Source organism: Lactuca sativa, chromosome 3 (assembly GCF_002870075.4).
Source record: "Lactuca sativa cultivar Salinas chromosome 3, Lsat_Salinas_v11, whole genome shotgun sequence".
Classification (NCBI taxonomy): Eukaryota; Viridiplantae; Streptophyta; class Magnoliopsida; order Asterales; family Asteraceae; genus Lactuca; species Lactuca sativa.
Window position 1 is genome coordinate 316,669,194 of NC_056625.2, and position 72,089 is coordinate 316,741,282.

Below are 72,089 nucleotides of genomic sequence, written 5' to 3' on the forward strand. Positions count from 1 at the left end.
TTGGTGAATTTTTACTTGATTTTAGTTGATTAGTTAATTGTGTGTTAGTTAGTGTGTCCAAGTTTCTAGTCTTGTAAAACTAGAGAAAACCCTTTTACTTTTATTACTTGTTGGTTAACATTAGTTATTAGGTTAATTTTCGTTCCTCGAGTTTGACACCCTACTTATTCAACTATACCACTAAAAGACAAGTTTACTGCCTTTGTGTATTTAAATTATATTTTTAGAGTAGGAATAAAACGAGTTGGTTTTACAGACATCATTAACATTAAAAAATAGTTGGGCTAACTTGCACTACAAATCAATCAAAGAGCACGAGGTGACCTTCCAAGCATTACCGAGAAAAATCCGAGAGGTGCTGACATTAACATTGTGATGACTAGTAGTGGGAAGATAATTACTCCTCTGGACCCTATCCAGAAAGAAGATCCTAAATTGGTGCAAGAGGAAGAGGCAAAAAACCATAAATCGCAAGAATCTGATGCGTCTCGCCGAGTCGCAGACATGGACTCGGCGATTCCCTCACCTGAACTGAAAAATAATCCTCTTAAATATCAACCTCCATTTCTGTTTCCAGGTCGAGCCAGACAAGATAAGCACAATATTGATTATCAAAAGTCCTGGAACACATAAAAGCCCTTCAAATTAATCTGCCTTTCATCGAGGCGGTTGCACAAATGCCTAAGTATGCCAAATTCTTAAAGGAGCTTCTTACAAATAGAAAGAAGATGGAAGAGGTGAAGAAGGCGGTTCTCAATTAAAGTTGTTCAGCAACCATGTTGAACAAATTACCTAAAAAGATGGGTGACCCGAGTAGTTTGACCTTGCCTTGCCAATTCAAAAATATCAACTATCCATGCATTGGCTGATTCGGGGGCAAGTGTTAACCTTATGCATATTTGTTCTTTAAGAAATTGGACCTTTCGGAGGCCAAGGTCAATTCGAATGGAAATTCACTTAGCAAATAAAACAATGACATTTCCAAGAGGGATATGCAAGGACCTATTGGTGAAAGTTGATAAGTTTGTGCTCCCGCGGACTTCATAGTACTACACATAGAAGCAGATCCTCAAGTCCTGATCATTCTTGGAAGACTTTTCCTTACTACCGTAAGTGCTATAGTAGACATGCGGGATTCTAAACTTTCCCTTCAGGTGGGAGACGAATCAGTTACATTTGGAGTTGATCAAGCCATGAAGCATGCAAGATATAGCGATGACACGACATTTTTGGTTCATATGTTGGAAGAATTAATGGAGGAATGGGAAGAAGACAAGCCAAGAAATTATACCAATTCCTTTGACGATGATTTTGATGCTGAAAGAGAGTTGATGGAGAGAGAGAGAGACTGCCAGAAGAAGTTGAATATAATGATTTAATCAGAAGTGCTGAAAGCCCGACTCGCCGAATCGCAGTCACTGACTCGACGAGTCGATGTGAGAAATCGTGATCACACGGGACTTTTGGCCTGGACATGACGAGTCCTCTCCATGGACTCGATGTGTTTAGTGTACAAAAAACGAAATCAAAGATGAAAACTCTACCTGATCATTTGGAGTATGCATTTCTTGAAGAAGGTGAACACAAACCTGTAATTATAGCTTGTGACCTCACCAAATCTGAAAAAGAAGAGTTAGCCTGAGTTTTAAAGAAAACAAAGAATGTCATTGCATGAAAAATCACCGATATTAAAGGTATAATTCCTTCCTATTGCTCTCATAAGATCAACCTGGAAGAAGGAGGAATGCCGGTAGTGCAACATCAAAGGCAGTTAAACCCGAACATGCAAGAAGTGGTCAAGAAGGAGGTGGTCAAGCTTTTAGATGCGGGGATCATATATTCCATTTCCGATAGTCCATGGGTTAGTATCGTTCAAGTGGTGCCTAAGAAAGGAGGGATGACAGTAGTGACAAACGAGAAGAACGAGCTGATACCAACTCGAACGGTAACCAGTTGGCGAGTGTGCATCGATTACCGAAAGCTAAACAATGCTACTCGGAAAGACCACTTTCCTCTTCCTTTTATTGATCAAATGCTTGAACGATTATCTGGTCATAGCTATTACTATTTCTTAGATGAATTTTCAGGTTACTTCCAAATACCCATTGACCCAATTGACCTAGAAAAGACAACTTTCACTTGCCCAAGTGGGACTTTTGCCTATCGACGCATGCCTTTTGGGTTATGCAATGCACCCGCGACTTTTCAAAGATGCATGACGGCGATATTCCACGACATGGTGGAAAAGTTTATGTAAGTATTTATGGATGATTTTCACTTTGTGGCTCTTCTTTTCATGATTGTCTTACTAACCTTGACTTGATGCTTGCTAGGTGTGAAAAGACCGATTTAGTTCTAAATTGGGAAAATGCCATTTTATGGTGAAAGAGGGCATAGTCTTAGGTCATAAAGTATCCAAGGCGGGGATTGAGGTGGATCGGGCAAAAATTGAAACTATTGCTAAGTTACCCCCACCGACTAATGTGAAGGGTGTTAGGAGTATTTTAGGGCATGTTGGCTTTTTACTGCCGTTTTATAAAATATTATTCTAAAATAACTAGACCTCTAACTCAATTACTTTTAAAGGATGCACCTTTAATTTTTCTAAAGAGTGTATGTGTCACACCCCCAAACCTGAACGGCAGAAACGTTCGGGGCGGAGGACGTCATGTCAAGTATTATAACAAATGAATAGTAAAGAAAATACACACCACCATAATATAAATATATTTGAAAAGTTTACATGATTGTATGTGTTACATGTTTGCAAAAGAAATCAAATACAATATGGTGATCCAAAATATATTACTAACGCCAGCGCGTTAGTCTTCAAAAGTAGTTGCTACCTGGTTTAGCGGTTTCCTGAGAATACAAGTTATTTCAAAGAAAAAGTGTCAACAATAAAGTTGGTGAGTTCATAAGTAGTGTTTTGAGAAATGAATGTCATTTGAAAGTTCGTGTATGTTTTCCAGAAAATCCCTTATTTTCTATTAAATGTATGAAATGAGTATGAAAGATCGTTGTATAAACTATATGTATTCGAAACAGGAAAATCCCTTATTTTCCTAAAAGTGAAATGTAGTCTCAAATGACCAAGACCGTAAGTTGTAAGCAACTATGACATGCTTAAAAGAATGATGTATAGTATTATTATAAAACAAAACTATAAGAAGATCGTATTTGTAAATGAAAAGTGACTGTAATAGTCACTTTCCAAGTGAAAACATAATACCATAATAATTGTCTATCTAGTGAGTCTTTATAACCGTACTATCATAATTTGCCTATAGCGACGTTCTTCAGGTGTCAAAATGAGATGACACTTGTCACCCCCGGGACTGTAGCTAGCAGTCAGGGCGCGAGATCATTAGTCCCGTATAGATCTATACACACTTGTCACGTTCTTCGGACGGGAGATTCTGGTTATAAACAGGACTTCAAGCAATACCTTAATAGGTATAATGAATATGAATGTCTCACTGATTCTCAATTAAGTCCCGTATTAAAATGAATAATGTTGTGTCTGAAATTATTATCCTTTTTCACAATGTTAACAAAGGCATAATAAAAGGTAGATGTTCTTGTATGTATAAAATGGTATACTGAAAAATAGTTACCCTTAATATGATGTAAACGTATAAATAAGCTTATAGTATTTATAATCATGTTTTATTCTGAGAGGGTAAGGTAAGGTAAGATGTTTTGCATGTTAACAAATCCAGATGATAGTTATTAAAAACAATCTGAAATGTATAACGAAAGATAGATGTTTTCACACAAGATTAACCGTGTGTTTACTTGTATTCTCCCCCGTAATATGTTAAAAGCATTTAAAAAGTATTTAAAAGCATAGAAATGGGGGTATGAACTCACTTGGTTGAAGAGGCGGGTTGAAGAAGATAAGGCAATAATCGAGCAGAACTTCGACAGGAGAAAGCAGATTTCTTAGGATTCTCGGGAATCTCAAGAGCGTAAAACTTCCTTCGGGGTTTGGATATGAAAACCGGGACTTCGGGATATTACTTGCACGCAAAACGAGGTAAAAACACGAGATAAGCAGAGAAAATGAGCAAAGGAACCCGAAACTCTCGCATCCCTTTTATAGGGGCTGGAACCCTCGCGTACACGGGGCTTACCTCAGGGGTTACATGGCGCGTACCGGACGTCATGCGTGACCGCATCCTTTGTCGTCGTTCTTCAGATTGGAAAGGGGCATAGAGGCATAGGGGCGACATGGAGGATACGAAGCCTAGCACCCGAGTACATTAGGCGTACGAGGGTACGTTGGGCGTAAATCGTCTTGGTTTGTGTACCTCGAACTTGTAAAATCCGTAACTTTTGAATACGAGCTCTGTTTTTTACATTCTTTATATCCACGTGTAGGTGAGACTTTACTCTACAACTTTCATTTAGACTCCATCAGCTAGTTTTGAATTTATTTTTAATAATATATTTTTAACAGACCGGGACTGGAAAAGTCCGTTAAAAATCCATAACTTCTTCATCCGACGTCCGTTTTCATCTGTCTTTTTACCGTTGTATTGCTATTATCGAGACCTTCAACTTTCATTTAGGTTGCTTTGGCTAAAAATCACTCGATCTCTGTTTCGAGTTTTTAGTTGTCTACCGCTATCCCGAAACTTCGAAAAATCATAACTTCCTCATACAAAGTCAGATTTGGGCGTTCTTTTTATGTATATTCAGGGTTTAATGATATCTACGCCTTTTATTTAGATACCTAAGGCTAATAAGTATTTTATTGAAATTTCTCGTTTTATTGGCTTAACAGTTTTTTACTGGTATTGTTACGGATCTTCAAATGGTCACAACTTCTTCGTTATAACTCGGATTTTTGTGTTCTTTAAATTTTTGGAAACCTTGTTACGATATCTACCACATAGTATACTCAAACTGAGCTTTTTGAACATTTCATTTTTTTGATGCTATTTTATTATTTCACAAAGAGATTACCAAAACTTGACTTTTAGTCATTACAATGATATGAAATAACAGGTTGTTACAGTCTAGCCGCATTTGAGGTTTTGAAAGAAAATTTAACTAATGCCCCAATCATTATCGCCCCGAATTGGAACCTGCCCTTTAAAATAATGTGCGACGCAAACGATTTTGCCTTAGGAGTCATGCTTGGCCAAAGTGTTGACAAGCACTTTCAACCCATTTATTATGCAAGCAAGACTTTAAATCCGGCCTAAGAAAACTGCACCACAACCGAAAAATAATTATTAGTTGTGGTGTATGCCTTTGACAAATTCCGCCCCTATCTTATTTTATATAAAACCACTATTTTCACTGACCACTCTGCTATTAAGTATTTGTTTGCCAAGCAGGATGCGATGCCAAGATTGATCAGATGGGTGCTTTGACCACAAGAATTTGACATCGAGATCAAGGATAAGAAAGGGATGAAGAATGTAGCTGCTAACCATCTTTCTAGACTAGAAAATCAAGAAAGGGAAGAGATAGACAACATGGGTATTGAAAATAGCTTCCAAGAAGAGTATTTGATGGTGATCATGGGGGAAGAACCCTGGTATGTGAATATTGCAAATTACTTGGCTGGTGACTACCTTCTAAAAGGCCTCACTCATCAACAAGAAAAAGCTCTTCTTAGAAATTAAATATTATTTCTGGGATGAGCATATCTTTTTAGGAGCTGTGCGGATGGAATCATAAGAAGATGTGTTTTTGGCAAGGAAATTCGAGACATATTATATCATTGCCACAATGGACCGGCAGGAGGACATCATGGGGTACAATACACTGCTAAAAAAGTGTGTGATGCGGGTTTCTATTGGCCTACTATCTTCAAGGATGCTGCTACTCACGTAATTGGAATGTGATGCTTGCCAAAGAACGGGCAATATATCGGCAAGGAATGAAATGCCCCAAAGGAATATTCAAGTTCGTGAAATCTTTGATGTATGGGGTGTGGATTTCATGGGACCATTTCCTTCATCCAAAGACAATAAATACATACTCGTAGCGGTAGATTATGCGTCAAAATGGGTAGAAGCGCAAGCATTACCAACCAATGATACAAGGGTTGTGGTAAAATTCTTAAAGAAATTATTTTCTAGATTTGGAGTGCCTAAGGCGTTAATTAGTGATAGGGGTACCCACTTTGCTAATGATCAACTAGAAAAAGTGTTGCAAAAATATGAGGTACGCCATAGATTTTCAACACTTTACCATCCACAAACAAATGGGCAAACTGAAATTACAAATAGGGCACTAAAAAGAATATCGGAGAAATCGGTGGGGAATAATAGAAAAGATTGGACGAACAAATTAGATGATGCACTTTGGGCATTTAGGACCGCATTCAAGACACCAATTGGAACCACACCCTATAGGCTAGTGTATGATAAAAATTGTCATTTACCTGTGGATATTGAACACAAAGCCTATTGGGCTTTAAAAGTATGCAATTTTGAGCCGAATGAGTTGCGTGCAAATCGACTTTTGCTAATGAATGCTTTGGAAGAATTAAGGAATGAGTCTTACACTAACTCATTGATTTATAAAGATAAGATCAAAAGATGGCATGATGGAAGGTTAAAGGGTAATAAAGAGTTTGAGGAAGGACAAAAAGTTCTCTTGTACAATTCAAGGCTAAAGCTCTTTCTGGGAAAATTACGCACTTGTTGGACCGGACTTTCTACAATAAAGCATGTATTTCCATATGGGGTGATTGAGCTATGGAGTAAACATAGGTCAAGCTTCAAAGTCAATGGGCATCAGGTTAAGAGATATGAAGAAGGAATGTCAGAGGACAAAGGACTTGAAGAAGGGTTAGACTTGGAGGAAGCCGCTGAAACGTAGAGCGGGTAGGAGTCCAACTAAAAACTCCTAAAAAAGAAGTGCTTACGGGAGGCAACCCGATACTAGATTTTGCTTTCTTTTTACCTTTCTTTTTCGTTTTATTGTTCGTCTTTTATTGGTTTTCTTAGGATTTGTCTATCTAAATCTTCTTATTTGTCTAAAATGATTACTTGAGGACAAGCAAGGTCTGAGTGTGGGGTGTGGTGGTTTTATTTTAAACAGAGTAAAATTTTTGAAAATTTTTTCAAACAGCTCAAATGAATCGCCGATTCCGGTTACGATGAGTCCGTGTGAAAACTCTGAAAATTTTGAAGAATCACGACTCTACTCGATGAGTCGGGGAACCTACTCGATGAGTAGGTCTCGAAAAATAATAATAATAATTTTTACTATTCTGTAAAATTAGGGTTTTTACCCTAATTGGTAAACATTTGCCTCATTCATTCCAGCCGACACAACCTACTACCACTCAACGTGCCAAGGTCTTCTCAAGCAACCAACAAGGTAACATTTTTATGTCTTATTTCTGATAAAGGTTCGATCTTTAGTGTTTTGATGGCCTTAATTTGTTAATTTGTGAAAAAATCCGATTTTTGAAATTTACTTGAACACGAGGGTTTCGATTTTGGCAAAATTAGAGTGTTATAGTTAAACTTCTTTTGTGAATTAACACTTGATATACAACCCTAGACAAACCCCTAAAACAAATTTTGAGTTCTCACGGTTGATTTGGTCCGAATCAGGAAGGCGACTCGAACAGTTCTTCCGACTCGCCGAGTCAGTCATGGACTCGATGAGTCCATGTGCATATTGTGATGATTCTGTGGTTTTTGTGTGTTTTTCCTTGTATTATTCTGCAGAAAATGTCAAGCAGGAGGGGTCAAAGTTCAAGGGGCAACCAAGGGGATTTCTCTTGGTTGAGTTTCCCCTAAATTGAGTCCAAGTCAACAATGGTCCGTTGGAGAAAGAAGCTGGATGTGGTAAAGAAGAAGGAGATTTATGTACCAAATGAAATAAATTGGGAATGTTTAGGGCAGGTTGGATTGGAAGAAGAATTAACCCCATATTTTGTCAAAACTTTTATGCACAACGGGGTGACCATTACATGTGATGGGTGGAATAGATTGTTTAGGATTTAGGAATTGGTGTACTAGGAATTATGTTGGGAGTTTTTCTCAACTATTACCTTCCGAGGGGGTAGCAGTTATTTTAATCTGGGTATCCTTACATTTTTTCTTGACGGGGAGTATCGCTAATGTAGTATGGCGGAGCTTGGATGGAGGATGAATATTTATGACCAATCTATGCTCATGTCTGGGGCTTTTGGTGCTTTTCTAGACAACTGCCATAAGAATTTACCGGAAGGTACAGTTGGTTCATGGTGGAACACAATAGCGAATAGGGTTTACATTCCCTCGGCGACTCAAGAAGGAAACTTTCGTTGGCCTATTCATCGGTTGATTCATCGTTTGATCGTTAGCACCATAAATATGCGAAAAGACGATGATACAGTCCTGACCCTTGAAATATTCTATTTATGGTGCATCATTATGCCAAACACATTTTACAACATTCCTTATTGTTTGGCAAAATATTTGGGCGAGGGAGCGGTGAAGAATCAGACTACTTCAAAGATAAATGGTGGGTTGTTTGTGACCCGTTTAGCAAGGTCAATGGTGTGTTGGAAAGAGGAGCCGGGAATATGCTTACTATGGTGCCTACACCTCTATTTAGTATTATGCTTTACCGGAGGGCAAGAATAATTGAAGATTATGGTGGTGGTCACTTTACAATCCCAAGTGATGATGCGGTTGTGACACCTGAGGAGCCGGGTCGATGCGTTAGGCCAAGACAGGAGAACGTACATGAAGACCCACCGGTAATTTTGGTGGATGATGAGGTGCCGATGGGTTTGTACAACATGGAAGTAAGGCGGTACCAAGATGATTTGGGTTATAGTTTGAACTATAGCCACATGACTCTTGCTCATATGATGAGCCATTTGCAAATACCGCCAATGGATGGACCCGGGTATCCTTGTGTTAGGAATTGGGATGAGAGGATAAGCTAAAGACAAAGTGGAGTCAGGGGAAGTGGAATGGGAGATGAAGATTAGATATCTTTTATTTTTATTTGTGTGGTTTAGTTTGAGACAATTTTCATTTGTTTGCTTTTGGTTGATGTTTGAGCTTATAGTAATCAGGACTATGTAGGATGTTTTATTTGTTTTCCTTTCCTATCACTTGTGTTTGTTTTGATCTTTTCAGTTTGAGGGTGAGGAATGTATGCGAGAGTATAGAGTCAATACTAACCAAGAAAAATCGAGTCTAGGCAAAAAGAGAAAAAAACAGAGAAGAAGTTTTAAGTCTAATTACGAGTCCGATAATGAAAGGGGTTATTGAGAGCTTATTTACTGAAGGAAAATGAGGGAAAGTATTAATTTGATATTAATCAGGGAAGTGTTGTAAGTTTGCGATGTAGTTGTAGCATTCACCTGAATGAGGTAGACCATTGTAAGAGTGTTCATCGGGCTGAAGTAGGATTAACAGATGCCTGAGTCGAGACAGGTAGTATTGATGAAGGACTACTCCTTTATTAGTAAGATCTGTTGGGTTTTATGTACTTTAACAATCCTATGGTGCACCTACAACCCTAATGCTTTGGATCTAAGTTTTCTCTAGTTATACATGCAATAATATTATCCAAAGCATAAAGCCTACAACTAGCATACAATTTGATATTTGAATCATAAAATAGATTAGATGATTACCACTTTGTTGTAGCGTGATGTATTTGACCTTTAAGAACTTAGCACCTCAAATTTGATGCCTCTAATAAGTCACAAACACCACCAACAATTGGCTGACTTTAGAGAGAGGCTCCAATGCACTAAAATCGGCTATAGTATCTCTAAGACAAGTAGTCACAAATTTTAGGCTAAGGGGTGTCATATATATATATATATATATATATATATATATATATATATATATATATATATATATATATATATAGTGTAAGAATCCAAGAGTCATGGGTAAACCCTCATCCAAAAACTTGGGTTATGATCCATATCTCATGTGGGCTAACTCTTCATGGAAACTTACATAAACTAAGCCTATCATGGATCAATAGCCCAAACTATATACATATATATATATATATATATATATATATATATATATATATATATATATATATATATATATATCATTGATTTACATAATCAGTCCTCGTTAATTTAATTAGTCTCTTTTGATCACCAAATTAATTCCAAATTAATTCTTGATCAATACTAATTAAATGACATGATTTCATGTTAATATATTATACTGGTAATATATTAATAAATCATAAATAACCTCTTTCTCAAATGTCCATCCTATCAGATTGTTTGGGTGAAGCCAACCCAAAAAGGACCATGCTACTCTCGGGTCAAGTACATATCAATTATAGTTATCGGCTTAGACACCTAATTCAACAGTCTCCTATTTGGATATGTCTAATAACTATAACTTCAAGTACGAATTAAAAACCGACTAGCAATTGTAGTTCTTAAAAGTTGTTGTCGAACTCTGACCTGGTCAATGACGTGTCTTTTAGATAAGATATCATATATTCCTCTATTCTAGATATCAACGCCTATGTTTCTAGAACAGACATTAATGTTGATGTAACAGTCTAGGTTAACCTTTCTAAACCATTTTGAAATAATAAAAATGTATTATTTAAGTATTATGTGTTTCATGCTTAATTGTTATGATTAAAATGAATCAAAGAATAAATATGAGTGTTAAAATAAAAAATTGGATAAGCCCAATATCTATACTCAAAGAGGTAGTGGCCGTGACAAGGATTTCAGATATATAAAGAATGCCGAAATCCGAGTTATAACAAAGAAGTTATGACCTGTCGAAGTTTCGCGACAGAATCGGTACGACACTGCATGATGTAAATAGTGAATTTACGATAGAGTGATATTTAGCCTTAGTGATCTAAACGAAAGTCATAGAATACGTTAAATCGAGAGCGTGCATAAAAAGAATGTCTAAATCTGACTTCGTATGAGGAAGCTATGATTTTTATAAGTTTCAACTTAGTGGTATGCAACCCAAAGTTCGAATATGAGATCGAGTGATTTCTAGGTGAAACAATCTAAATGAGAATCGAAGATCTTGTCGATAGTAGGGCAACGGTAGAAAGACAGACGAAAATGGACGTCAGATGAAGGAGTTATGATTTTTTAATGGAGTTTTCCTGTCCCGGCCTACTAAAATTAATATAATAAAAATAAAGTCAAAATTAGCCGACGGATTCTAAATGAAAGTTGTAGAGAACAACCTCACCTACGCGTGGATATTAAGAACGTCGAAAACGGAGCTCGTATGCGAAAGAAATGAATTTATGAAGTTCGGGGCACAAAATTCAACACCTATCAGTACTCACATCATGAGTAAGGTGTTCACGATGTGAACAGGCTGATTGACACCTTCCAGAGCAAGTGGACAGATGACGAACGCCATGAGCGGAGCATGACCAAACTCATGACGTGAACTAGTGGTTCACGACGTGAATATATTATTTCCAACCTATAAATAAAAACCGAAGGGCAGCCGAGTTTGGTTGCTAATTCTCTCATTCTCTCACTCTTTATACCCTCCCTAGCCATCTTTTAACCCCCCCCCCCCCCCCCCCCCCCGCGAAGTCCCGGTATCATCCTGAAACCCGAAGCGAGTCCCGAAGCTCTGAAGATCCCGAGAAAAAGAGTTTTCAAGCCGAATCTCTTCCCGCGAGAAGCCCAGTTTTTAGAGAAAACATCCCGGTTTCATTGAAGAATATTACTTTAAGAGCCATAGTGCTATCCGAGCATCGTCTTATCAAGTGAGTGAATAGTCCTTTTCATAAACACAATTTTAATACAAGTATTGTTTGAATGTATTAAATGTATGTTTTGTGTGAGTGTATATTCATTTTCTTCTAACACATAGTACGAAGTATTCTCTATAAAATACGTACTATGTGTTTAGATATTATTTGTTTATTTGAGATAAGTGGTGAATGAATGTTTTATATAGGTTTTAAGTTGTATATGTATTTTTATCTACAATTATGTTGGGTGAAACATGGGTAGATAATGGATGTGCGATCAAATAAAATGATGAGAGACCTCGATGTTGTTGCTGATTTAGTCATTTAGCGGAGTTTAGATTGCGACCACAGACTCTTCTAAACAGTCCAGTGGAACGCTGGCAGGCTCGCCACCTGTAGGTGTTATTGAATTTGGGTGTTCAATTGTTGTACTCCATCCTCCACATGGTTGCCTTGGTTGACATATATTTCTGAGGAACCCCCGAAGCATGTGTTATCGCGCCGATGAAAAATCCTTAGACTAGGTCCCTTGTGATAGTTGTTTTAGGGACGTAAAGTGAGGATAACGGGAATGGGTAATCGGGTTATTATTGATTGATGAAATTAATATAATTATTTATTGTGGGTTGAAATCCCTATATGCTCACTAGGCACCCAAGCCTGACCTACTCAAATTTTCATTGTATTACATGTAGTTGCACCAGAGCGTAAGTTGGATGACTTATCAAGATATTTTGGATTATAGGCCAATAGCTGTAAATAATTGTTGTATGGCTTATAATGTGCCGTTTATGCTTTTAGTCTGTATCGGAACATGACATCCTGAGATATTGTTATATAATGACAATACATTTCTTTAAAGAAATGCTTTGATAAATTTTTATCATATTTTGTTTTGGGAACAAATTCCGCAACTTTTTTAATCAAAGGATTACTCTGATTTTATTTTAAAAGCATAAATTAAATCGGTCTTTTATGGCCGTGAAATTGGGGATGTCACAGTTGGTATCAAAGAATCAGTTTAAGCGAACTAGGAATTTGAAGGATTTCTAGACTTAAACTTAGGATGCTAAGTAAAGATTGTGAAATGAGTGTCTATTATATTTTAGACACGAGCACTAGTATATTTTAGGAAAGACGCCTAAAATGCTTTTATGTGCAAATGTTATATGTTTGCCATATATGATGTTATTTGTTCGGATCTATGGTTTGTTGCCAACCGGATCTGGAAACCTTATGTGTTTAGGATTCTAAGCATAGGCTTATGGTATTAGAACTAGCCTGTAAACGTTTCGGAGTGATTTGGATAATTTAAATATCTATCATGAATGAGGATCTAAATTCACCTTATTCGGTGTATAGATCAAGAATGGCAAGAACTAGAAGTGGAGTTGGAAATGCGAACGAAAACAGGAATCAACCACCTGTAATTGAGCAAGCACCTGTAGTAGCAACAGCACCTGAGCCAATGACAATGGCTGGTGTACAAGCGATGATTGAAACAATGTTGGATCATCAAATGGAAGAAACTAGACGTCTAGTTCAGCAAAATGGTGAAAAACTTTCAATGCCGATTGAACAACTTGAGTTGAATGAAGGGCAGTCAGAAGGAGGTAACTTCAGTCGGATTTTTGGTCAAGCCAACCCACCGATAGTTAGACAAAATAACCAAGATGGAGGAAATTATGGACTTGGATGCAAGTACAAAGATTTTCTGACCTGCAAACCATCGACCTTCACTGGAAAGGAAGATCCGATCGGAGTCATGGATTGGATGTCGGAGATGGAGCTAGCCTTCATGACGTATGGTTGCAGAGGCAAGTTGCAGACCACGTTCGCAGTACGTCAATTTAGAGGTGGTGCTGTTCATTGGTGGAACACTCTGGGGAAGACCCTTAGCCCTAATGAGCCACTGCAACTGACTTGGGAAGAGTTATTGGTGCAATTCAAGTGCAAGTTCTGCTCGGCCCAAAATCTGCTAGAGTTGGAGAACAAATTTCTGACATTGAAGAAAGACAACATGTCATTTGATGAATACACCAATGCCTTTACAGACAAAATGGAGTTTGCTTTGCGCATCGTCCCAGGCGAGCTGACAAAAGTTGACCGCTATGCAAAAGGACTTCCATGGGAGTACGTTGTGCCAGTATGACAGACACCTACTCTGGAGACAACTATTTGGGCTGTCAAGTCTGTTAAGGAGATGATCAAGGGGAGGACCACCACCAAGGTTGAAGTTGGCGAAAAGATAAAGTTTGAAGGAACTTCAGGTTCCAACAAGAAAAGTAAAATTTTGAAGTCTAATTCGAAGAAGTTTGGAGGAGGAGGAGGAAGAGGCGAAGCGAAATGGTGTGAAAAGTGCAAGAAAAAGCACTATGGGAAGTGTAGTGAGGAGGTGACCTGCTACAAATGTGGAAAAACTAGGCATTATTCCAACGAGTCCGTCCAACAAGAGGGTGTGCTTTGGATGTAACGAGGAAGGGCACATTTTGAAAGACTGTCCGAAAAAGAAGGAGTCAGCAAAAACCCAACATTCCACCAAAACCGAAGGCGAGATACTTTCATATGACACTTAAAGCCGCGAAAGATGAAGCTGATGTTGCTTCAGGTACCTTTCTCGTAAAAAAATTGTCAACCCAAATTTTATTTGATTCTGGAGCCAACTACTCCTTTATTTTGCATGAATTTGGTAGAAAACTAGCTTTGCCTGTCGATAAACTAGATAATGCTTTATTAGTCAAAGTTGCTAGTGGCAAGTTTGTACTTGTTAGCCATCTTATGAAAAACATCTTCATTTACTTGAATGGGAATAAGTTCCACGAGGAATTATTTCCTATCGAACTAAACGGTTTCAACATCGTGCTGGGAATGGATTGACTTAGCACCAATGATGTTGAAATATTGTGTAGGAAGAAGATAGTAAAAGTAAACCCGCCGGGGAAAGAGTCATTTATAGTGTATGGGGACAAACGCAGAGTAAATTATGGGATTATTTCTCTAATGAAAACCATAAAATGTTTGGCCAAAGGATGTACATCATATTTGACATTCGTGATTGATGCAAAGAAGGAGAAAAAGGAGATGTAGAGCATTCCTATGGTATGTGATTATCCGGAAGTATTTCCCAAAGATCTTCCTAGATTATCGCCTGATAGACAGGTGGATTTCAGAATAGACTTGTTACAAGGAACCAGACCAATAGCAAAAGCATTGTATCGATTAGCACCAACGGAGATGAAGGAGCTGATGATGCACCTTCAGTAGTTATTGGAAAAAGGTTTCATTAGACCTAGTTCATCATCCTAGCGAGCTTCGGTGTTATTCGTAAAGAAAAAGGACGGGAGTATGAGGATGTGCATTGATTACAGAGAGCTGAATAAGGCTACAATAAAGAATAGATATCCATTACCAATGATTGATGACCTGTTCGATCAACTACAAGGTTCAAGCTATTTTTCCAAGATCGAACTAAGGTCAAGATATCATCAGTTGAAGATGAAAGAGCAGGATATCGAGAAGACTGCATTCAGAACATGATATGGACACTACAAGTTTTTGTTATGTCGTTCGGACTAACCAATGCTCCAACAACATTCATGAATTTAATGAACAGGGTTTGTAAATCGTTCCTTGATAAATTTGTGATAGTGTTCATAGATGACATTATGATTTACTCAAAAATCCATGAGGAGCATGGCATACATTTGCGAGAAGTGTTGGAAATCTTGAAGAAGGAGAAGTTGTATGCCAAGTTCTCCAAATGTGATTTTTGGATTCGAGAAGTCCAATTCTTGGGTCACGTGGTCAACCAAGAAGGAATAATGGTTGATCCAGCGAAGATTGAAGTTGTGATGAAGTGGGAACAACCGAAAAGTCCCACGGAGATCCGAAGCTTTCTGGGATTAGCCGGATATTAGCGAAGGTTTATCCAAGGCTTTTCTTCGATCGCTACTCCATTGATAGCTTTGAACCACAAAGTAACTACTTATACTTGGAGTGATAAGCACAAAGAAGCATTCGAGTTGCTAAAGAAGAAGCTATGTGAAACACCGATTCTTTCTCTACCTGATGGAGTTGAGGACTTCGCTATCTATAGCGATGCCTTTGGGGTTGGGTGGGTTGGGTTGTGTTTTGACCCAAAGAGAAAAGGTGATAGCATATGCATCTCGATAGCTGAAAGAGCATGAAAAGAACTACCCCACTCATGATCTGGAGTTGGCAGCGGTAGTGTTTGCTCTAAAGATATGGAGGCATTACCTCTATGGCACGAAGTCAAACTTTTCACTGATCATAAGAGTCTCCAATATCTCTTTAATTAGAAAGAATTGAACATGAGGCAAAGATGCTGGCTAGAGTTACTTAAGGACTACGACTGTGAGATACTTTACCACCCCGGTAAAGCCAATGTTGTTGCTGATGCTCTCAGTTGGAAAGTCAATATTGAAAGAAAAAGGCCAAGAGCGTTGAGAATAGAAGTTGCCTCGACAATTGTGTAGAGTATAAAGAAAGCTAAAGAAGAAGCTTCTGAGAAGAATGACCGAAAGGAAGAACGTTTGGGCAAAACGTTAGTGTTCGATATAAACACTCACGGACTGAAGGTATTACAAGATCGAATTTGGGTGCCTAAGTTAGGAGGAATAAGAAATATGCTAATGGAATAATCTCACAAAACCATGTACTCGATTCATCCCGATAGCACTAAAATGTATAGGGACCTAAATCCCTACTACTGGTGGCCGACGATAAAGCTTGATATCGCAAAGTATGTGGCCGAGTGTGTGACATGTGCTAGAGTTAAGGCACAACATCAGAAACCATATGGGAGTTTAGAACCTTTACCTGTACCTATGGGTAAGTGGGAAGACATCGCTATCGATTTTGTCAATAAAATGCCCAGAACAAAGAACAGTCACGACATGATTTGGGTGGTCGTGGATCGCTTCACTAAGAGTGCGCACTTCATAGCAGCCAATGAGAAATAGTCTATGAATAAGCTTGTGAATTCTTACGTGAAGGAAATTATGAGGGTTCATGGTGTTCCCTTAACGATTGTATTGGATCGTGATAGCCATTTCACCTCAAGGTTTTGGAAAAGTGTACAAGAGGGATTGGGTACGAAGTTATGTGTGAGTACAGCTTACCATCCACAGAGTGATGGTCAGAGCGAACGGGCGATACAAACACTTGAAGATATGCTGAGAGCATGTACCTTAGAATTCCAAGGCAACTGGGATGAACATTTTCCTTTGGTAGAATTTTCCTACATAAATAGTTTCCACTCGAGCATTAAGATGGCACCTTATCAAGCTTTGTACAGACAGAAGTGTCGTACACCGTCTTGTTGGCTTGAGGCTGGGGAAAAGCAGTTTATGGGACCTGACATAGTCCATCAGACTACTGAAAAGCTAAAAATAATTAGGGAGGGAATGTTAGCGGCTTAGGATCGCCAAAATAATTATGTTGTCAAAAAGCAAAGACCAATGACATTTGAAGTTGGGGATTCGGTTTTGCTTAAAGTCTCACCGTGGAAGGGACTTATAAGATTTGGAAAAAGGGGAAAGTTATGTTCAAGATTTATTGGACCGTTTAAAGTTCTTCAAAGGATTAGGAACCAAGCTTACAAGCTAGAACTACCAGAAGAACTGAATGGTATTCATAACACTTTCCATGTGTGTTATCTAAGGAAGTTCACAGGAGAAGTTCTCGACGTAATTCCAATTTCTGAGTTAAGGATGGATGAAAACAAGAGGTTAATTGAAGAACCAGAGACAATCGTTGACCGTACGACTAAGAAGTTGCGATGCAAGATGGTCAAATTAGTGCTTGTCCGTTGGAAACATCCGAATGGGCCAAATCTCACCTGGGAAACAGAGAGTGACATGATGAGTCGCTATCCGCATTTGTTTTTTGATGTGTGATTCCGGGGACGGAATCATCCTAAGGGGAAGAGAATTGTAATGCCCGTGTTTCTAGGCTAACCATTAATGTTGATGTAATAGTTTAGGTTAACCTTTGTAAACCGTTTTGAAATAATAAAATGTATTATTTAAGTATTATGTGTTTCATGCTTAATTGTTATGATTAAAATGAATCAAAGAATAAATATGAGTGTTAAAATAAAAAATTGGATAAGCCCAATATCTATACTCAAAGAGGTAGTGGTCGTGACAAGGATTTCAGATATATAAAGAATGCCGAAATCCGAGTTATAACAAAGAAGTTATGACCTGTCGAAGTTTTGTGACAGAATCAGTACGACACTGCGTGAGGTAAATAGTGAATTTACGATAGAGTGATATTTAGCCTTAGTGATGTAAACAAAAGTCATAGAATACATTAAACCGAGAGCGTGCATAAAAAGAACGTCTAAATCTGACTTCGTATGAGAAAGTTATGATTTTTATAAGTTTCAACTTAGCGGTATCCAACCCAAAGTTCGAATGTGAAATCGAGTGATTTCTAGGTGAAACAATCTAAACGAGAATCGAAGATCTCGTTGATAGTAGGGCAACGGTAGAAAGACAGACAAAAATGGACGTCAGATGAAAGAGTTATGATTTTTTAACGGAGTTTTCCTGTCTCGACCTACTAAAAATAATATAATAAAAATAAAGTCAAAATTAGCCGACGGAGTCTAAATGAAAGTTGCAGACCACAATCTCACCTACGCGTGGATATAAAGAATGTCGGAAACAGAGCTCGTATGCGAAAGATATGAATTTATGAAGTTCGAGGCACAAAATTCAACACCTATCAGTACTCACGTCATGAGTAAGGTGTTCAAGACGTGAACAGGCTGATTGACACCTTCTAGAGCAAGTGGACAGATGACGAACGCCATGAGCGAAGCATGACCTAACTCACGACGTGAACTAGTGGTTCATGACGTGAATATAGGATTTCCAACCTATAAATAAAAACCGAAGGGCAGCCGAATTAGGTTGCTAATTCTCTCATTCTCTCATTCTTTATCCCATCTCTAGCCATCTTTTAACCCCCCCCCCCCCCCCCCCCGAAGTCCCGGTATCATACCGAAACCCGAAGCGAGTCCCGAAGCTCTGAAGATCCCGAGAAAAAGAGTTTTCAAGCCGAATCTCTTCTCGCGAGAAGCCCAATTTTTGGAGAAAACATCCCGGCTTCATCGAAGAATATTACTTTAAGAGCCATAGTGTTGTCCGAGCATCGTCTTATCAAGTGAGTGCATAGTCCCTTTCATAAACACAATTTTAATACACGTATTGTTTGAATGTATTAAATATATGTTTTGTGTGAGTGTATATTCATTTTCTTCTAACACATAGATACGAAGTATTCTCTATAAAATATGTGCTATGTGTTTATATATTATTTTTTTATGTGAGATAAGTGTTGAATGAATGTTTTATACAGGTTTTAAGCTGTATATGTATTTTTATCTATAATTATGTTGGGTGAAACATGGGTAGATAGTGGATGTGTGATTAAATAAAATGATGAGAGGCCTCGATGTTGTTGCTGATTCAGTCATCCAGCGGAGTTTAGATGACGACCATAGACTCTTCTAGACAGTCCACTGGAACGCTGACAGGCTCGCCACCTATAGGTGTTATTGAACTTGGGTGTTCAATTGTTGTACTCCATCCTCCACATGGTTGCCTTGTTTGACATATATTTCTAAGGAACCTCCGAAGCATGTGTTGTCACCCCGATGAAAAATCCTTAGACTAGGTCTCTTATGATGGTTGTTTTAGGGACGTAAAGTGAGGATAACGGGAATGGGTAATCGGGTTATTGTTGATTGATGAAATTAATATAATTATTTATTGTGGATTGAAATCCCTATATGCTCACCAGGCTCCCAAACCTAACTCACTCAGTTTTTCTTCGTATTACAGGTAGTAGCACCAGAGCGTAAGTTGGATGACTTATCAAGATATTTTGAATTATATGCCAGTAGTTGTAAATAATTGTTGTAAGGCTTATAATGTGCCGTTTATGCTTTTGGTCTGTATCGGAACATGACATCCCGAGATTTTGTTATATAATGACAGTACATTTCTTTAAAGAAATGCATGGATAAATTTTGATCATATTTTGTTTTGGAAACAAGTTCCGTAACTCTTTTAATCAAAGGAATACTCTGATTTTATTTTAAAATCGTAAATTAAATCGGTCTTTTCTGGCTGTGAAATTGAGGATGTCACTTGAGATATGGATTATGATCATTCTATCTATCGACAATGATCATTCTATCTATCGACATGTTGTTTCCCAATTTCCTATTTATGATGACTGACTAATTGAACAAATCAAATCAGTCCACGCTTGGCCAAGCGCTTACGATTGTCATCACTAAATCATCGAGGGGGGCGACAGATATCGCTTTTATCCCTTTAAGGGTAAAAGGAATGGATAAACTTTGACTCATATGCTTGCTATATTTAATTTTCAAATCACACACAACAATGTGTTTTATAACACCTAGTTAATTGTGCGTTTACGCATCATCAATGTGCAACCGATTTGTAAGCTACAACTCACATGTCTCTGTTTTAAGAATATAATATATTATATTATCACAATCACTCGTGATAAAATCCATGAAGTGATTCAGATGTGCATGGGTTTAATCCAATACTCGAATCTTATTCCAGGAGTACTCATGAACACTGCAGTAAACTTGTGCTATGTCTAAAACACCTAGACAATCTACAGTCAGATTCATCACAGTCTTGCCTCAATACCTACTTCCAAAGTATGATTCACTGTGGATAGTTTGAATAATCTTATTATTCTGGAAGTCAAAACATGCAAAGTGAAACACAAGAATAATCGAATCCAATCTGGTCTCAGAACTTATGAATATAAATAAAACACCTTTTATTTAATCCATATTGATTACACATTATGCATTGTATAATGTTTCGATTAATCAACTTAATACTTGAATTAAAACAATAGTTATGCCATGCTCCAAGCATGCACACTACGTTTGCCTATGGTCCTCTCTTTATGAAATAGATCAATCGACAACATTTCAATGATGCTCATTTCACAATTCCAAATCCTTATCGTAAATGTAAGAATACCAAATTCTTGCCATTTGCTAAAATCAGTTAGATTCTAAACTTATATGCAATGATCCTCTTGTAATGACTATGCACAAAAGTCATAGAGACTTGGCAACAAACATTACAAAGTATTGCAATGGAGAGAAATTCCATGGAAACGAAGTCTCATATTCAAAGTACATTCCTTTGACCATCCTTCTTGCATTAAGTTTTCTAATCTTACATAGATTTTAGTATTAACTTCCACTTATGGTAACATTTTCATATTCTCATTTTGACTTTCACTTCTGAACTAGATTTACCTCTTCTCAGAGTATGTCAATATGGTCCTTCCAAAATTTACACTATACTTCCAACTGTCCATGAGCAGCCAATCTTTGGTAAACCTCAGATTGTCCTCAATAATTGCTTAACCATTTTAGTCCTATCTCGTTGTAGTCCCTTTTCCCACTTAATGCCCTAGGCATTTGGAAAATTAGAATAGATTAATATTATAGCTTATGTAATCGATCCTATATCCGAAGCATATGGAATACGATTCATAATGTCTCACATAAATACATGATACTTTACTAGTCTTTCGCTATAATATTTCCACAAATAGAATTTCCGTATGTTGAATCATTTCAACATAACATTCACATATGTCCATGACTAAATTCGATTAAAATCTCAATCTAATCTTTTAGATTCGAAATGAAGTATGAATTCATCTCCCTTAATTATAGCAAAACACCTTTTCAAACCCTGCAACTTGGTGAATTGAAAATTTTCTTTTCTATAATTAACATTGCCAACTCGCAACACTTACCATGATAATTATGCTCCCACTTGCATGATAATTATTATCTTACTAGCATAACACTTATGCTCCTACTAGCTTTGACATTTACCCAAAAACCAGTTGGACTTCTAGAAATCAATATTTGTTGACTTTCTCACCAAAGTTTAGATTTCTGATACAAGATGCTTCGATAAGACTTTATCTACGCTCCTGAAACTCATACACCTTTCCTTAGATAGCTCACATGTGTGTCTAAATAATTTTAGAACTTATAGTAATAAGTCCTGAATGTTTAGACCTTTTGCCATTTCTCACAATTCGAACTATGAAGAGGGATGCCATAATCATAATCGAATTTGAGAATGCAAATATCACAAATGCTATCTCCTTAAAATCTACTTAGTGAAAGAGTTTCCTCACAATCATTTTCAAGAATTAGAGAGAAACCTTATGATACTTAGATTTTATGGTGTATGTGTTCCTATCCATATAAATCTTTCATTCCCAACCACTATCACAAGAAAAGGTTTATGAGAAATCCAAACTTAGATGGACTGAACTTGTTTAATCTTAATTTCTTGCCATTTGGAATGGTCACAGAAACAAGAATATGTCAACACGATAGGTTACAAACCTCAAGTCGTGTACTAGTGATAAACAATAGGTTCATTCTTGATTAGTTCTTGAAGCTTTTCAAGGTCTTTAAGACTCCCACTGACCTCTTGACATATAAATTATCTTATCCTTGACGAACAAATATTCAAGAGTTAGTGTGGATTCTTATCAAGAATAACACTTCATATAATTGGTCTTAGTTGGTCTTTGTTTTATCCAAAACATCACAACCACCAATTTCAAATGTGCATGAGCAAGAACCATTTCTTACTCCATATTTCATGATGTGTTCTAAACCTATTTAAGATGTGTCACTCAAGTCAAATCTTGGAGAATGACTCTAAGACTCATTTTTGGAACGAAGTAACCATTTCAACAATTCCCGATTCCTCTTCTTAGCCATAAAAGTGCACTTAGAGGATCAATTATGACATGGTTCCATAATCACTAAGATGATCATAAAACACAATACTCAAGTACTCTCCTTTCTTTTCAGATTGGAGAAAGTTTTATCTTTCTGCCTAATTTGATTCTTCTTATTCGTTCTGCTATACATTGAAACTTCTTCAATGATTCATAACTACACTTAATCTTGTAAGTATAACCATATTTACTGATGTGCGTAAACTCAACTAGTTTTAATCCTAATTTTAATTATAAAATTGACACACAAAGGCAGTGGACCTATCAATTGTGGTGTAGCTAAATAAGTAGGGTATCGAACTCAGGGAACGGAAAATTAAAACTAAAAACTAGAATTAACTAAAAACAAGTAACAGAAAATAGGGGTTTCTCTAGTTTTGCAAGACTAGAAACTTAACTAAAACTTAACTACTCAACTAAAAGCTGAAAACACGTAAAGACAAACTAAATTCAATGATCAAAAAGGGTTTCTGTTTAGGTTCAACTCATTTACCGACTCTGGTGATTAGATTCGTGTTCGCTATTACTAATCCTTAGAAAACATACCAATTCAAGCAGTGGCCATTTGATTAAACTAATAGATGTCCTGGGTTAATTATTCGGGTTAAAGAAGACTTGTTTTTAGCTAATTAAAACTGGTGATTCAATTAACCTCTTGTTGATGGTGTATCACACAAGCTCACACATTAATTTACCCATTCTCTAATTAATCCTAGTTTCATGTTCATTATTCCTAGGCATATGGTATTGTGTTCACATAAATTATATGAGATAAGCAATTAAGAGATGTTCATGCAGCTTAATAACTTAGCAATTGACAGAAAATAGTTATGGTTAATGCATAAGGGTCTTTAACAAGCTTAATTTAACAATATCACCAACTAACAATTAATCAAAAGAGTAAATTAAACCATAGGAGCAAAATTGTCTTCCCTAAACAGAAGCTAAAAAAATTAGTTCATAATTTCAGTGTATGAAAGCTTAAAAACGAATTCAAATAAACCTAACATAATTCTATTCAAAGGAAAAGTGGAAAATTAATCCTAAAGTGCCTTAATCTCTTAAGAATGAAGGATTAGGGTTCTTCAACGTTTTTCCAGAGCTCCAAGGGCTTCCTTGATCACCAAGTGTTTCCACCAAAAAATCCAGAGAGTCCTCAATTCGGGTTTTTGAAGTCTATTTATAGTTTTCTCAAAACATGGGCTACTCGTCGAGTCCCCCTTGAGGAATTCGTATACGGCAAGGACTCCACGTGTTTCTTCGCGAACCTTCGTGTCTACTCGTCGAGTAGACGACCCTACTCGCCGAGTAGCTTCAAAATTAAGCCTTTTTTTCTTTGTTTTGTTCCCGAGCTTTCGTTTATATCTCCTGCTTCCTTTTGCTTCTGAGGTTCTTTTTTGGACTGAAAATATAATTCGAACAATATTAAGTATCTTTTGTCCACAATATGCAATTAATTAGCCAATAAATGATGAAAATCAAACATAAAAATATAGCTAAATAAACTTTTAGTAAATCATAACGAATAGTCTTATCGTTTTTTGTGGTGGACCTGACCAATGCACAACCAAGTGTACCTGATCCCCTAGTCCTTCACTTGACTCACATATACATGTGTATAAGGAATTAGTCTTAATTTCCCAAAGATGAAGGTTCTCATTCATCACACAATACAAGTTGCATGCTTCCAAGTTTCTATTCCACTGAAACTTTGGTGATGAGAATCTTTCCTTTTTTGGTAAATCTTAACACTACCACAAATGAAAGAATCAAATCTATTTTCCAATATTGCTATCAATGGAAACACATAAACAACAATTTTCACAAATGTCATTGCAAGGAAACTTAAAATAAGATAAAATCAAAAAAATCTTTTATTTATAAAATTACGGAAAAACTTTTCCTTACAATGCAATTACAAATGAAAACTATGTTGTTATCTATTCCTAAGCAATCTATCATAACTCTTAAGAAGCATCTCAAAATTCTGATCATCAAACCATGCGATCGAAATCCATCTCTTCGCAATCAGAATTAGCTTACTCTTCCTTTAATCTTCCTTTCTTTTCTTCGATCCTACAAAATATCAAAATGTAATTACATTAAATCATATATTAAGAATCTCCAAATAGGAAATTAATCGAGTTAGATTGTGGGCTTACCTGAAGTAGAGTTAAACATTTTGACTTTACCATCCTTGCGATTTTTCAGGTAAATATGGCAACTTTGCAACCAATGCCCCTTATCTTGGTGATAGAAAGAAACAGACTCTTTCGGAATGGCACATGAGACAATCTCAGACTTAGCCCTTCTCTTTACCATTTGGTTAACCGGGTTAACTATGGCTGATCCCTTTCCATTGGGAAGAGAAGGCTTTTATGGACTTCTAATGTTTCCATTGTCAATGTCCATGGAAGTTTGGGAGGTAGATCTTCCAATCAAATTTTCATGACCAGTGCGCCAAATTATTTCTGATTCAGCAGCAATTAGCAAATAGGTAAGATCAATAAGGGTCACATCGCGGTCTGTTATATAGTAGTCTTTAACAAACTGACTATATGACTCGGAAAGTGACTAAAGAACCAAGTCAACAATGACTCCCAACATTCCCAGTCTGTCAATATGTGACTTCATCTCCAAGACATGTGCACACATAGACCTTCCATCTTGGTGTTTGCTAGCCAATAGGGCTTGAGTGACCTTGAACTTTTCAAGTTGACGAAGTTGTGGGTTAGCGAGAATTATTGGAGGAGGTGGAGGAAGTGAAGCATGATTTCCATCTCCACGATCCAATCGTGGGGCATCATCTTCACGAGGAAAATTTTTTCCATAAGATTTAGGAAGACCATAGTTGTCAGAACTAGACATCTACAAGGGAGAAATTCAAGTTAATTTCATTTAAGTCCTTAATAAAACACCCAAATGACATATTAAGGCTAGGACCCAACACAATAATTTACAATTCGGAAGAGGGATGTCGTGATCCAATTGTAAAATATTTGAAGGTAGGTAAATGACGATTTACCAATTTCCACCATGAAAAACGAAATTGAACATTAGGTTTTAAATGAATTGAAATTCCAAGATCTTTTGAGATTCATTGAACTTTTCAATGGCATGTTTAATCTTGATTATGCCCTTCAAGTTTGTGACTGGGATACCGAGGATCACAAACAAGGTGTGAATAACCATGCAAATTAGCTTGGTACTCTCGAAGTCATTTATCACCTAATCAATGTTGTGTTTAACCACACACACTCCATTGATCTATGACAAACATCGAGCTACCCTTTGCCACCCTTACTAGTCCAAGTTAGTGTGTCGGTTAACTACACACGCTCCACTAACGACTTGACAAGGTGCAAAGTACAATTTCATGGGTTAGCATCAAATTCACATTTTCTCTAAAGTAACTAAGATTGAGAATTTATAAAATATTTAGTTACTTTATAATTCATTATACTTTTAATGAGGGTTTACTGTCCTATCCTACCCGTTCGGCTACCGACCCTCCACCAGTCAAGGAAGCAGTGGGTGAGAGTGAACACCCATTAAACCACCATTTTATAGGCAATAACCTTATACCTGCTTATAGACCTGCTTCGTGAATGAGGAGGCCTACTAACGGTAAGACTGACCTTAGTTTTACTTATAAATATATAATATATTAAACTTTTAATTTTATATAGTATAAGGGTGTATTTTAAACTTTTAAAATACTTAGTGGTTTAATTCTATTAATATATTATACTCTTAATCTAATTAAGCTCAAACCATGTTGTTATGGATTTATTAATCTTCTCCTTTAATTAAACACTTTAACTAATTTAATACAATCAATAAGAGGTAACTTGAACTTATTCAAAAGACATTAAGGTTCTAAACATAAAATACAAAATTAAAACTATTTAATTAATTTGAAGTTATGAGCCCAAGAGTTGTACCATTTAATTACAAGAGTTTTAGAAATCAATGTTTCATAATTTGAGACTTTTCAAATACCAAAACTTCAGGGCAGTTTTGTAACTCTTGAAAACCTTTTTGAATTCCAAAGTTGATGACAAGATTTGTAACTCCATAAAAAACTTTTGAGTTTCAAACTTGATGGCAAGTTTTGTAACTCCTAAAAACATTTAGATCAAATTTTAAAACCAATAAAATAATCATAATTTTATCTTTTACAAATTTGACTTAATGCAACTCTTATAGTAAGATAACTTCAAATCAAATTTTACAAACAATTTGCTTATCATATAAACTAGTAAATTTTTTTCAAGATTTGACAATTTATCTTTTAATTTAGATGAGGATAATTATTTTCATAACATAAAAATTGAATTTTGATCAACAAAACAACTTATAGTAATTATCCAAATCCAAATTAAGCCAAGGAATCCGAAAAATCTGCCAGACCCATCACCACCTCATGGTAATTTTGACCACCTCGTGGTGATTAGGCAGAGTAAAAAAAATTGATTTTTTCAACTTTGAACAAACAACAATTGCATCAAGTAACAGAAAACACCCATGGCTCTGATACCACTGTTGGGTTTTATGTACTCTAACAACCCTATGGTGCACATACAACCCTAATGCTTTGGATCTAAGTTTTCTCTAGTTATACATGCAATAATATTATCCAAAGCATAAAGCCTACAACTAGCATACTATTTGATATTTGAATCATAAAATAGATTAGATTATTACCTCTTTTGTAGCTTGATGTATTTGACCTTTAAGAGCTTAGCACCTCAAATGTGATGCCTCTAATAAGTCACAAACACCACCAATAATTGGATGACTTGAGAGAGAGGTTTCGATGCACTAAAATCGGCTATAGTATCTCTAAGATAACTAGTCACGAATCTTAGGCTAAGGGGTGTCTTATATATAGTGTAAGAATCCAAGAGTCATGGGTAAACCCTAATCCATACACTTGGGTTATGATCCATATATCATGTGGGCTAACACTACATCGAAACTTACATAAACTTAGCCCATCATGGATCAATAGCCCAAACCATATATATGTCATTGATTTACATAATCAGTCCCCGTTAATTTAATTAGTCTCTTTTGATCACTGAATTAATTCCAAATTAATTCTTGATCAATACTAATTAAATGACATGATTTCATATTAATATATTATACTTGTAATATATTGATAAGTCATAAATAACCTCTTTCTCAAATGTCCATCCTATCGGATTGTTCTGGTGAAGGCAACCCAAAAGGACCATGCTACTCTCGGGTTAAGTACATACCAATTATAGTTATGGGCTTAGACACCTAATACAACAAGAGGATGGTTGGACTAGAGGCAATGTGGGGCCTATACAAAATCCAATTGGGTGGGACCTGTGGGCAAGGCCTGTTTGGTTATGATAGTGTGAGTGAGACCAAGTCGAAATTGACTCTAGTAAGGTATTGGATCATGTTTAGAGTAGGATGACTCTGTGGTCATCGGTTAGCATCCGTGTGGTGGTTAGGCTAGGGTAGCCCTTATTAGTTAGACTCTTCGTCGGAGCCTTGTAGTGGGACCAGGTGTGAGACTGTCAGTCTCTACGGTGAATTGGGGATTTTATATCTCAATTTAGTGGAAGGTCGTCGTGGAATCGGAATAGAATGCAAGGGTAGATCTTTGGATTTTAGGATGTGAGTTATGTTTCTGGTGGACACAAGGGGTTGAGACTCGCGTTGACAATCGCCTTTGTTTGTATGAAAGATCTTTTCAACAGCAAGGTACGGTTAGGCTTCTGTCAGCCAGAAGTGTCAGCTAGATGATTTAGGACCGAAAGGATTTCTTTCAGTTCGGATTGCAGAGAAAGTTTCTATTGATCGAATTTCAGAAAGGTTTTCATGTCGGGAATTCGGATAAGGTATTGGATTCCTAGATTTGAGTTGGGTAGTGATGGCAGTCATTTATTGGTTAAGGTTAGCGGGAGCAAGGATTCGTTCGTCATCAATATGTAAGTTCTGCTAAGGATGGGTTCGATTATTGGAAGGCCATCATATGTTAGAGTCAATTTTTATTAAGGATCGGGAAGATATAGTCCGATCTTCTGATTGCCTGGAAGTAGTAAGGAGTGATTTTGAGGACGAAATATAATTTAAGCGGGGGAGAGTTATAACACCTGGTTTCGAGTCATTTAATAATTCGAGGCCATAACCTGAAGATTGAGTATCATAAGGCTTCGAGTTTTAGGGAAAGAGTGCTTTAAACCCATTTGGATGTGGGTAAGGTAGATTATGTAATCCAAGAGTTCGGTTTGTGCTTTGGAGTCAAAGGGTATAATGGTAAAAAGGCGATGGTTCATGCCTTTCATGAAGTAAGGATTTTAGTTCGAGATGGTTTTAGTCATAAATAATTAGATAGGGTTGTAGAGCTCACCAGTAACTTTCTGTGGATACAAGGATCGTCAAAATCGGAGTTAGAACGAATAAATTATAGCCTTTGGAAGTTAGGAAGATTATTAGGCTAAGCCGAGTACATGGGGCGTACAGGGCGTACGTCGGGCATACTAGGTTGATATGATCGCGAAACAGCTTTGAGTACGCTAGGCGTACCTGGAGTATGCTGGGTGTACTCCAGTCAGATGCAAACCCTAATTTAGGGTCTTGGACCCTATTTAAAGACCTTAACTCATTGATTTTGGTGGATTTTTGGTGCATTTAGAAGAAGAAGAACACATTTGAATCTTGAGAATGTATTTGATAGATCTAGCTAATCTTGGGTGTTATGAGCTCATAGTCACTTTAGTGCATAAAGTTTAGATATTGAAATTTTGTGACCTTGTTATGGATAAACTTGGAAACTTTATCCATCTAAAAATCATATTGATTCAGATCTAAAGGTTTGAGACTTGGACTTAATGGATTACGTTGAAAAGATGCACTTTTGGTCCCTTTGAGACTTAAAGACTAGATCTTGGTTGTTTGGACCATTCTAATGGATAAAGTTGGAAACTTTATCCATTATGGAGTTATTAGGAACCTTAAAATGTAACCTTGGACCTTAGTTTCCTTCCATGCATGAGCTAGGATGTCTTAAAGAGTTAATAAATGAGGGTTTTGGTATTGAGTACATAATAGCCATGCAAGACCATAAAGTTGGAATCTTTATGGTTAAGGACATCATTTGAAGGCTAGATATGGAATTTGGATGAAAGAGCTTCAGGTATTAAGCTCTTAATAGAAGGAAATGATGGTTGAACGTATGTTGGGCATAAGCTATTGTACGTAGGGCGTATGAGGTCAACACCTTGTTTTTGGTCAAGGCTTGAGTACACTAAGCATACAAACTGAGTATGCTAGGCGTACTTAGCTGAGTTGACTTGGTTGAATTTTTTAGTTTTTGACATTGACATGTTTAACGATCTTTCAGATAGAAAGGTGAGTTCCTTCACTATACTCGCATGTTGAAGGCACCAATGCCAGCCCACTGGATTATGTTTGTAGGATGATAGTTATCTTTGTGACAATTTCTTGTTATGTCTTTATTTGCTTTTTTATTTGACTATTGCTAATATGATTGTATGCTAGTTGTAAGGGTGAAATAGAACCGATACCGGTTGAAAAAGACCGAAGGGGTGAAATATACACAGTACCGGTTAAAAGAGACTGAAGGGGGTGAAATAGACCCAGTAGCGATTAAAAGAGAGGGAGGGGTGTAATATACCCAATATCGGTTGAAAGAGACCGAATGGGGTGAAATAGACCCAATTAAGTTTTGACTGTTATATATGCATGGTATGAGCTATTTTGGGGAACTCGCTGAGCTTTGTGCTTATGGTTTACGTTTATGGCTTCAAGTACTCCTGGTCCGAAAGGAAAGGGCTGACTTGATCGAAGCGCATCCACCCATGTTTTCCGTACTTTATGATTTTGAGATTGTACTTTGATAACAATTTTCAGTATGACATGCTTTTAAATGGTTAATAGGAACAAATGGTGTTTGTATGTTGAATTAATATATATATATATATATATACATATATATATATATATATATATATATATATATATATATATATATATATATTAAAGTGTGCACCCCTTAGGAACAGTAAACTTCCTAAGGGATTAGCAGAAATGGTCCCCTATTTATGGGTATGAGTGCAATTCCAAATTGGTTTTTGTAATGCGTATTTTTTGACGTATTGTATATTCTTTGTCAATACGTGTTAGCAATCTACCACGTCTTTATCTTCCCCCACTGCTTCTCTCATCTAGTATCTTCCACTATCTTCTCGATTTTGTTTGCCTCCTCTCAAACGTTCTCACTCGTCGTCTCCACCGCTTCTCCCTTCTTCTTCACCATTGATCCAGACTGCTTCACTGACCTCTACCATGCTTGAGGTTTCTTCATGTTTGCTCTGTGAATAGGAACAGTACCTGACCATGGTACTTTTCCTCAGCTTACGATAGGGGTTAAGGCTTTTACTTCCCCGATCCATCCACCACTCACTTACTTTACCTCCGCTTCTGGTTACTCTTCTATATCTTTTTTCCTAGATTGTTCCCACCACTATAACTTCTCTACCTCTGATCGGTGGCTTCCAACATCGTCTCGATCTTCATTCTTCTTGATGCCTCCACTGGACCGGAATCAACCATTGGTACACTGTGCGAGTTCAGCAATCGATTTCAACCACAGATAAAGCAGATGCCCACATCACACTTCTATTTGTCTGCCCTCACATGCGTACATCGTTTTTTTCGCTCATCACTATTTGCTTCCACCGTCTCACCAGCTTTTCAGCCAGCATCAACACCGCCGTTGTCAACCAATCAGGCTTTGCCCCTGCTCTCTTTCTCTATATCTTTGTACAGATGATTGATTTCTCCTAATTTTTTTTCATCTGATTTTTTATCTTCTATATTCTCAAGAGGAGAGTCAGGTTTGCTGTATCATGAATCCGACTTCGAAAATTGCAAGTTCATTTTGTTTAATTTTGCTTTAAATCATATGTTAAATGATTTTGTTTTGGTTGTTGATAGAGAACTTGGTTTGTGCTACGGTTGGAATTAGGTGATTAGGGTTGGGTGTGATGTGTACTCGACTGGAGCCATTACTATTATGAAAGGTTATTGTAGACAGAGTTTGAGTTTCCACTGTGGTTTGATTATCGTTTTCACTACTCTGGTAATTTTATGTGGTTTGAATTGAAATTATATCTTTATAGATTATTATAATAATAAAGAAATACTTTTTTTTTAAAAATTAATGATATTATTATTATTATTTTAAATTTTATTTTTAAATATTAGGGTATGGATGGGCAGGAATGTTGATAAGGTATTTGGTTGATCCAGTGGAGATGTGGTGGCCAGCAAACCTAGCTCAGCTTACTCTCTTTAGGTCAGTAACATTTTATTTTATTATTTACAATTAATTAGTTACTATTATATAATAATTAATGATTAATCAATGAATGTATGCATATTCTACTTTATGGTTCAGTGGAAAGTGGAAAAAGTTACAGGCTATATTTGTATGCCAAATATTCATTTTGAGAGCTTGAAAAGTTTATATACATAAACTGAAGATATGTGGACGTCATTTGGAGAATAATAATTAATTACGATAAAGGGGACACATATAAATATGTGTCATTCATTGCACAGTGGTTGCATTATGTATTAATGGATCAATTACAAAATAGTCTATTATTGCATCTTAATTTTATTAAAAAAAATTGATTTTTAGTTTTTATAATATAGGAGCGAAAAGAGTGTTTATCGGTTTTGAATACAAAAATCTTTGTTGAAATGGGTTTTCACTGGTTGTCTCCTATACTTCTGTTTCTTTATGCCTTTTACAGCCTATTAAAAGCCCAACGACACTCTCTTGGGATATTCATGGACAATTTCATGATCTTGCAGAGCTTTTTAGGATTAGTGGAAAGGTGTGTTTTATGTAATGATATGATAAATTGATATGATATAACTTATAAGAGCTAATTATGTTGTTCTTTATATAGTGCCCTGATACAAACTACTTATTCATGGCAGATTATATTGATGGTCGCTATTACTTAGTTGAAACAGTGACTGTAAGTGTTACACCAATACTTTTTTGTAAACTTATGAGGGCATTTTTGTAATTTCATCTATTTTCATACGAGTATTTTGTCCATTCAGCTCTTGCTGACTCTCAAACACCTTTAACAAATCATATCAGATGTTGTTGTGGTTCCGTGGAATTTCCCTTTTGTTGTTCTTCAGGTTAGGAACCCTCTATTTATACTCAAATCAACCGACATGAAGAAGAAAATGACCTAATGGCCCTTGATCCATGGATCAACCTATTTGACCTCCTTCACTTAACTTAACCCATTGATTTGCCCTTTCTTTGCATATTTGATCCTTATATGAAGTACACCATAGTTGTATCATTAATCACCATACATTAAGGGAATAAAGATTGTGGTGATTTACTTATATCACCATTGGAGGCAAAAATGTTTACAATTCCTATTTTTCTATGGAACTAAAACTAGGATGATTAGAACAACAAACTCAGGCATAACTGTATTTTTTTTTTTTTACATTTTGACATGTACAATGATAAGTTGGGCTAAATTACATCAGGTATTTATCTGTAAACAGAAACTTTACTCCACATCCCAATTAAAACAACATATAAACACAGGCGACTCTGAAGTTGATGGAACTGAAAATGAAAGAGGTTGGTTTCAGGGACATCCTTTATCTGAATTTTGCAAGTCACCCATTTTATGGGGACAATGAGCTTTACACACATATGTCTACCGAACATTACACGTGTCATATATGCCAAAGGTAAAAAAATTTAGCCATCCTCTCTGTTGACTCATGCAAGTTATTTAAACCTTTTCTTTTTCTTTTGAATATATGCAGACAAAATCGTGGTCAATATGAATATTACAAGAATTATGATGACTTAGAGGCGAGTCGTTTTCCAGATCATAATGCCTCTATTTTAGAATTGCCAGTGAATTCAATTCGTTGATATATTATTGTTGAGATTGATTTTATAATAATATAAACGAATGAATCATTAGTGTTGTGCTGCTGCATATAATTAATCAAGAGCAATATGTCGTTTTGCATATTCATTTTCGTCAAGAACATCATTTGTGTGAGGATGAGTCTTACCTTTACAAGAAGTTCATTGTTTTTCCATCCGAAGCTGAAATGAAGGTAATTAATTGTCTTATTGAGGCAGATGTTGGTGTATTGAGTATTGACATAGCTAGCCAAAAAAAATACTTCTGTTGGTTCTAAAATGGGGCACAAGACCTTTTGTTGCCCTAATAAAGTTCAAGCCCTCATTTTTCATTGATATTTTATATTATGTTTCCATTTTTGTTGTAAAATGTGTTTGTCATATTGGCTTATGAAATGTAAGCTAAACAAGGTAAAGTGATACAATTTTTTGATTTAACATCACACCTTTTTAGTTTTGAGAACAATGACTTACTGTGATAATAGTCAATTAAATTATATAATTATATGGACTTTAATTCTTATTGGCGTTTAGTTGGAATGATTGAGAGGTAGGTGCGTTAAATTTTTAATATATAAATTCACAAACTTTTTTTTGTTACAAACATAACTAATGGCTATAACAAATAGTAACAACGCATTATAATTACAGATAGTGACACACCAGTCATAGATAGCACATCGGAAAAATTACATCATAACGAAAAGTTTCCAATGCCCAAAAAAATTAAATATAAAGGGGTAGCAGGGGCTACTCAGACCCCCACTAATACTAATGACATCAAATCCAAAATTATAAATATATTGTATAGGTATATAAAAGGAAATTCAACAGCTTACCTCTTGATTGTTGCTTTGAATTTCATCACTGGTTCTGAAGATGGTCTTGTAAGAGAGGTTAAGTACATACAATTTCATCAAAAGTTTGTTATCATTGTGTATTTTTTTAGTAAAGACATTTTTGTCAGGCCTGGAAAATAACATATACACATTTGAAATCCATTTATATTTTTTCTTAAAAATTCCAATGGGTAATTATTTACATGTTTCGTTCTTTTGCAGTAACATATCCAATACAAATTTTGTAAGAGTTCTGTCTGTTAACCTTTTCAACATCCCTGGATTACAAAATGTGTGAGTAATGATTCAGTCCATTTTCGTTTTCTATTATCATGTTTTCACATGTTGAAATCTGATTATTTGCAACTGACATTTTGTCAATGATTTAGGTGGCAACCAACTACATGACACCTTGAATATTTGCTCTACCCATAGCAACCAACTACAATAGGTTGATTTGTGGAATAATGAAATCGGTGACTTCTCTATTTCGGTATTTAAGTATTTCAATCGTTTTTCAGATTGTATGTATGAAATTAAAGTTTTAATTCTGAGTAATTTATAGTTGCTTGAAGATTCGTTAGAACACAGGAAGCTGAAAGGTCACAAAATCCAAGTGACCTTATGGATCATCAGTCCCAACATGAAATTGTTGTTGGATTTAAAATTTAACAAAATTAGTTAATGGAAGTTCAATAACGACCATGAAGGACAGGATATCATTTCACTTCTCAGAGATCTTATTCGAATTAGCAATGTTGAAAATTCCTAATAAGAAATATCAAAGTAGGATGCTATAATGCACAAATAACTAAAAGTATATTGTTATTTCTTGCATTTATCATTATATATTATCAAATTTTGTTATGCAGAGGGTTCACCGACTACAAGGGATAGGGGTTGTGGTGGAAGGGACAGAGGTAGGGGAAGAGATTAAATCATTATGCTTTTTCATATTAAAGTAATATATTTTTTAGTAAAGACATTTTCGTTAGACCGTTTTGTCTGTTTTTAACAAAAGGGTTGATAGCTACGCAGCAGGAGGTTTAGCAAGGAACATTGCAGAATGTTTATCAAAGCTTGGAACAAAGCCTTTCATGATAAGTGCATTAGAATTGGACATTCTAGGTTCAAGTTCAAATTCAGTAGAAGGTTGATTTTTTTTTTTGGAAAGGGAACTTCCCTAACGATGGTTTCCGGGCCAGCTTTCGCGCACCGACTAATCCCCCGCTGCAAACATAAAGCTTTGCCTCATGCCCTGGAGTCACTGCAGGCGAACCTCCATGGCCACAAAGGCTGAGTGGTGCCAGGATTTGAACATGTGTCAATAGGTTATCCACCATATCTTCCACATGCCTTACCAAGTCACCACAACCCAAGTGGTTAGAAGGTTGATTTTTTAGTAATCTTATTAAAGGTATTTGAATGGGTAATGACATAGTGGTTTTTAAAGAAAGTATATGGTTTACATTAGGGCTAAAGTGTTCAATAATTTAAAATTATTTAAGTTTGTCTATCGTATAAACATATATGCGTTCTTTTGGTGTTCCATATATATGTAACCACGGGCCACCATCTCTCTTATGATTTCCTTGATGTACCCACATGTTAATGTATAACTTCTATCTAATAAATGCTTATTTCAATTACACTTTCTTCGTTACTTCATTCAATCAGCTTTCATTACCTTACAATTCTTATTCAAATCAACCATACCGATAAGAAAATATAACACAACACACATAACCCACAACAGACCAAACTGTTATAGCGTACTACAAACGACCAAAACAATGGATCAATAATCTCTTATTTTCTATACCGTTAACAGAGCCATACCCCGCAGAGCAGGGTTTCTCATTTAGTTAAAAAGAAATTTTAGCTTTTGATTTTTGGAGCGTTAAATTACGTGACTTAAAAAAACTAAAAAAATCTTGAGAAATTAAAAATCTTTTATATGGCAGAAAGATATATAGAAATAAAATATATAAAGATATTTAATTTCTCAAAAATCTTTTGTATCAAAATATTAGGAATGCTACCATTCATCCAACCTTATCAAAATATATTATCAAACTATATTAGGGAGGACCATAAACTATCGTAATATTCTTTTGCAATAAATAACTTAAACCCGTAAAAGTTATTTGATTGCTTTTTATCAGACGATGTATTCCCATAATCTTTGTTTAAATATTCGACATATGGTTGTTTTCTTAAACCCAAAATACTAAGGTTCTCAGATGACATAAAATATTTCACTATAGCAAAATTTTATCGAATTAAATTCTAATATAATACAATACAATATATAAAGACAGCACACACCATCAATGGTCAAAATTAAATAAATAGCCGGTTCTAAAAAAATTCTTCCTATTCTAAAAAAAAATGATAATAATAATAATTTTAATCTCCTTTTAACATGTGTCATCCTATTAGGCCTCTTAATTAATATATATTTTATTCTTCTTTTGCTATGTATCATCCTATTAAGCCTCATAATTAATGAATCTCACTTGTTAATCTATTAATTCTCCAATTCAAATTTTAAATTTCTAATTCTAATTATATTAAATTAATAACATTAGAATAAAAGTTAAATAAAATTAATACAAATTATAAGGTGATATAATTTCATGTATTTCTTTAAATTAACGATTATAATTTTATATAACTAAAAAAAAATCTCTTAATTAATAATTTATTTAAAATAATTGATTAATAATTTTGAGTTCTCACTATGAAAGTTTAATTAATTTTGTAACCGTAGTTTCCACGGATTATAAACCAGTAGAAAATAAGTTACTATCTTATTAAATAAAAAAATAGTTTAAAAGAACCTGTATCGTACATATTACCTTCGGAAAATCAGGAAATGTACGTGTCATCCATGAGGTATTAAACAAAAAATGGGGAACTAAAGTGAAAATTTGTGAATAGTTGAAGGAAACATTTTGTAAATTACAGATGATCGTGGATGCGCTTTTCGTTGTCGACCACCTGGGGAAGAGAACACGGTGTCCTACGGTATGGTATTTTGACTTCGAATAAAAACCCACCATTAGCAAACAGAATCCCAGCCGTCCGTCTCTAGATGCCGAATCAGCACGCATTCTGTTTCATTTTCCGCCAGCGAGTTTGACTATAAAAGATAAACTGATAAAGTATATAAGTAATCCAATTATTTAAAAAATTATTCCGATGTTATTTTTGTCACGTCATAACCTTTTAGATTGTTTTTTAGCAAACTAAAAATTTAACTTTTTAAAAACCTATTCAAATTAACGTTTAACGAATTTGTTGAGACTTTTTAAATTCTTTTAATTATATCATTTATCATTTATAAAACTAACTGAAAATTTTCCATGTATTTTTATATCATTTCATATTTTTAAGCTAGTTGTTATATTTAGACTTGTTTATTGGTTGGTAGTTAGATTTTCGGTTAGAAAACATGGTCTACTTGGTAGGTTCGTTGATTTTAAAGTTTTTATGTGAAATATAAACATGATCGCCGGAGTATAATGTTTTTATAGTAAGATTCAACACCTAATAGACATCAGTAATATATTAGCAAGTAAGATTAAAATATAAAAATTGTTTGTTTTCAAATAATCAACAAATGTAATTAACAATGAAATCATGACAAAAGCCAGGAGATTCCAAGGAATTAGCAATAGATCATTGACAAAAATTTTCTAATACATAAAAAAAACCCACCATTTTATGAGATGTGTCATGTGCGGTCGCTCATCCTGTATTGCTCAGGCCGTCCTAGTAGCCTAAATTATATATATATATATATATATATATATATATATATATATATATATATATATATATATATATATATATATATATATAGTTAGGTTCAAATGTTTTCACTATTTATTTTGTGCATGTATGATTGATTCTGTACCAATCATTTTAGTCATTTTAAGAAAGTAATTAATGAATATTAAATGCTGAAGATGTAATTAATATCCATTATATCTTCAACATGTAATATGCATTAATTACTTTATTAAAATAACTAAAATAATTGGTCCAGAATCAATCATATATATATATATATATATATATATATATATATATATATATATATATATATATAATTTTTTAATTTTCCATTAGTTTGTTTGTTCGACAATCTTTATGGTTAAATGTGACTTGCAAAATTTGGAGAAACTTGGAATATTTGGAGTGTAATGGAGCTACATGTTGCGCCATGCATGAAAAAGTTGCGCCACGTAGGATAGAAGCTGCACCACGTAGGATAGATGTTACGCCAAGTGGGAGTTGTCGCACCAAACTGGTAGATGTTGTGCCAACCTGGAAGAAGTTGCGCCACATTGGAAGCATGTTATGCTACTTAGGAGTTACGCCATCCTTGCATGAGATGGACCATCTTGGTGCAAGATACACCATTTTGGTTCCCTGATAATCCATATGTGCTATAGAGTCCTTTATGGTTCTCAAAAGTAGGTGATGTTCAAGGAATACACCATGTTGTGCCACCAGGATGGAGGTTGGGCCACTAGTGTTAATGGTGCGCCATTTGTGCATCATGATGCTCCACTATGGCAAAGGTGCTTCATCATGTGCGTTGATGATACTCTTGTCTTATATGTCATGGATGAAAGTTTTAGAAGCTACTACATGTCAGATTGTGATTGGTTGACACCTTTCATTGGCCTATAGACCAGTGGGCTTGGCATATTAGGGTTTTAGGCCTGATCCCTCAAGTATAAATAGGGGTACATGCTAATTCATTTCATGTGTCTTATATTCTAACGTGATTGGATAATCTCTATGAAATTGTACTTGTAAGCTCTATTTGATAAATCTGAAATAAAGAATACTCCCCTCCTGCTTATGGACATAGGTCACCTTAACCGAACCACATAAATATTATGTCTTGTGTGTTTTGGTTTTTCTAGTTATTCGATTTACTTCCTAAGAAGTGGTATCAGAGTTGTGGTTTGTGTTCCTTTGATTGAAGATGTCTACTCACAAGTTTGATTTGAAAAGTTCAATGATTCAAATGATTTCACTATGTGGAAAGTGAAGATGATGGCTCTTTTGGTTCAACAAGGATATGGAGAGCAATAGGAAAGAGAGTGAAAACGGCCAAAGGACATTGCAAATGATAAGAAGGTGGACATTCTGACAAAGGCACATAGTGCAAGTCTGTTGAGTATGACAGATGAAGTACTGAGGGAGTTTATGGATCAAACTACTACTTCTTGCTCTAGGATGAACTTTGTGACAAGCACCAGAACAACCCTCTAATGAACAAGTTATATCAGAAGGAACATTTGTATACTCTCAGAATGTCTAAAAGAACCCAAGTGATAGATAATATGGATAAGTTCAATTTCATCATCTTAGATCTACAAGGGGTTGATGTGAAGATTGAATATGAAGATCAGGTGCTCATTCTCTTACGTTATCTTCTGAACTCATATGAGAATTTTGTTGATACCATGCTATGGTTGGAAAATGATCACTTTGTTAATTCATTAAATTGATCCTCGACAACTATGAAGATTAATTGGAAATGTAGACTTGTTTTTGGAGTTGCGAAGAGTTCAAAGAGAGAAGTGATAGCGGAGAGTTTCTTATCTAAAGACTTGACTGTAGAACTAGATACCGAAGATAAGGAGATGCAGTGAGTTAAACTCTTATGTCTTCTGTGGATACCGTAGTGTTAGTAAAGTAATGATCACTTTTCTGACGTTGTGTAGTGAGTTAGTGTTGCCAATCCAAGCGTGGGAGCATGTACGTCCTAATCAAGATTACTTTATATTATCTTATTTAGGGACTTGTACTATTACTTCCTATAAATAGACAATCTTGTAAAACTAAGAAAATGTGTCTGATCTTCATATTCCTTGTAATTTGTTCAAGATAAATATATATCTCCTTATCTTTTATATCTTTATGTTCTTCATTGTTCATACTTTGTTGTTCTCCATATAACATGTTGTGATTGAATGCAAACCAAGTTATGATTCAACAAGCACCATTCTTACTTTCTTATATTTAATGATGTATATTGTGACTATGGCTCCTTCTTAATTTCCATTACTTATTATTGTTGAGCTTCACAAGATCCCTGATATTAACTTACATTCTGCACCACAATCTCATTTTCATTTATGTTATTCTCTCAACAATTGGTATCAAAGCCATACTGGTTGCTTTTCAACTTTCTTTAAAAAATTATAATCTTTTCTAAATAAAAACTCTGATTTAAAAGGCCTTCTATACTACTAAGATCATCTATTTCAAAATCAAGGAAAATGGCACAACTTTACTTGTTAAATGTATCAAATAGCGCTGGAGGTTCTAATTGAGCTCTAATACTTGATGCAAATGAGTATCATCATTGGTCACAACATATGGAAAGATATTTACGGAGACTTGTAAAAGAAGTTTGGAGATCTATAGAAAAAGGACCACACGTACCTATCCTTACACCTATTTTCACTGATGAAACTCAAACCAAACTTGGAGGTGGTCAAGCTGCAATAACCAGACCTACCAACTATGACATAAACAAGATAGAGAAAGATGAAATTGCTTTATATGAAATCTCTTGTGGAGTTCCACTTGACTGTTTCGAACTGATTATTAGCTGCAAATCTGCAAAAAGAAATATGGAATGTTCTTAATAATCCTTATGAAGGAACAAACCAAACTCAAGACAAGAAGCTGAATACTGCCTTGAATGATTTCAACATCTTCAAAGCTCTCCCTGGAGAAAGTCTTGACGATTCTTTCAAAAGATTCAACCTCTTTGTCAACAAACTCTGAAATACAGGTATTACTTGAAGTGATTGTGAAGCAAATATGCCATTCCTGAATGGTTTAGGAAAGAAATGGACCATCGAGAAGATGATAGTTCAAGGAGAAAACTAGATAATTATACAAACTCTACGGTGAACTTCAAGCTCAAGAGTCTACGGTGATGAAAGACTACATGGATCTTGGCGGACCACTTTCCTTTGTTGAACAATCACCACAGTCTATCAACATACCTCTTCATTATCCTCATACCAGAGAGTCCTCATACCAAACCATATTTGATGACACAATGCATTCATATGAACCAACGATGCAACCAGATGACGAAGAAGCCTTTCAACATGCTTTAGCTTTGGTCAGTCAACTGTTCAACAAGCTCCCTCCACCAAACTACTATAAAAATCAATAGTTTCACCATACCACCTTTTAACCGAAGCTACAATCCACAAAACAACACTCTTCATCAGTATCCTCAACCATCCAGATACCCTAGAAATTCATCATACCAACCATAACCTTAGAAAACACCCTTGATGATTACCAATTCCACTCAACCACCAATAGAGGACAAACCATCTAACACCGTAGAATATACCAAACAGAAGAAAGAAGAAGTCCTTATATGTCATACATGTCACAAGGAAAATCACTTTGCTAGTGACTATAAGGCTAATCTAGTGAAAGACAAATCATTCTACCTTAGAATGTCTTAGGAGGTTGCTGAAAAGAAAGGGTGACCGAAAAAGCATTTCTAGCACAAGTGAGGAGAGACCATCAACTATGGTCTTTAGGAGATTAAGATGACAAGACAGATAACAAAAGGAAATGAGGCAAGTTGTGTCTTGTTGCAAAGAAAAGCGATGACACTAAAGATTGATCTGCAAGACTAAATAATAACTAATACTTCATGATAAGAGAAGGGAGCATCAACATCATTAAACATGTAAAGTTTATGATTTAGTCAAACAATTATAATATGCATGACTGTGAGTCACTATGTTAGAAATAGACCTCAAACGAGAAAAAGACTTTGTGTTGCTTAATGAAACTCAGTTAGATGTTTCTTTTAATCAACGAGATTTAACCCGAGCTGAAATTGTACGTTTGAATCATATAATAGAAAAGCTCTTTAATGAAAGTGAAGCAATCAAAAATCTTGTCAATAATGGGTCAGTAGTAATACTTATAATTGGGGCTGGTCTAATGGGTACAATACTAGAGAGAAATATCCACCTTGGTTTTATGCCGAATATCCTTATGTCCCACCATACAGGACCTTCCATTTCCTAGTCAATGAAAAGACCTATGATGAAGACATCCAATGGCATTTTGGAAAACTTCGTGTGTTGAGAAGCAATTGTGCCATTGAAGAGTTTCTCCCAGAAACATCAGGACTCTTTGAGGATTGTCATTCCATACCAGTCATTGGAACAATCTATCCTCGATTAGGATCTAAAGTGGACGAAGAGATCAATTGAGAAGGACCACACATGTTGTCACACCCCCGAACCAGACGGCGAAAACGTCCGAGGGCTATTGTGACTCAATTGAATACCATCACAATGAATATACATGAAACATAACATCATACATTACCAAGCATTGAAATATTACAACTGGTAGCGTTTACATTCAGTACATTGATCCATAATATTACATGCCCAAAAGTAAATTGTTCGATACTAATTAAAACAACAAGACGTTACTGAGTACATTTTTCCTTTTCGATTTACCTGTTACCTGAGAATACAAGTATTTTGAAAAACGTCAACATATGAAATGTTGGTGAGTTCATAAGTAATGTTTGAAATATAGTGGTTTGTATTGTTTTGAAAATCACCAGAAAATCCGATATTTTCTGAAAAGAGCATAGTATAAAAAGTGTGAAGATCCGTAAGTATGCTTGTTTGTTTCTATAAATGTAAAAGTACAATTTGTTAAACTCGGTATGCATTTCGTAGGTGTATTAATTGAAAACCCTAGGAAAACCCGATGTTTTCCTAATACTTTGAATCAAGTGTTTTATATTTTGTTATTTCGTTGCGACGTGTGTATTCGTTGAGTCCTGGTGACATTGGATTAATTATGGATTGTGAATTGTTATAAACACACATTAATGAAAATGACTAGTTTACAACTATACAAACGATCCCTTAGGCGTCTTTCGCACTATTCACTTAATCCAATCACCCGGACTTCTCATAGCCCCTCAACCGAGGAGGAAAAGAGGGTGCGAAGCCCCCGGTATTTCCATAAGTCGTTCAAGGCTATCGTGAATGCGAAGGGCCCTTAGCCCGACTCGCATTTGGTGAATTCTCGACTTTACTAGCAGTACCAGAGGACCCTTGGGGCCCAACAGCACAAAGCCTGTGAAAGTCCTTTTACACGGAATTAGATCATATAAGACCCAACTACATGTAAGCGAGTTTCCTTCGGGCCTAAAGATCATGTCATTGGGCTAGCTAGGCCCAACAAGCACGATTTGAAACTTTCGGGCCCAAAGACGGTGTATTGACGTCTGGTGTATTCCCACGTGTGTATTGACTTCCCAAAATTTCTGCGTGTGTATTGAATTCTCGAGATTTTCGCGTGTGTATTGAAGTATCGTCGTGTTATTAATTTCGGATTCGTTATTGATTCGAGACCGAATCAATTCGTTTGATAACGATTTTGGTGTTGAAGGTGTATTATATTTCACCGATAGTCGAGGTACTAGTATTTCATCATGTCGGATTTATTGTTTTAAGACATTAGAATTTTACTTTTTGCAGCCCCTTTTCTTTTGGATAAATTTACACTTTTGACCCTTCGTATAAAAGAATTTCTATTTTAGTCCTTAAACCATTTTTCTTGACACTTTAGTATCAAAACTTGTAGAAAAGGTACTTTCAGCTCAAAGTTATTTGAAAAACAGTTTTAGTCCCTCAAAATGAAATTTTCTCGGCTGAAACCTTTATTTTCGCAATTTTTACACTTTTGGCCCAAAATAGAAATTTTTTGCATCTTTGGTCCCTTTTAAATATGAAAAGCATTTTTAACCCTTGAAATGGACTTGGAGCACTAGTAGTCCCCTGTTTTACAGAAAAATACAGTTTCAGCCCCTCAAATTTGAAAATCTCGCAATTTGGGCTTTATTGGGCCGAAAAGTTCATTTTTGGCCCATTATGCTTAAAATTTCACATTTTAATCCTTCAAAAGAGAATATTTCCAGAAAATACATTGTTGAAACTGTTTTGACTCATTTCATCCATCAGAATTTGTATTTTGTCATTTTGGGCCCTCTAACCTTATATTTTTAACATTTTGAGTCCAAAAATGGAATTTTTAGCCCAAAGAGTTCATATTAACCAACTTGGTTATTTTTCTAGAGTTGATTTGTATGAAATAATATGATTTATACTTATTTCATTCAACATAAGGTAGATCTCGGTTTTGAGTTCTTTTGGACTAGATTCAACACCACAATCACATAAGAACATGTAAATAAACAAAGAAATCATACAAAGCATACATATACTCATAGATCTACACATTTGGTTGTATTCCCCCCCCCCCCACAAAACTTATAAAAACCGAAAAATAGGGGGTATGAAGCTCACCTTGAGTTGTGGTTTCGATTAGAAGAAGAAAAGAGAAGAGTTTGTTGCTATTTCGGCCCTAACAACCTTTTCTTGGAAGATCTCGAATTTAGGGGGGGTTCTAAGATACAAGATCATGATTTCATATGAGTTAAGAAGAGATTTTTGGATAGAAGAAGGAGTCTAAAGTGTGGATCCAAGCATCAACTTACCTAGATGATGATTTTTGTGAAGAATCCTCCTTGCAAGGCCCTTGAATCTCGAAATTTTTGAAAGGAAAGTGAAGGGATTTGTGGTGTGTTCTTGAGAGTGTTTAGGTGAATGATTATGTGTGTGTGTGTGTGTGATACTCTCGGCCGAGAGTAATAGAAGAAGAAGAGAGAGAGAGAGAGGAGTGAGAGGACATGCATGGAAACATGTGAGATAAGCTTGGATATCCCATAGGTATTAAGGAGGTGGCTAATCCTCCTTAATTCTCAATTTCTTCTTTTCTTTCCTTTTTTTTTTACTTGGGCCGAGAGATAGAGGGGAGAGATGGAGACTTGGGCCTTTGGTGCTTAAATCCAAATCATGGGCCCATATTAATTGTTTTTCGGCCCATTGGACTCCTAGGGTGCCTCATGGCCCAATTTGGTTGATTATATTTGTTATGGTCCAATAAGGGTATTTTGTTTAATTCTAGGCCCATTATGGCCCAAAATGTTGAAATAAATGAAAATGGGTCCAATTAGAGCCCATTTAAAGGTTCTAAGCCCATGATAGTCAAATTGGAAGCTTATTGGTCCATTGAGTCCAATAAGGAAGTCCTAGTCCAAAATGGACCTAAACAAGAACTTCTAGGGTTTCCAATTGCTTGTTGACTATTTGTAGTGCTTGTATGGTGTATTAGATTGCAATTTTTGTTATCATAAAGTAAGAATCATACATGCTCTTAAGACTTTTATTCATAATTTTTACTAAATTGTTGTAGTTACAAGGCACAAAATTTCTAGTTGTGACATCATCCCCCCGTTAGAGGGAATTTCGTCCCGAAATTCTGTTTGAAAGCTAGGTTTGAGAATGCTAGAATAGGTGAGGGTACTTTTGCTTCATTTGATCTTCGCGTTCCTATGTGAATTCTGGCCCACGCTTCGCATTCCACCGTACTTTCACGATCGGGATGCGACTTTGCTTAGTACGCTTCACCTCCCTGTCCATGATTTCAACCGGTTCTTCAACGAACAGGAGATTCTCGTTGATTTCGATCTCGTCAAGGGGAATGACGAGTGTTTCATCCGATAGACACTTCTTTAGATTAGAGACATGGAACACGGGGTGTACACTGTTTAGCTCTGCGGGTAGTTACAGTTTATACGCCACTGGACCTATTCGGGCGACGATCTCGAAAGGTCCAATGTATTGTGGGTTTAGTTTTCCCCGTTTTCCGAAACGAATAACTCCTTTCCAGGGTGAGACTTTTAACAGTACTCGATCCCCGACCTAAAATTCTAAGGGCTTTCGCCATTTATCGGCGTAGCTCTTTTGTCGGTCGCGCGATGCTTGTAATCGAGCTCTGATTTGAACGATCTTTTCCGTGGTTTCACGAATGATCTCCGGTTCCGTTAGCGCCTTGTCCGACGTATGTGATTATGCTATTTGGGTATCACCCACCTCAGCCCAACATAATGGTGATCTACACTTACGCCCGTATAGTGCTTCGAAAGGAGCGACCTTGATGCTCGAATGGTAACTGTTGTTATACGAGAACTCGACTAAGGGTAAATGGGTATCCCAAGACTTCCCAAAGTCTATCACACATGCGCGAAGCATGTCTTCGAGCGTTTGAATGTTTCGTTCACTTTGACCATCCGTTTGTGGATGATAAGCGGTGCTCATGTCGAGATGAGTTCCCAGTGCTTTCTGGAGTGATTGCCAAAAATGTGAAGTGAACCTACTATCCCTATCCGAGATAATAGACACTGGTACTCCGTGGAGTCTCACGATTTCTCGAATGTATAATCGTGTCAATCTCTCCATCTTGTAGGATTCTTTTATTGGCAGGAAATGGGCAGATTTCGTCAGTCGGTCGACTATTACCTATATGGTGTCTAGTCCATCCGACGTCTTGGGTAGCTTGGTCACGAAATCCATAGCAATCCCCTCCCATTTCCACTCAGGGATTACCGGTTGCTGTAATAACCCTGAGGGCTTCTGGTACTCCACCTTTACCTTGGCACACGTAAGGCACTTACTAACATAGGTGGCAATTTCCGCCTTCATGTTAGGCCACCAATAGTGTTGTTTAATATCCAAATACATCTTGTCTGAGCCGGGATGAATGGAGTATCGCGTCTTGTGGGCTTCCTTCATAACTACCTCCCTAAATCCTCCGAGTTTAGGGACCCAAATACGGTTCATGAAATAGTATACTCCATTCTCCTTTGCCTCTAGGTTCTTCTCCATTCCGCGCAATGTTTCGCTTGCTCTATTTTCCGTCTTCATGGCCTCTGACTGGGCTACCGCAATTTGAGTGGCTAGGTGAGATTGAATGGTTATTGAGAGAGTTTTCGTACGATGATTAGAGTACTCCTTCCGACTCAATGCGTCAGCTACAACGTTGGCCATGCCTGGCTGGTACTTGATTTCACACTCGTAATCGTTTAATAATTCAACCCATCTTCGTTGTCTCATGTTCAACTCTTTCTGGTTCAAGATGTGCTGGAGACTCTTGTGGTCCGTGAAGATGGTGCACTTCGTACCATAAAGGTAATGCCTCCAAATTTTCAGGGCAAAGACCACGACTCCCAATTCTAGGTCATGGGTCGTATAATTCACTTCGTGTGTCTTTAGTTGGCGGGATGCGTAAGCTATCACCCTTCCACGCTGCATGAGAACGCAACCTAAGCCCTGATTTGATGCGTCACAGTAGACCACGAAATCTCCCGTTCCCTTCGGTAGTGATAGTACCGGGGCACTACAGAGAGCTTGTTTCAGGGTTCGGAATGCGACTTCTTGTTTGTCCGTCCATTTGAATGGTACGCCCTTTTGTGTAAGCGAGGTAAGTGGCTTGGCGATCCTAGAGAAGTTTTGAATGAATCTCCTATAGTAGCCTGCTAGACCCAAGAATTGACGGATTTCCGTGGGTGTTGTCGGGACTGCCCATCCTTCAACAGCCTTGACTTTAGAGGGATCCACATGAATTCCATCTTGGATAACAACATGACCTAGGAAGTTCACACTACGGAGCCAGAATTCACACTTGGAGAGTTTTGCGTATAGCTTTTCCGATCGCAGAGTTTATAGGATTTGTCGGAGATGTTGGCCATGCTCTTCTTCGCTTCGGGAATAGACGAGAATGTCGTCGATGAAGACAATGACAAAGTTGTCGAGGAATGGTCGACAGACCCGGTTCATCAGATCCATAAATGCGGCAGGGGCATTTGTTAGACCGAAGGGCATTACGACAAATTCATAATGTCCGTAACGAGTTCGGAAAGCGGTTTTTGGAATATCCTCTTCCTGGACTTTGAGTTGATGGTATCCGGACCGTAGATCTATCTTAGAAAAATAACTAGCTCCTTGGAGCTGGTCAAATAGATCGTCGATTCGTGGGAGTGGGTAGCGATTTTTAACAGTGAGTTTATTTAACTCTCTGTAATCGATGCACATTCTAAAAGATCCGTCCTTCTTTTTGACAAAGAGGACTGGAGCTCCCCATGGCGAGTAACTAGGTCGGGTGCATCCCTTGTCCAAGAGTTCACTGAGTTGGCTGGACAATTCCTGCATTTCAGCAGGAGCTAGCCGATATGGTGATTTAGCGAGAGGAGTTGCTCCTGGAACGAGGTCAATTCGAAACTCCACTTGTCGCTCTGGGGGTACTCCAGGAAGATCTTCAGGAAACACGTCTGGAAATTCACATGCTATGGGAATGTCTTGAATGTTAACCTCTTCCTTGGTTTTATCCACTATGTGAGCTAGGAACGCCAAATTGTTCTTTCGTAGATGTTTCTGTGCCTGGATGCACGAGATGAGGCGAAGGTTCATGCTAGGTTTGTCTCCGTAAATTACTAGGGTTTCGTGATTGGGAAGGTGAAGGCGAACGGCCTTCTCGTGACACATAATTTCAGCATGGTGGGGGCTTAACCAGTCCATGCCAATAATCACGTCGAAACTCCTAATGGACACACGCATTAAGTCTATTCGAAAGACATGTTGGTTCAGGGTTAGGGTACATCCGATGTAGATTTCCCCGGTGGATTCGGTTTTCCCATTGGCCATTTCCACCGTAAAGGTTTCATTGAGCTTCTGGGGTCGTTGTTCTAGATAGTGTTTAAACTTATTGCTCACAAAGCTTCGCTCCGCTCCGGTATCAAATAGGATGAATGCATAAGTGTGGTTTAGGGGAAACGTACCGGTAACAACTGCGGGATCCTGAATTGCCTCTCCCTGACCCATGGTCGGTATCCTTCCTGTCCCTCCATTTCCGGGATTATTGTTGTTAGGGCAATCTCGGCGGAAATGCCCAGTCCTCCCACACCCATAGAAGGTGTGGCTAGGCCTTGCATTGTTGCCGCCGGTGGTGACGTTGTTGTTGTTGTTGCTATTTCCTTGTTGTTGGTTCTAGGGAGGGTAAGTCCTGCAGTACCTCGCCGTGTGTCCCCTTCGATGGCAACTGGTGCACTGCAACTCCTTGCATTCTCCATTGTAATGGAAACCGCACTTGATGCACTTGGGAAGATTACCGGAATAAGGTCTAGGAGCATTTGAAGCAACTGAGGCTGGAGCATGTGGTGTGGCTGGAACCGGTGCGGTGGCAGCATTAACTGCCACTGTCTGCTGCTTCTTAGAGGTCTTGGGGCCCTGACGCCCCTTACTCTTGTTGTTCTTCCCTTTCTTGCCATCACCTTCCTTCTTGCCTTTAGTCTCCGTTGGCTTCTCACCCTTTTTGTTGTTATGGTCATATAGCTTCTTCGCCAAACTTTTTGCACTGTCAAATGTTTCGGGGTTCGCAGCTATCACATTTCCTTGGATTGGCGATGTTAGTCCCCAGATGAATCGCTCAATCTTCTTTCCTTCCGAGGTGATCATACCCGTGCATAACAAGGATAGTTCACTAAATCTCGATATGTAGGCATCGATATTCGCATTCTGCACAGTGAGGTTCCACAACTCTTGCTCCATTTTCTGAATCTCACCTCATGGGCAGTATTCAGCCATCAACATTTCTTTCATTTCCGACCACGGCATGGAGTTGGCTACAGGGAGTGTCTTGGTTTCCACGTGTCTGTTCCACCAAGTGAGCGCTTGATCAACAAAAGTGCAGGCTGCGAACTTCACTTTCATCTCCTCAGGACAATCACATATCTCGAATACCGATTCCACCTTCTCGATCCATCGCTTCAGAGTGATCACCCCTCCAGTGCCGTTAAAAGTTCGTGGTTTGGCGTTCGTGAAGTCCTTGTAAGTACATGTTTTGGTGGGTCCTTGATTCATCCCGTTGTTCGAACTCCCAGCCCCTTGCCCGTTGCCTCCTCCGTTGTTCCCTTGGTGAATTTGTGCCATAGCTGCGGTGACCACAGTAGACACGGCCGCCTGGAATGCAGTGGAGTCAACTTCGGGTGGGGTTGGTCCAGGGTTTCCGCGAGTAGGTCGGCGAGGCATCTTTCTGTCATGAAACGGAAAGATGTTGAGTGTTTGGGGTTTCTGGGAGGTTGTGACCCTACTGACTAGGTGCGTGGTACGAACTTAAACACTCCTACCATTTAGCATACAATCATAGATTCGCAACACATAGCAATTTGTAATATTATAACAAAGCACGTAAAAGTTTACTAATATTATCCGCATTTGACACATGAAAATTTTGCTCGTAAGAGCATACATGAGTGACACTAGTTCGACAGCATAACGGCTCTATGAGTGGTGTAGTCACTTAAACATAGAGTCGGGGTACATAGCATAGTTCCTAATGACCTACTAAGATAAGTCTATCCCTAACCGTGATGAGCTGTGTCCTACGTAGTGGCGGGGTCATATGCCGAAATGTTGTGCCAGCAACTGAGCCATCTCCGTCATGTCTCCAATAACCTCATCCCTCTCATGCTCAGCTCGCACTGCCCGGGCCTCCATAGCATACAACTGTTGTCGCAGTGCGGCGATCTCAGCTTCGGGAGAACGGTTCTATCTTGGGGGGTTCATTGGTGGAGCGGGGTGGTCTGGTTGCGCCTCGTCCACACACGACGTGACGTGATCCTTGTACCGGTCTTGCCCTTCCTCGACGTCATCGTCGGTCTCTCCAAACTTGTAGTCGGTGTCTATGTATTCGTCAGGTCCGACGTCGTGTGCTTCCTCTGGATTCCCTTCTGGTCCATCTTCAAGCATCCCGTGAGCCACTAGGACTTGATGAAACTGGATACCCGGCTGATCTCCTTCCATGACGACTGGGGGAAAGTATAAACTATCGTCACTCCCATGACTATGATATATACTAAACAGACGTTCTCTTTTTGGTGATAAAGGGGTATAGTTTTAGGTTCCCTAGCTATCACGATCTCATCAGAACGTGTGTTAGTTATACTTTGGAGAGAATGTAGTTGATCAGGCTACATCCACTCCTTGGTACCACTAAGAACAGTCCTGAATTAATCGAGATACTAGCATTATCTTGTTTGGTTCTGCGTTATGTTCCTTATTCCTAATGCAAGCAAAGGTGTTTTATTGTTTTATTTTACTTGTTTTGTTCAGAGTTGTGTTAGTCCCTCTTTTGGTTTATAGTTGCATATCAATGTATGGTTAGATATGCTAGTTCACTATAAACAGAGCTCTGATACCAACCTGTCACACCCCCGAACCAGACGGCGGAAACGTCCGAGGGCTATTGTGACTCAATTGAATACCATCACAATGAATATACATGAAATATAACATCATACATAACCAAGCATTGAAATATTACAATTGGTAGCGTTTACATTTAGTACATTGATCCATAATATTACATGCCCAAAAGTAAATTCTTCGATACTAATTAAAACAATAGCAAGACGTTACTGAGTACATTTTTCCTTTTCAATTTACCTGTTACCTGAGAATACAAGTATTTTGAAAAACGTAAACATATGAAATGTTGGTGAGTTTATAAGTAATGCTTGAAATATAGTGGTTTGTATTGTTTTGAAAATCACCAGAAAATCCGATATTTTCTGAAAAGAGCATAGTATAAAAAGTGTGAAGATCCGTAAGTATGCTTTTTTGTTTCTATAAATGTAAAAGTACAATTTGTTAAACTCGGTATGCATTTCGTAGGTGTATTAATTGAAAACCCTAGGAAAACCCGATGTTTTCCTAATACTTTGAATCAAGTGTTTTATATTTTGTTATTCGTTGCGACGTGTGTATTCGTTGAGTCCCGGTGACATCGGACTAATTATGGATTGTGAATTGTTATAAACACACATTAATGAAAATGACTAGTTTACAACTATACAAACGATCCCTTAGGCGTTGTTCGCACTATTCACTTAATCCAATCACCCGGACTTCTCATAGCCCCACAACCGAGGAGGAAAAAAGGGTGCGAAGCCCCCGGTATTTCCATAAGTCGTTCAAGGCTATCGTGAATGCGAAGGGCCCTTAGCCCGACTCGAATTTGGTGAATTCTCGACTTTACTAGCAGTACCAGAGGACCCTTGGGGCCCAACAGCACAAAGCCTGTGAAAGTCCTTTTATACGGAATTAGATCATATAAGACCCAACTACATGTAAGCGAGTTTCCTTCGGGCCTAAAGATCATGTCATTGGTATTAAGGAGGTGGCTAATCCTCCTTAATTCTCAATTTCTTCTTTTCTTTCCCTTTTTTTTACTTGGGCCGAGAGATAGAGGGGAGAGATGGAGACTTGGGCCTTTGGTGCTTAAATCCAAATCATGGGCCCATATTAATTGTTTTTCGGCCCATTGGACTCCTAGGGTGCCTCATGGCCCAATTTGGTTGATTATATTTGTTATGGTCCAATAAGGGTATTTTGTTTAATTCTAGGCCCATTATGGCACAAAATGTTGAAATAAATGAAAGTGGGTCCAATTAGAGCCCATTTAAAGGTTCTAAGCCCATGATAGTGAAATTGGAAGCTTATTGGTCCATTGAGTCCAATAAGGAAGTCCTAGTCCAAAATGGACCTAAACAAGAACTTCTAGGGTTTCCAATTGCTTGTTGACTATTTGTAGTGCTTGTATGGTGTATTAGATTGCAATTTTTGTTGTCATAAAGTAAGCATCATACATGCTCTTAAGAATTTGATTCATAATTTTTACTAAATTGTTGTAGTTACAAGGCACAAAATTTCTAGTTGTGACACATGTCCCCAAATTCTGATGTTGACAAAGAGATAATCTTAAAAGAACTGGACTTACCTTTAAAAGTAGATATCCCTAAAGTTGTGACTACTGCCTCATCTGTAGTATTTCACTCTTCGGGTAAGAAAAGTCTCACTAAAGAATTCTACTAAGTCAACTACAAAGATTCAAACTCTTCCACAAGGGGTAAGAGTGGAAAATTTTTAAATTGAGCAGTGCTCCAAATGTCATGACTCTACATTTCAAATGACTCATCTCAAAGACCATTACCAAAATCCAGACTTTTCCAAAGCAAAATACCTAAATGCAGCAAATGTGAATTCTGTCACCAAAAGATGAAACAAAGCAAGCCTTAAAAAGTTGAAATTAAATCTTGCATCAAGAAATGGCAAGCTGAGTCAAATCTCAAGGTTACTAAGAAAAAAAGGTCACCATTTTCAAAACACTATGTGGTAGAAAAATTGTTAGACTAAGTGTCTAATCCTGTAACTATAATTGGTATGTACTTGATTTGATAGTAGTATGGTCCTTTTGTGTTGCCTTCACCCTAGCAACTTGACAGGATGATTTTGGAGAGAGAGAGGTTGATAAATGATTTATTAATGTATTATGAGAATAATATATTAATTGGAAATCATGTTATTTAATTAGTATTTGATCATAAATTAATTTGGAATTAATTTCGAGATTAAAGGAACTGATTAAGGAAACAAGGGCTGTTTTTCAAATCATTAATAGTTGTGAAACTGGGCCGATGGACTCCTTAATTAAGAGTGGACGAAATTTTATAAGGAGGCCCTATAGATTTCGTCCAAGGCTTCTTAGTGGGAGGTCCATGGGCTGTTTATGCCTTAATTAGGAAATTAGGGTTTACTCTAGAAACCCTAGCAGCCCTCAGCTATATAAGGAACCCCTAGGCTTAGGATTTTCGAACACTGCTTGCTTCTAAAGAACCCTAACCGAAATTATAAGAGCTTTCTTCTCTTTCCTTCTCATCTTATTGCTAGTGGTGTTTGTGAGCCATTAGAGGTGCAACATTTGAGGCACAAAGCTTTCAAGAGTCAAGGATCTACAAGGAATTCTTGTTATTACTACATAACAAGCAAGGTAAACTCAAAACCCTTTTTTTGTATGATTTTTGAAAATTGTATGCTAGATCTAGGGTTTATTGCTTTGGTATTCAACTGCATGTTCAACTAGTGAAAAACTTAGATCCAAAGCAATTAGGGTTGTGTGATAACCCGAAATTTCCATTCTGAACAAACAATATCACTTCAATAGAAGTTATAACAGTCACAGTAAATTTTTAGACTTTTCGGATAAGTTTGAGTAATTCAGGGTTTACACTTCAGGAGATATCAGGAGAGTGGATGCACTAGGGTTTCGTGCAACACTGTTATTCCAACACTCTGTTATATTAGAAATCATTTCGGGAATAAAAATATTTTCTGCCAAAAATATCTCAGGACTATAAATAGAATTCTGAACCAAATTCATTCATTATTCGCATTTCCAACTAGAGAAAAGCCATTTTCTCTCTCACGGATCTTCGGGTTTTTATACCAAAATGTGAGTAACTCTCTCTAGTAGTGTTAGAATGCTTATTATGTGTTTATAACATGAATTAGATAGCTAAATAACGAGATTTAGGAGTTTACTCCCCAAGGTGTTCTTGGGCGGTAAACTCCCGAAACAAAGCCTAGCCTTTCCCCCGTGATATGACACTACCTTGGACTTGTATAGAAGTGTATTTGGGACAAGAAAACAACTAAGGCTCACCCAAGTTTAGGTGTTCACGGCCCAAGAAGATCTTGGACCGTGAACTCCAAAATCATGGACCAAAGAGTGCTTTTGGCACTCCTAAAGTCTTGGACAATTACCTAGGGTTACTCCTACATAAATCAAGGACCAAAACAAATCAAAATCACCTAGTAATGTGAGTTCACGGCCCTAATAAGGTTCTTGGGCCGTGAACATCAAAGAAGGGCACCAAAGTGTTCCTAAGGCCTTCATATGCCTGGGATAAAAGTTTAAGACCTATACTACATGTGTATAAGACTTGAAAGCATCAAAAACACCCATCCTTAGGCCGCAAACTCTAAAGGAAATTGCCTTAAGGCCGTAAACTCCTCAAATGAGTGTTTCTATGCCTGAAACCCTTCTAAGAATTAACCCACAAAGTTGGAATGCTTATAGGGATTATTTAACACCTTAAAACAACCAAGGACATTAGGCCTTGGAGTTTACGGCCGTAAACTCAAGAGTTTACAACCGTAAACTCCATGTGTGAGGATATATGGAGAGTAAACTCATATATAGGGTCCTTTGGAACCCTAAACCCAAGTACCTTGTCCTACAATAGCTTAGGTGCAATCCTTAGGGCTTAAAACACTTACATAAAGTGTATATTATGTTCTAGGATGTCTTAACATTATCAATTAGTAATTTAAGACTAATTGAGTGCATATATGTGTGATTATATGTTCATTAGGATCGTAGTGTGTGTACAAGTCCTCACTTATCACCTAACAATCCTACACCGTCCAGTTCATCTAAACTACCATCTACAGGTGAGTTCATACCCCTAATCAATGTTTTAAATGATTTTAAATGCTTTAATGGGGGGGGGGGGGGGATAAAAGTAGAAACAACATGTTATTAAATCATGTATATGTATTTTATAACTGTGTTTTCATTCAACAGATTTCACATACTACAAAATGTGATGCATGATACGCCTGTCGAAAAAACCCGAAACCCGTTCTACCCACCCGACCCGTTCCGAATTCGGGTAGAATGGGTCGGGTAGAACGGGTAACGGGTATGCACATTCGGGTAATAGGTTAACCCGATAATAATATAGGTCGGGTTTTAGGTATGAATATTTATTTTCGGGTATACCCGAATACCCGAATTCGTTTTTTAAATAATACCAAATATACAATGCAGTCACATACGCACACTTCAAATAAAACAAAACCCTTCGTTTCCTTCTTATGAACGACACCTCGATAGTCGACGCAAACTTGCAAAGGGAATACGACGTTGAAGCTGAAGTCCTGAACCGTCATCACAATTCTCAGTTTCTCACTATCGCACATAATAGAATTAAAAAAGTACATAACATATTATAATGATTTGTATTGTTATCATATATGTACTTGTTAATTGTATGGAGTATTTTCCTACCTGATTTTTTATTAAACCAACCAACATGTAAAAATAAAAAAATAAAGAAAAAAATTATCAATAAGTGTCATTTAAGAAATTTTCGGGTATACCCGATAATTACCCGACCCGACCTCAAACACGAATACCCAAAACCCGAAAACCCGAATTACAATATAGGTCGGGTATCGGGTATTATTTTCTTAAGGAAATACCCGTTCTACCCGAAACCCGAAAATTTTACCCGTTCGACACCCCTAATGCATGAAATGGTTTTCTATCTTAAAAATACTTTGTTATCAAATGTATTACTTTTGAAATGTTTATTAAAATGACATCAAGTCACTTTTATTATTGTTCAAAACCCTTAGATGTCTTACAAAACCATTTTTACATTCTTGAACTAAACTATGCATATACACTTATATTCTTATATATGTATTGATGTTATAGTTTTCATTCTTCATTTAGTTTCCCACACCCTTGAGTAGTAAGAGTGTATAAACCTACTTGAACAACCAATTACCTTTCAGTAAATTATCATAGGGATAATTTGGAGATATCAAACATTATTCCTATTAAAAGGAATCACACAAGAGTCAGTTCATTCATGAGTCTACACCAGTACATTACCTGATACATGAGTACATATACATATGCTTACCTGATACATGAATATGTTTACATATACTTACCTGATACATGAACACCCTTACACGAATACCATACGTGAATACTGTTACATAGATGCCTTATTCTGTATTCACTTACCTGGATACCTGTATCTCGACTTGCGAGGATGATTTATTAGTACTTTATGTGTAAATTATCTTTCCTATCCTGGTTCAATGGGATATCTAGGCGGGACTAACCATTCCAAATCCCATCTGATTAGCACCAGTGGTCGATGACCATCTACGGAGGTCTATGGTTACTATTTATATTAGGTAGACCGATATCTAGGCGGGACTAACCATTCCGAATCCCATCTGATTAACACCAGTGGTCGATGACCATCTACGGAGGTCTATGGTTACTATTTATATTAGGTAGATCGATATCAGGGACTAACCATTCCACCAACCTGCTGCTGCTACAGAGGACAATTGGACAATCTTTGGATGTTCATTAGGTTATCTATTTTGCTTATTGCGATGTTGTGTTAGTCCTAGTACCCAGTGACAACACTTACACGAGTATATTTTTCCTGTTTACTTTTATTTTGTGATACTTTCACATAAACGATGAGTTAGACTAAGTACTTTAGTACTAGTCACTAGAAGGAAAAACTATCATTTTACTTACAGAACCTTTAAGTCTTGGTAGAAGACTATCATATACTCTTTCCCGTTTACTTTATTTTGTGATACTTTCACATAAACGATGAGTTAGACTAAGTACTTTAGTACTAGTCAATAGAAGGAAAAACTATCATTTTACTTACAAAACATTCGGGTCTCATTTGAAGACAACATTTCATAATAATAGAAAATAAGGGATTTTCTAGGGCTTTTCATACTTACATCAACATTTTCAATTGGAGGTTTACATGACTTTTAAAACAGCTTTTCAAAGCAAAACAATGACACTTAAATACTTATGAATTCACCAGCTTTAAAGCTGATACTCTCTTTCAAAATAACTTGTATTCTTAGGTCATTAGTAGACAGGTACGATGGCCAGGTCTTGAGAAGACGGAGCAGACAAGTCTCGTCTTTTATTTTCATTATATATTTTTGGTTTCTTATTACAATGAAAGAACACATGTATAAAAACTTTACTTATAATGCAATGGATGATGTTGTTGCTTGTTTACTATTTTACACTGTTGTGATACTGTACATAACGTCCTCCATCCCTGAACGTTTCCGCCGTTCGTGGTTTTGGGGTGTGACAGATTGGTATCAGAGCATTGTTTATAGTGAATTAAGTATATCAACCCATAAAAGATATACTAACTATAAACACATTGGGATTAAAACACTCGGTCTAAGAGTTTATACTTTTAAATAATAAAACATTTAACAAAGTATACGTGCCTGCATTCATACTAAAATCTGTGTCACAATGACAAGAACAAAAGTATTGAGATTATTGAATATCACAGGCAAGCTCGGGGATGTATGGTCAGTCTTGGGAGTGGCATTGCCTGATCAACTATGCTGTTCCAAGGAGTGATTAGCACATGCCCAAGAATGGTTGTGATATGGCAACAAGTCTAAAAACTTACCAACATTACCACAATGAGAACATTATAACAGAACCTAAGTCTAAAATACCATAGGGGTGTTTTGTGTTACTATAAGTACTTTATACTTGAGAACTAAAATGGAATCTTCATTCCTAAGTTGATAATTGCTAAGTGGATACGCTAAAGTTATATGTAACTAGGATGTTATATGTGACAACCCGAAATTTCCTTTCTGAACAAACCATATCAATCCAATAGAAGTTAGAACAGTTACAGTGAAATTCTAGACTTCGAGTATAAGTTTGGCAGTTTTTCAGGATTTACACTTAAGGAGATATCAGGAGAGTGGATGCATTAGGGTTTTGTGCAACACTGTTATTCCAAAACTCTAGGATAGTAGAGTTCATTATGGGAATAACAATATTTTCTACCAATAATATCCCAGGACTATATATAGAAAACTGAACCAAATAGTTCATTAGTTACATTTCCAATTAGAGAAAAGCCAAAATTCTCTCTCACGGATCTTCGGGTTTTTATCCCAAATTGTGATTACTTCGATCTAGTTATGTTATATAGCTTAGATTGTGTTTAGAAACATCAATTTCATAACAAAACAACTAGATTCGGGAGTTTACCGCCCAAGAACGTTTTTGGAGAGTAAACTCCAATATGTGGCTTAAATGCTACCTAGTCCTTTCCCCGTGATTTGTAACTACCTTAGACTTGTATGCTAGTGGTTATATGACTAGAAAACATCAAAATCGGAACAAGACACCAAGATTTGGGAGTTTACCGCCCAAGAACACTTGGGGAGTAAACTCCATTTTAAGGGCCAAAAGTGTCCCAATGACCCTCAAAGCTTTAGAACTCAAACTAGAACCCACCATGGCATGTTTAGGACACCAAAAGCAATTAAAATCAATGATGAAAGTGAGGTCACGGCCAAGGAGGTTCTTGGGCCGTGAACTCCATGTTTAGGTGTCAAAATGCCTTGAAACACTTCCTAAGGCTTAGGCTTGAATTAGGACAAGTAACCTAGTGTGTTTGGAGCAAGCAAACACCATTGAAACACCAAGAAAAAGGTGTTCACGGCCCAAGATGTTCCAGGGTCGTGAACTCCATTAAATGGTGCCAAATGGCGCCATAAATCCCCTAAAGCCTGAACAATTGCCTTGATGCATTACTTGTTAAATTAGAGGTTTGAAAGCACCATAAACCTTCCCCAAAAGGAGATTACGGCTGTAATCTCCATGGGATATGGTCCCAGGGCCGTAAACCCTTATAAAGGGGGCAAATGTCACCCAAACACTTGATTTAGCCTTGAAACAATTCACCAAACTAGTTGTATGAATGGTAGGCTTCAATTAGAGACCTTATTGAGAGTTTACGGCCAGGTGTTTACTCCCCTGGGCCGTAAACTCCAAAACATATGGTCATTTGACCATGAACTCCCATTAGAGGTCTTGCACTCCTTTGTTGCAACCCATTAGCCTCCTAACACTTGACCAAAAGTGTTTTCCTCGCGTTAAAATGTTTATACTTGTATAATATTATGTTCAAATGTTTTGCAAAACTTATTTATGCTTTTATATTATAAATTTCATGCCTCTATATGTATAGTTATATAAGAAATGTTTAAAAGACTTAGGAAGGCTATCCACCCTATTTCCTTTTCGCGCTTGAGATGTGGTCTGGTGGGATATCGGGTACTCGTCCGAAGGTCGTTTAAATATTAGTTATATAACATATGTACATATATAGTCATAAAGGCCCTTCCAGTTCATCCCATGCCCTTGGGTAGCAAGGGTATACATCCATGTCCATACGTACCAGTTAGATTACTAGTAAACTACCATATGGGTAGTTTAGGAAGATACTAGAACTATTACTAGAATGCGATATCATACTATGAGTCAGTTCATTCATGAGTCAATACTTACTACTAGAAGAACATATACAACTATACTAGAGAAGAACATATACAACTATACTAGAGAAGAACATATACAACTATACTAGAAAGAGAACATATACAACGATACCAGAAAGATTAAATTACTATACTTGCTAGATAGAGAGAGAACACACATTTCAGCTAGCACACGTAGAACATTATAGTACACTACTATACTATTACATGATCACACTTACATAAGTACAATTACATGATCACACTTAGATAAGTACAATTACATGATCACACTTACATGAGTACGCTTACATATACATAGAACAGTCGTTACTAGGTGCTATAGCATGGAACCAGTTCAGGATCTAACTATACCGATGAATCACAACGCAATTGTGATCGTTATATCGAGTATACATGATCATAGTAATGTGGATGCTCATGGATTGCATACATGTAGGGGTCGTGAGTAGGTCCCAAAATCCCTTTGATAGGGGAGCGTATAGTCTGGGATCTATGTTGGGTTGAAGATTCGCTAGAGGATTGCGTCATTGGGCTCGACTTTTAGTCCAATTATTTTGTATCCGGTTTTGGGCCTGTCCAACCGAGAGCCTGTTAGGTTTATTATATAAGTATATGCTTGCATGCATATTAGGTTAACGATCTAGATTACAGATAGAGAATTACGATTACTTTGATTTTCTTTATCGTTCTTGTAAACCTACTAATCCTCTACAGTTGATGTTCTTAATCGAGCTCTTCTGAGGGTTTTGTTTTAATCATTCGACACGTTTGATTCATTCTTGACTTGTTCTTTATTTTCATGTTCTTGCTGTTGAGTATTTATTTACCTATTTGAGATCTAATCGATCTTTAAGATTAAGTTTTAATCTCATCAATTGGTATCAGAGCAGGAGGCTGTGTAATCGATACACATCTTTTCTGTGAAAAGGTTTCAATTAGGGTTTTTCCGCAATTACTAATATTTATTGAGCCGTCATCTCATTATTGACGTATCTTGATATTTATTGTTTTGCCCTAATCTGATTTATTACAAGTCTGATCTTTAAACAGGTTTTTCGATCATAATGGACGAGTTGCAATCAAACCCCATCAATATTTCCAACAGCATCGGTTCAACCATGAAGATTCCAATCCTATATACCCATGATTATGAAGTCTGGGCGCATCACTTCGAAGAATACGTTATAGGATCTGAGGATAATGGATACCTCATATGGGAAGCAATCATTAATGGACCTTTTTCTCATTCTGCGACGTCAAGGATTATTAAAACTCAGAAGGAGTATAATGATCTGCTGAAGGATGTCAAAGATATTGCACAAGACGAAAAGGATAAATTCCAGTGTAATATCAAGGCGTTAAGATTGATCAGATTCGCCCTTCAGTCCGACACTTTTAGGTTGGTTAGCTCATGCACGACGACAAAGGAAGTTTGGGATAGACTTCGCGAACTGTACTCTACAGACGAGTATCTTGAACATTCTATCCAAACCTTGCTCTTATCTGAGTTTGGAGAATTCAGGCAAGGAGCCGAAGAAACTGTGACCCAGACGTTCGATCGCTTCAATCATCTTCTCAGCAGGATGATCAAACATGACATCGAAAGGAAGCTTATCGAGCAGAAGGTTACATTCTTAAATGGTCTAAGGTCAGAATGGAGAGCAGTGGTGTCAACAGTTAAGGCCCATGAGCAGTTTAAATCATACTCTTTGGCGAAACTGGTGGGTATTCTAAAGTCCCAGGAGAAGATTGTGCTGCTGGAAAAGAACGTTGTTTCAAGCCTTGTTTCGCTGGCCCTCCTGTCAAAAAATAAAGTTGTGATGGAGGATGAAGACCTTAACTTGGAGGAGTATGACCTCACGTCTGAGGATTATGCTATGATGGTGTCTAACCCCAAGAGGTTCATTAAGAAGAGATTCCCCAGCAACAAAAACCGAAACTGGCAGGGGAGTTATAGTTCAGAAAAAGTTAACAATGAACCGAAGGTTGAAGAGCCCAAGAAGGAACCGAAGGCAGATGGTGATTCTGGAGTAAGCTGTTACTACTGTGGTGGAAAAAACCACTATGCTAAGGATTGTGTCCTCAAAAAGATGGCTGAAAAGGATGAGGAAAAGGATGAGGAAGCCTTGTTGCAGAAAAGGCTTGATGAGATGAGAAAGAAGAAATCTACCACTAACCCTTCCATGAATGCTCTAATTGTGCAGGGTTCGGTTACTGATGACGAGTTCGGTAGCGTGGAAGTTTGGTCAACCGACTCAGAAGACGATGAAGTGAGGAAGCCTACTCATGGAAAGGCTTGTGTGGCAAAGGAGAAGAGCAGTGGAGGAAAGTGCTTCATGGTGTCCGATGTATCTCAGATGAGGGGATACAACACTGATGGAGGAAGCAATGAATCGAAGGAACCGCAGGATATGTGCTTCACGGCCAAACCACTCAGCCAGCAGTTCAATGAGCTCGATGAACTGATCAAGAAGGTACAATCGGTTTTCGTTTCATTTAAAGTACCACAATCCTCATATGAGAAAGAACTAAAAAATGTTAATACAAGAATTTCTCATCTAGATAGTAGTTTAACTCAAACTCGAGTCACCAATTCTAATCTAACTGATCAATTAAGCAGGGTGTCTTCGAAGAGTGAGGAGCGGCGGATGTGGATCGAGTTGAAGGAGTCTGAATTAGTTAAAATTAAAGACGAAAACATTTATTTACAAAGAGACAATTTAAAGTTGTTAAAACAGCGGAATGTTTTTTGTTTAATTGCAAAACGTCTTTATTCTAATATTACTCAGCTTCACTTGGACTGTGAAATAGGCCAAAAGATCCATCGCATGATTTTGCCCTTCCTTGAATTTAAGGAGGATGAAATCGATGCTGAAGCTTATAACTGTGAGAGTGTGATATCATCTGATGACGTCAATCCGACCTATATGTATGGACTAGACAAAATTGAATCTTTCATTAAATCCAAGGACCACAAGGACATGCTCAAAAACCTTTTGGATGAAAATGATAGACTTAAACTGAGAACCGAAACCATACAAAAATTTGACTCTTTAAACGCCAAATTGAGCTCAGAAAACAAAATAGATGTTGAAAATGCATCTGAGCTAAATGAGGACGACAACATGAGTGAAATTTCTGTAGAGGACACGGTTGATTGCTCAGAATTTGTAAAAAGCGAACCTGAAAACCACAAGAATCTAATTTCTGAAAATTCTGTGGAGTTCGCTCGATTGTCCCAACAAAAGTCCCCGATCTTAGCAGAGAAAGCGGTTGTATATCAAAAGGTCAGGACCACTCCAAATCAAGTCTACAAGGTCACTGGAGTAACCGAACATCAGACCGCTGAACTCACAGCTATTGTGAACGAAGACAATGCTGATGGCTGCGATGAGTACTTCTGGTCAGCTCCAATAGATATTGCAAACGAAACGGTAGGATTATCTGAAAGAACCTCATGGATGAGTAAAGGTAGATACATACCAGAACCCTTGAACAAGCCGGATAATTTCGATGAGCCAAGCACTAGTGGTACGAAAGACACTCCTCAAGAGAATGGAAGTTCGGCAAAAGAAGACATTCCCTCCAGTTCCTCAGTTCAAAGTGAAACTCCCACAGTTCAAAGTGAACCAGCCAAGGAGAAACCAAAAATGAAAGCCAATATTCATCATCAACCGAAGCAGATGAGGAATAAGAAACGTGAAAGGAATCAGAGATACAAGAAGAATCTCTCTGAAAGGAAACAATTCTGGCAATCCCAGAATGCATATTTCTCACATCAAGACAAGAATCTGAAGTTTGAGAACAATCCTGTCAAAAGGCATGAAAGCCACAACAACCGAAAGCTAAGGTTCGGTTCGGAAGAGAATACCAACCAAAAGCAAAGGTTCGGTTCTGAGAATGACTCCAACCGAAAGCAAAGGTTCGGTTCACAGAACGACTCCAACCGAAAGCATAGGTTCGGTTCAGAGAACTGCTCCAACCGAAATCAAAGGTTCGTTTCTGAAGTCAAAAGAGATCAAAACTCTAAGGTCAGTCCCATCAATGATCAAAAGCAAAAGGGTCACCTAGAGTCTCCAGCCAAGAAGTCATCTCAATCTAAGTCCACTCCTTCTCATTCATCTAATTCTTCTAATTCTTCCAATTCATCTCCATCTTGCTCTAAAGCTCATCCTGTTCGTTCTCAAAAATCTCATTCGTCAGCTGAACAAAAAGGCAAAAAAGAGGTTAATACATCCACACCAGAGTCTAAACCGAACACTCCTAATCCTAATAAAATAAAAGTCTTTACTATTAAAAAGAAAGATGAAACAACACTCATAAAACGAACATATCTTGTTGACATCTCTCTTGCTATTCCTGTTCCTGTGAAAGGCTCACGTGGACCCAAGAAACTTTGGGTTCCTAAATCTGCTTAATTTTTAAAGGTTATAAGTGACGAGCAGTTCGACGAAGAATGGTACATCGACAGTGGCTGCTCGCGTCACATGACAGGGAGGAAAGAGGAGCTCAGGGAATACAGGTCTCTTTCAAATGGTGGCAACGTCAAGTTTGGAAACAACTCTTTCGGCACCATAAAGGGATATGGAATGATAACAAATGGTGACTTTACTATAAGGAAGGTGGCATATGTGGAAGGACTACAACACAACCTCATCAGTGTATCTTAGCTTGTTGGAGGTACAGGTCTCAAAGTCTCATTCGACGATGAAGGTTCTGAAATTATTGAGAAGAAGACAAAGAAGGTAATTCTCAAGTCGGAACGTAAGGGTGAAATGTTTCCTCTAAACCTTAAACCCATCAAAGGAAACCCAGCTATATGCTTATTATCAAAAGCACAATCTGACGAAAGCTAGTTGTGGCACCGAAGACTCTCTCATCTCAACTTTAAAGATATCAACAAAATTGTCACTGGAGGTCATGTTCGGGGCCTTCCATTGCTCAAGTTCGACAGAGATCATTTGTGTGCCGCATGCGAAATGGGGAAGCAGAGTCGTCAAAGTCATCCATCTGTAATTAACACAAAATTTATTGAACCACTCGAATTACTTCATATTGATTTGTATGGTCCATCATCTATCGAAAGCATCGGTGGTAGCAAGTATATTCTTGTTATTGTTGATGACTTTTCACGTTTTACATGGGTGTTCTTTCTAAAGCTCAAATCTGAAGCGACTCATAAGCTGAAAGTGTTCATCAAGCAGATTGAAGTACAGCTCAAGAAGGTCGTTCGCAACATCAGAAGCGACAATGGTCGGGAATTCAAGAACAGGGAATTTGAAGAATTTCTAGCAGAAAGAGGAATAAGTCACAACTTCTCAGCTCCCTACACACCTCAACAGAACAGAATTGTCGAAAGACGAAACCGATCTTTGTGTGAAGCTGCCCGAACTATGCTAAGTTTCGCTTCCTTACCTCTTTATTTTTGGGCTGATGCTATTTCTGCTGCTTGTTTTACACAGAACAGGTCATATCTCAACAAGCGATTCACGCTCACACCATACGAGATTCTCAACAACAGAAAGCCCAATGTGAAATTTTTCCATGTGTTCGGCTCACGGTGTTTCATCTTTAACTCTAAAGAACACCGCAACAAGTTCGATGTCAAAGCCGACGAGGGAATCTTTCTGGGCTACTCTCTCACTTCCAAAGCATACAGAGTCCTAAACAAGCGTTCGAGAAAAATCGAAGAGAGCTATTACGTGACTTTTGACGATAGCTATGTCAAAAAGCTACAGGCCAAAGAAGACACAGCTGGGGAAATCTTTCCTCAAACTGGCCAAGTCACAGTCTCGATCGCTAATCTATATGAAAAGTTTCTGGAGCTATTTGACGAACCAGAGAAAGCTACTCTCTCAGAAGCAGGCGCAGTAGACAACAAGGTAGACCACATGAAGCAAATTGTCGAAGAAGCTGCCAGGAGAATGAATGAAGGAGGATCGAATTCTAAGGAACTTCCATCCAACGATGCTTCAGTCGAGGGGGAGCCAAGCTCACATGTTGAGGGGGAGCCAAGCACACATGTTGAGGGGGAGCCAAGCTCTACACCTGCTACCGAAAGTCCAACTCCAACCGAAAGTGCTTCTCCAACCGAAGGTGCATCAATGCCTGAAAGTCCAGCACCACATGAAACCTCTGAACCTCAAGTTTCTCATAGCTCATCAATCGAAGGGGAGCATGGTGATATGTCACTTGACTACGAAAGCCAATCCGAGCCAGAAGAAATGATCAATGCTGAACTGGACCCAACCTTTGATCCAAATTATCCTCCTCTTACCAAATGGACCAGAGATCATCCTATCACTCAAGTGGTTGGTGATGTCTCCGAAAAAGTTCTGACCCAATCACAACTGAAGGCAAAACAGACATCCTTATTTTCAAAAGTTGAGTTTTGTATGTTTAACTCATTCGTATCAAAAGTTGAACCGAAGACAATTAACACTGCTCTCGATCACTACGATTGGGTTCAAGCAATGCAAGACGAACTGAACGAATTTGAAAGGAACAAAGTCTGGCGCCTCATTCCAACTCCTCCAGATGCCTCGGTTGTTGGTCTCAAATGGGTCTTTAGGAATAAAATGGACAAGGAAGGGAATGTTATAAGGAACAAAGCTCGTCTGGTAGTAAAGGGATATTGTCAGGAGGAAGGTATTGATTATGAAGAGACTTTCGCTCTCGTAGCTAGGCTGGAATCTGTTAGAATATTTCTTGCTTACGCTGCCCACAAAAACTTTGAAGTTTTCCAAATGGACGTCAAGTGTGCATTTCTTAATGGAGAACTCGAAGAAACCGTGTATGTGGAGCAGCCTCCTGGGTTCGTGAACGAAAAATATCCAAATCATTGCTACATTCTGGATAAAGCTGTGTATGGCCTCAAACAAGCTCCGAGAGCCTGGTATGAAACGCTAACTAAATTCTTAAAGATGTCTAAATTCAAACAAGGTTCGGTTGACCCAACCTTCTTTCGCAAAAAGGAAGGTAATCACTGTAACAGCCCGGAATCTCAGGTATTATTAAATTATGTTTTGGGGGTTATTTAAGAGGGGACTCGGCGAGTTGGAGCCTAGACTCGCCGAGTAGGATCGCAGACTTGGTCGCGGGTTCGCGACTGGACTCGACGAGTCCAGATATGGACTTGGCGAGTCGACGCTGTTCAGCAGAAACCCTAACCGTTCGGTTTTGGATCGTATATAACGCCTCTTAGGCCGTCATTGTCCATCTTTTGGTCGATTGAGAAGAACCCTAATCGTTGTGGACGTCTAGAGCAGGAGAGAAAGCTATTGGAACTTGGAGGAACTTGTTAGGCAAGAAGAAGAAGAATTTGGCCAAAGGAATATCAAAGAGGATCGAGTCCTGAGGTTTGGGGGACACAGAGAGTGCGTTTTCAGGTAATACTCGGACCATTTCTGTTATTTTGATGTGTATACGAATCTAGGGTTTATGAAACCCACTTAGTGATTAGATGGGTTATTATGTTATTACCCAGACGTTTATACCCCAGTAATAAGATGTTTAGAAGTCCAGAAAGTCCCATGATTGTATATCTCGGGACCATACGTAATTTAGGAAGCAGTTGCTCGCCTGCATGGCATGGACTCGCCGAGTTGTTCTTCAGACTCGGCGAGTAGCTTGAAGATTTACTAGGACTCGCCGAGTTGTTCTTCAGACTCGGCGAGTGGAGTCGGGGTGGCCCCGCGATTCTTCCAGGAGTAACTCGTCGGGTCGAGGAGGATACTCGACGAGTAGATAGGGAATCTCAGAGAGTTGGAGGACGTCTAGACTCGCCGAGTCGCCATGGCACTCGCCGAGTCCGGTCGAGTTGACCGTTGACCGTTGACCATAGTTGACCTAAGTCTGACTTCTTAGGGATAGTCACACTTAGAAGATATAAGTGTTAATGAGATATGTGATGTTATAGGGAGGTTGTAGCTCGTCGGATTGTGCACGAGTCATTTCGGGATTTGCTAGCTTTCAGCTTTTACGAGGTGAGTCTTCTCACTATACTGTACCCGGAAGGGTTTGACCGTGTGACCGGAAGGTCAGATATGATATGTGATATGTATGCTATATGTGGTAAACTGTTGGTTATATATGCTATGAATGTTATGGGCCGGAAGGCGATTATGTTATGGGCCGGAAGGCAATATGTTGTGTGATGGACCGGAAGGTCGGCGTGGGTAGGACCGGAAGGTTTACCCAGCAGGGACGGAAGTCCCCTGAGACACATGGACCGGAAGGTCGGGGCCTGGAAAGGCGTATGTGCGTAAGTTGTATATTGGGGAACTCACTAAGCATTTATGCTTACAGTTGTTGTGCATGTATTTCAGGTACTAGCGAGGACCGTGGGAAGGCGCCGGCGTGATCGATACACACTGAAGAATGCTTTTATGATCTTGGGATTTTGATTATTTGTATTTGACAGAATACTTAAACTATTTATGCCTTGTTATGAATGGAAATAAATATATTTTTAAAATGAAAAATTTGTTTGAAAATTTGCGTTGTTACAATCACCTTATGATAGTTCAAATTTATGTCGATGACATCATCTTTGGCTCAACGAATCCCAGCCTAACAGTTGAATTCAGAAAGCTGATGGAGACTAAATTTGAAATGAGCTCAATGGGTCCTATTAACTTTTTCCTTGGTTTAAATATTAGACAGGGACTCGAAGGCATCTTTATCAATCAGGAAGATTACACGAAGACTCTCCTAGCAAAGTTTGGTATGATGGGAGACTCCAAAGTCAAAGTCCCAATGGCATTCGGCACCAAGCTAACTCCATCTCTAGACAAACCGGATGTTGATATCACGCTCTATCGTCAAATGATAGGCTCACTAATGTATCTTACTGCTAGCAGTCCTGACATCATGTTTTCTGTATGTTATTGTGCTCGATTTCAGGAAAACCCACGCGAACCTCACATGACTGCAGTGAAGAACATTTTACGCTATCTTAAGCGAACCACCTCCTTAGGTCTATGGTATCCTTCCAACTCAGGCTTCTTCGTTCAAGCCTATTTAGATGCTGACCTTGGAGGATGTGGACTCGACAGAAAAAGCACCACTGGTGGCTGTCAATTCCTTGACGGGAAGTTGGTCAGTTGGCAATCCAAGAAACAAACGTGCGTGTCGTTGTTTACTGCCGAAGCGGAATACATAGCCGCTGCATCCTGCACCTCTCAAGTGATTTGGATCCAGAGTCAACTTCGAGACTATGGACTCAATATGAAGAAGATCCCACTATATTGTGACTCTGAAAGTGCAATTAGGATCTGTCATAACCCAGTGCAACACTCTAAAACCAAACACATAGCACTGAGGTATCACTTCATCAAAGATCACGTGGAAGATGGAAACATCGAAGTTCACTTCGTAAGGACCAATGATCAACTGGCTGACGTCTTTACCAAAGCTCTTCCTGAAGCATCATTCAACAGAATACTGCAAGGGCTAGTTATGATGGAATCAGAGTCAGTACCTCACAGTACCTCTCAACCTCAATCGTAAGAAGCGAAATTGACCGAACGTTCAGGTTCGGTTAAATCATCTGACTCGCTCATCACCACAAAGGTAGTTTTCTTGGTTGTATATTTCTTGTACAAAGTTGTTTATCTTATTGTTAAAAGTATTTTCTGATTGCATGTCTAAATACCCTGGTTTTCTAAAATTTTCCAAAATCGAAACCTACCGAAGGTTCGGGTTCGGTTTCTCAAAATTTTCCAAAACCGAAACCTACCGAAGGTTCGGGTTCGGTTTCTCAAAATTTTCCAAAACCGAAACCAACCGAACGCTCGGGTTCGGTTTTTCAAAATTTTCTTGAACCGAAACCAACCGAACGCTCGGGTTCGGTTTTTCAAAATTTTCTTGAACCGAATCCAACCGAACGCTCGGGTTCGGTTTTTCAAAATTTTCTTGAACCGAATCCAACCGAACGCTCGGGTTCGGTTTTTCAAAATTTTCTTGAACCGAAACCAACCGAACGCTCGGGTTCGGTTTTTCAAAATTTTCTTGAACCGAAACCAACCGAACGCTCGGGTTCGGTTTTTCAAAATTTTCTTGAACCGAAACCAACCGAACGCTCGGGTTTGGTTTTTCAAATTTTTCCCAACCGAAACCAACCGAACGTTCGGGTTCGGTTTTTCAAAGTTTTCCAAAGTTTTTTTTTACTCTTTCCAAGTCTTATTTTCTTTGCTTATTTTTTCTCTTTTAATTTTTTTTATTTATTTTTTTATCTATTTCAAAAAACTCCAAAAATATTTTTCTTTTTTTTAATTTTGTTTGTGTTCATTCGTTTATGGGGATATAATTGTTGGATTACTTAAGTGTCCCTAGAAGCATGCTGCTGTATGTGTCCCAAGCCTCATAAGATTTTGAATAATAGCCTTCATGACCTGGTATAAACAAACCTTGTCTTCCCAATAAGGCTACCACATTTATTCTAATCGTGAGCTACCTCACTCTCTATTCACATGAGTTAAGAGTTTTCTGCTTGGTCCTTATTTTCGCAGCAGAGGTACTTTATTTTCTTACACCATCTCCATTATATTTCTCCATTACATTCGTTTCAACAACGTAACCCTTGAGACTCTCAGAAATTATCACTGAGGTTTATGGTTACACAACATCTGAGTTTATGATCTTAGTTTTGTGCCACTACGAGCTGAGTGAAACCCCAAATTCAACACCTAATCTGACTTGACGGTGAACAATTAATTTGCTCAAGTTTTCACCAAGGAATTGACGAATGTACCTTCATGAAATCTCAAATTTTATTTTGTGTGATTCCTATGAAATCGTTAAACACCATAACATTTCTTCCCTTGGGATCCAGTTTTTAATTTTTTTTCTTCGAGATTTTATATTTTCCAAGCCAATTTAACATTAATTCCTACCTACTTGTTCAACAGACTACACCGGTCTCACAAGTACCTTGATCACTTTCTTTCTTATTTCAAGATTAGAATTGTTGCATCAAAGCGAAAGCGACCCTTACTTAGCCTAATTAAAAGAAGCCTTTCAACATTTATTAATAAGTGTTTGATTGTAATTCAACGGGAATCCACATTAACACTTTAAGGTCTCTCTTGATTTTGAAGGAAGAGATTCGTTCCCGGGATCATTTGTTTCGTGTCATTATTGACATCACAGTTATTCCTAAAAAGAGCTGCTTTATTTCTTTTCTTTTTACACTCTTCGCACGAAAATCTTCGGTTTTCCAAAATTCCGTTACTATTTATTACAGGCTGTATTATTGGTTTGGTGGTTAATTATTAAGATGTGGTCAACAATCATCCACGTGGGCAATTTATTCAAAAGATGCCATTTACAAGATAAGACGAAAGGTTGCTGACTCAGGCGGGAAATAAAAGGATTGAAATTCAACCGGTGGTTAAAAACAGGGGCGCGTGTGAATTTGAAACGCCCATTCTTTTACTGACATCATGGACGCGTGTGCGAATTTCAAGCGACACCCATCTGGCACTTAATGGCGCGTGAGGATTTGAAACGGTTTGTTCTGAAATGGCGCTTGTTGGGCGGCGTGATCCTAGGAATCTGACACTCTCTCTCCTACGTGATCATCACATGCCTTAACTGTCACGCATTTGTCATTCCGGAAACCTTTTCGTATTTCCATAGAAGATTTGACACGAT